The following is a 72,089-nucleotide window of genomic DNA, read 5'->3' as shown; positions in this document are numbered from 1 at the left end:
AACTGTAAATTAAAGTGCAATCCTTAGCAGTTATACCCTTCCAAAGCCATGAAGTCAGCAGTTTCAGAAGGGTGTAACTCTATTTAAGATCGCACTATTAGGGGTGATATGGATTGGGTCCAGGGTCATTTATGCATGAGTACTTTCACTCATGTTCACCCCCAGTCTGAATCAGTTGTTCCTTGAAGATATGCATGTGTTTTCTGACCCTTAGAGATGACCTCGTGCCCAGCCCTCGCAATGTCCGGGTCTTCCCATTCCTCTGTTAACCCGACTCTTCCATCTTCTCTGAGCAAAGCCCGAGTGAAATCCCCATGCATAAGGCAAAGTGCTGGGCATGCAAGCCTGGCTTCACTCTCAGCCAATTACAAAGTAGCATATCCAGAGGGGGCATTCAGATACTGCTTCCTGAGAGCTCTTTCTGAGTAGAAGAAAGTTTTTTTTCCCAAGTCTTGGCTTCCCCCCTCCCCTTTCAGATTGTTCCGAGGTTTTTGTTGGTGTTCTTAAAATGCTTTTTTATGTGGCAACTGGGGGTTTTTTTGGGGGGGGGGTTCCTCTCACACTAAGTTCTACAAGTAAGCCAATTACAAAGCAGCATTTAAAGGGGCAGGACTTGATTTGAGCTTGAAGACTGCTGGTGCATAGATTCCCAACAGAAAAGTGTGGGTCCAGCCAGCAACGAGCCTCAGGTAAAACTCCCATGCATAAATGACCTATATGGATGCCTGCCTTTTTACCATTAGGGCTTAAAAGAACTCACCAACACATAAATCAGGGAAACAGTGTATGGAGGGGAGTTTTTTGCAGCTAAATGGACACAGGGAGGGGATCTGATCATGAACCCACAGTATCACATATAGCTAGGATCTGTGAAACTGGGGGAAAGTAATTGAAATTGCTTTGTAGCAGGCTACATTAAACTGATGAACTGATGGGCTAACGGAAGGGGGGGAAAGACAAGATTGCAGAAATAACTCTTGTATTTTCTCCCTTGTAATGAAGTGTCTAGCGTGAGTGCTTTAACACATCCAACTGGCTGATAGGGAGGCATCTCAGGCTCGGAAGATGCCATATTACTTATTTACAACATTCTGCCATGTAGAAAAAACTACACAGGGCATTTCAGCCCATTTTATCCACAAACCAACCTTGTGAAGTAAGCTATGAGAGAATGAGATCGGTTGCCTGGGGTCACCGACTTGTCCAGTGACAGGGCAGAGAAGAAGAGGTGGTTTTTATACCCTGCTTTTCTCTACTGTAAAGAGTCAAAGCAGCTTACCATCATCTCCCCGCCCCCCACAACAGACACCTTGTGAGTAGGGTTGCCAATAGCTTGAGATTTCCCGCTATTACAACTGATTTCCAGCCGATAGAAATCAGTTCACCTGGGGAAAATGGCCGCTTTGGCAATTGGACTCTATGGCATTGAAGTCCCTCCCCTCCCCCAAACCCTGCCCTCCTCAGGCTCCACCCTAAAAACCTCCTGCTGGTGACAAAGAGGGACCTGGCAACCCTACTTGTGAGGTAGGTGGGACTGAGAGAGTTCGGAGAGAACTTTGACTGGCCCAATGTCACCTAGAAGGCTTCATGTGGAGGAGTGGGGAATCGAACCCAGTTCTCCAGATTAGAGTCCGCTGCTCTTAACCACTACACCATGCTGGCTCTCATGCTTTTGTCCAAACTGGATGTGATCTAGCAGATCCATGACCAGGAAGTCCCACATTCCCTGCCCTTGAGAAATTCGGGAGTGGGAGAAAAAAATGTCCAGAAAATGGCCCTCCCCTGCCACCTGGAGATTGGCAGCCCTATCCGGAGCCCACATCACCAAAGGAAAACTCCCCCTTTGTGAGCCCACATGCCAATTAAGGCCGTCACAGGAGACGGTGTTGGCTGTATCTTCTGCTTCCAAAGTGAGTACTTTATTAGCAAAATCATGTGGTTCCTTAGTGGTGGCACCAGTTCTTTCAAATGGAGGGCCGGAGATAGGAATCTTCATTGTGTAAGGTTGCCAGCTCTGGGTTGGGAAATACCTGGATATTTTTTGGGAGGAGGCAGAGGAGGGAGGGGTTTAGGGAGGGAAGGGATTTCAATGCCGAAACAGCCATTTTTTTCCCTGGGGAACTGATTTATATCACCTGGAGATCAGTTGTAGTAGCAGGAGATCGCCAGCCACCACCTGGAGGTTGGCAACCTTATTTTAAGGGGCTGCAAAACAGCCGCTTTTCATATTAAGACATTTTGTTGTATTGTAATTTGATTGAATTTAATCTGGGAATCTTGAGCCTTTAGTCTTAATTCATTGGTGCTTTACTGCACTCTGATTGTTGATTGCTGCTGTCGGCCAACCCCTTGAATTCAGAATAGCTTGGGATATCTATTTTCCATATTGACATCACCAACAAGTATATGAATATGTTGAAGTTTTTGACATTACGGATGAACAAGGAGAAGCTCGCATTCTGATACACCGGGGGCATGTATACATAATGCGTACCACACACTGAAGGAAATTAAAAGATGAAATATTCATATTGTTGAAGTCGACACGCCTCCAGTTGTTAAATGAAATTATCCATGGGCAATGAATTGTTCCCTGAGAGTCCTAAAAAACTATGAAACCTGTAAAATCAAAAGTCTTTTTCTGGTTAATGAACTGTTATCTCTTTGAAAGCATTGCTGTACTGGTCGGTGGCAATTCCCATCTCTGACAGAGCTCTTTGTCAAAGTGCAAATTGCTTTCTTTAATTAGTGATGGTTACTAAATGGACTTGTCTAGTGAGAATCTCTTTATCTCTCCCGATCAACCAGTCATTAGAGCCAATTATCCATGAAAAAGGAGTTGTCTGTCCAAAGGAAGCAGTTGCAGGGTGTCCAGATGCAATGGCAGATGAGGCTCCGGTCCTTTCAATCATCCCTTAGAAGAGGATATTGCTTGTCATGCAGGGACTATTAAAGGCACAGCGGCCCTACCTTTCTCTGTGCATGCATAGGAGCACCATGTGAACTGGTATGGCAACTCTTTGCTGAATAGGGTCCCCTGGCACCACTGGCTGGAGCTTCATTGGGCTGTGGCTGGGGGGAGGGGGCAAGGATCCGCGCATGCACAGCAATGACGTCACTTCTGGGTTTACCCTGGAAGCGCCGGCATATGCTGGTGCTACATCTCACCTCACTATTAAAGCAACTCAGTTTCTTCTGTTTTTGTCATTTCCCGAGTAAAACACTTGGTAATTTTCTGACTGAAAATGTCCTAATCCAGCCCACTTTAATTCACTCACTCCCTTGACTGAAAAGTTTAAACGTTCCATTTCTCATTTGACAATTTCAAGATGACCTTGATTCATGCTTCTTGATTTCCATGTTGCTATTACATGTGTTAAACGGCTTTGGACTTTCCTTTTGCATCAATAAGTATACAATGGTTTAAAAATTATGTAAGATGGTGTAAGTTTGGAAAACCATCCACAAAATGGACTTAGCTCAGTTCTGCAGGGCTTGCAAGACGGAGATGCTCTGCCAGGCCTATGATTGAGGACAGCAATGCTTTCCATCAAAACTGGCCTCCTGTCCCTGTTCCAGCGTTGATACAACTAAGCCTGATTCTGTCGTGCCTACCCACCTCACTTTCCTGACTAAGGGTTTACATATCATTTTACTGAATATGTGGATCAATTAATATTGTATACACTGTTGGTTTTTTATTAATATTAATTAATTTTAGTAGGAATTATATGTATAATGTATATTAATGTGTTTTAACTGATTATATTTGTTTACTACATTGATGTAAATCGCCTTGAGCCCGACTTGTCGGGGAGAGGCAGGATATAAATTCAATAATAACTAACTAAATAAATAAATTTTAAAAATATCTCACAACAGTGACACATTAACACAAAAAGAAACCCATCATACCCCCTAGATTTTAGAAGTATTATATGTCAGTCATGTTTATTGTGCATGTCCATAGGCCTTTACAATCTAAACAATATTACAACAAAATATATTTTAACAGACCCCTTAAAAGTCATAAGATTAAAATACACTAATTCGGCTCCTTTCCTCATTCAGTGGCTTTCTTTGCCCTGGCTGCTAGGCTGAAAAGTGCCATTTTGGGGGAAACAAAAGGGCTGATATCAGAAAGCAGGAAAATTAGTTTGTCTTAATCAGATAATGAGTATAAAGCAGAAAGAATATTTACCAGGAACTTATTCCGAGGCTTGATGTAAAAAGGGCAGGCCAGGATGTAATGGGGTTAGATCTTCCACTGAGCTACCACATATACAGATATGTCGAGCCCAGGGTGTTTTTGAAAAATGACCAGCAACAAGTTCCATGGGCATCGCAGAAGTATTATATGAGTAAGGCTAATTTTAGCAGGTGGTCTTGCTTATCAGACTGGACTTCCAATTTGGGTATCTCTCAAAACATTCAACAGAGAACAGGATTATGGAACTTGGGAGGGGGGAGAATTATCCACTGTATAATGAAAGGGGAGATTAAGATATTTTTTTTAAAAGGTAGGAATGATTACATTGACATGGTTTGTTGCTTGCCTAAACCTGTGTACTGGAAAGAACACACCTAAAAATAGGCTGCAGCCTATCAATTTAAAAAACAATACAGAAAACAAAATATTTTCACAACTAGAGGAAGGAAAGTTGCATGCTGACATTAAAACCATAGCAACTTAGTCACAGGCTATCTGAAATAGCTGAGTCTTGAGATGTTTTCAAGAAGGGAAAAGGATCAGTTTACTGAACACCAACTGGCAACAAATGCCATAAATAAAGATCAATGATTGAAAAAAAGCACTAAGTTGCTAAACAGAAGGGGAGAAAAAAAAATGCAAGGCTTAATGGAGAAGCAGCAGAATGCAAATATAGTAAATACAGCAAAATGTTAAGAATGTTGAGATAATGAATACATTGAAAGCAAACTCACAATGTATTTAATCTTTAACAATTAAATTGCATACGATATAGAAAAGTGGGGAAGAGCAAAGCAATCACCAAAGCAGTATTGTATCTCTGTGCAACGGGGGAGAAAAAGGATGGGCAGCAGAATCCAAGAGAGCTTTAAAATGAGGGATGCCAGCCTCCAGGTGGGACTTGTGGATTCCCCCAGAATTACAGCTCCTCTCCAGACTACAGAGATCAATTTCCTTGGAGAAAAGGGGTGCTTTGAAGGGTGGGCTCTACACCATTGTCCCCACTGATGTCCTTGTCCCCCTCAGCCTCCATCCCCAAATCTCCAGGATTTTCCTAACCTGGATCTGGCAACCCTACAAATGCATAGGGTAGCCAGGTCCCTCTTTGCCACCGGCAAAAGGTTTTTGGGGCAGAGCCTGAGGAGGGCAGAGTTTGGGGAGGGTCTTCAATGCCATAGGGTCCAATTGCCAAAGCGGCCATTTTATCCCGGTGAACTGATCTCTATCGGCTGGAGATCAGTTGTAATAGCAGGAGATCTCCAGCTTCTACTTGGAAGTTAGAGGAAAAAAGGCTCTGTGCTGTGGGGTAATGTTGAGGAAACAAAACCAGCACACAAATTTCAATGCAATACAACTATATTAAGGTGCAACAAACAAGTGAATACTTAAGCCAAAAACACACAAATGTTTACATATATACAATTATACAGAGATAAAGATTCAATTCTATAGGTTCTTTTGCCAAGGTAAGTCTTCCTGATATAGTTGATATTATTATTGTATAGTATTGCACATAGATGTAGCAATGCTACAGGTAAGTAAACATTGTCCACATTAAGACAGCCGAAGAAGGGATACAGGGACGTGTCGTCTAGATCAGTATCCACGTTTCGCCGGAGGCTTCATCAGCTGATCATTTACATTCAGAGAAAAAATAATTACACAGGAAAAAAATCCTCATATGTGCTCGTTCCAATGGCCAGGACGGCTCCAAGTGAAATCTGAAGTCACTTCGTGACCATTGGAACGAGCACATATGAGGATTTTTTTCCTGTGTACTTATTATTTCTCTGAATGTTTTCGCCTCTGGCGAAACGTGGATACCGATCTAGACGACACGTCCTTGTATTCCTTCTTCGGCTGTCTTAATGTGGACAATGTTTACTTACCTGTAGCATTGCTACATCTATGTGCAATACTATACAATAATAATATCAACTATATCAGGAATACTTACCTTGGCAAAAGAACCTATAGAATTGAATCTTTATCTCGTATAATTGTATATATGTAAATATTTGTGTGTTTTTGGCTTAAGTATTCACTTGTTTGTTGCACCTTAATAGAGTTGTATTGCACTGAAATTTGTGTGCTGGTTTTGTTTCCTCTACTTGGAAGTTGGCAACCCTACAAATAAAGGAAGGCAAGACTGACTAAACAAACAAAAACACACCCCTATAATCAAGATATGACAATCAAAGGGCAGATGGGTTCCATGGAAAGAAAAGGACAACTTCAGTGATGTTTAAGAATAGGAAAATCACAGAGCAGTAATCAGAAGGGCTTCATCTATTGATAAAATCTGACATGAAGAGAATCCTTGTGGAGTATCTATCAATATTTGAACACCTCATAAAGCTTCCCCTCTCTGGGAAAGTACTTCTTTTCCTAGGATTTATGCATTTACTGTTCTTGTTCAAATACAGACTAACTGCGGGGTCTTGAAATATATATATATATATATATATATATATATATATATATATATATATATATATATATATATATATATATATATATATATCTTTAAAATATAGATAATGAGTGACTTGTTAAGCCTAAAGTCTCTAGGGCAGGGGAAACGCGCATTATGCAGAGACGTTAATTGGCATCCTGGAACACTTTCTTCATGTTACCTGTCACCGAGGTGGTAGCAGAGATGCATGTGTAAGTGAAAAAGTCAACAGTGGTATGGATTGCTTCCAAACCTAGAAGAAAAATATGGCATTAGGCTTCCTGAGAGTACAGCAGAGGTTTCACATACATAAAGCTCAAGTTTAGTTCCTTTTCCAATAAAAGACTTCTAAATGTTTGGTTCCTTTTAGCTTAAAAGAACTTAATTGAGATTTTTGATGATGGAGAAAAATATTCTTTTTTGTATTTGATTATTGTGTTGTGTTTTGAAGGGAAAACTATTTCTCATCGTAAGGTTTTCTTTTCAGCTTGTTTGGGGTGATATCCTCTCAGGTTATATTGCTACTTGCAGAGCAGGCCCAGGGAGGTACCACAACATAAAATATTCCCCCTTTCTCAGTGTCTTCAAGTGAGTGATGGATCTATTTTTAAACAGAAGCTGAATAAGTAGACATGCAGTAGCTGCTACCTGTCCTCCCCACACACACCTGCAATCTTACATTGCTACATTCTGTTGACTCCGCCATTTTCTGTCCCCCCCCAGTAGGGTTGCCAACCTCCAGGTGGTGGCTTGAGATCTTCTGCGGAGAGGAAGCAACAACAAGAAAACATCAAATACAACAAATGTACTTGCCATCAACAGACTAATCCACAGGGAAGGGAGTGGAGAAGAGCAGGTGGTAAAAGCATCTTGAGGGAAGCTTGAGAGATGCAGTCTCTCTTGAAGGAAACTGTCTTGCTCCAAGCGCTGCCTTCTAGTAGGTGGCTTGTCTTGAAGCTTCTAGGGACTTGGAAGGAAGGGGCAAAGCAGGTTCCTGTTAGTCTGTGCCAGTCCTGGGAATCAACTTGCCTGGGTAAGAAGGGGCTGCTGGTGATATGGGGGGGGGGGGGTAAAGGTCCCCTGTACAAGCATTAAGTCATTCCTGACCCATGAGGTGACGTCACATCCCGACGTTTCCTAGGCAGACTTTGTTTACGGGGTGGTTTGCCAGTGCCTTCCCCAGTCATCTTCCCTTTAGCCCCCAGCAAGCTGGGTACTCAGTTCACCAACCTCGAAAGGATGGAAGGCTGAGTCAACCTTGAGCCGGCTACCTGAAACCAACTTTCGTTGTGATTGAACTCAGGTCGTGAGCAGAGCTTGGACTGCAGCACTGCAGCTTACCACACTGCGCCATGGAGCTCCTACTATGGGGGAGGGGGGAGAAAAATGCAGCAAAGATCCATGCACCTTGTGCTGGATCTAACCCAGGCATTCTTCCAGGGAGAGCCAGTGTGGGGTAGTGATAAAGAGCAGTGGGTTCTAATCTGGAGAACCAAGTTTGATTTCCCACTCCTCCACATGAGTGGTGGACAATAATCTAGTGAACCTGGGTTGGTTTCCCCACTCCTACACATGAAGCCTGCTGGGTGATTTTGGGCTAGTCACAGTTCTCTCTGAATCTCTCAGCCCCACCTACCTCACAAGTCTGTTGTGGGGAGAGTAAGGGAAGGCAATTGTAAGCTGGTTTGAGACTCCTTAAAGGCAGAGAATATCAGGTTATAAAACCAACTCTTCTTCTTCCACACTGGCACACTTGGAGGTTTCCTGTAACCTGTTAATTTTATTGAGTTGAGTCATTTTGCTTTCATACCATGGGTATATAATGCAGCATAAGGGTGCAGTCTCACAAACACTTGCTAAGCAGTAAGCCACATTCAACACAGTAGGCCTTACTTCTGAGAAAGGCTTAGGAGAAAATCAAAGAGATGGTTATTTGTGAAGAGCATCTGTCCAAGAAGGGCAAAGATACGAGAAAACACTTCCTTTGGTTACACACTTAAAAAATAAAATTGCAGTCTAATAGAACCAGATGTGTCATTAATTTAAAGTGAGCTTCTGCAGAATTTCAGAATATGGTTTATTTACCCTGTATTTGCAATCTGTTTCTTTCGCTCTCTGTGTTTAATCAATCTTATTTTTAATTAGGCCATTCAAATCTCAAAACTGTCGCCTGGGGAACTGCATGTGGCAGATCTTAGAGAAACAAGGCGAGAACATAATGAAGTGTCTGGAGCCTCATAAGCACATAATTCAAGGTCAGAGGGCAACATCTGGGCGGATATGTGGGACTGTCCTCAGCTGTGAAGAACATTTTCTTAAAGCCCACTCATCAGCTGTGGTTAGGAGCATTTTAATTGTAGAAAGAGGTAGCTAAGAAAGGTAGAACATGATGCGGGGGAAGAGTTTACTGCGATTCCCATAAGGGTATTAAAAATGTGCATTTAGGAAATAACCTCAGTGATAACGTGGACTTTAATAAATACCAAACAGGAATACTTTTCTAAACAAAAAACAAAACAAAAACCCACAATGTTTATAATCTTAGGGTGGATGAATCATTCATTCATTGTTTATTCATGTGATTGACTATCAGCTGTTGGAATATGAGATAGTAACCTGCCGAACAAGCTTGAACTGATCCCAGACAGGTAAACTGTCAAACAGTCATTTGACAGAACATGCATTCAACTGGAAGGTGTTTGAGAGTCCCTAGCAGTTGTTGCAGGTCTCTGGAGGAGGTAACCACTTGAAGACCAGAAGCACTCACCCAGGCAGAGCTTCACATATGCCTCTCGACTATCTTTTCCCCCACAGACCAACCATTGCTGCTCAGCAGCCAGCCATGTGGACAAATAATGAGTGGGCCTATTACGGGGGCAGCTCTCAAGGCAGAAGGTGATGGAGTGGAACCACCATGGCCCCTGCACAACAACTGAGCTGGTTGGCAGCTGACTGTGGAAAGGTAAGAGAATACAAAACTCAGCTTTCAGGTAGTCACATGGACAAACAATGAGTGGACCCATTACAGGAACAGCTCTCAAGGCAGAAGATGATGGAGTGGCACCCCCATGGTCACTGCACAACTGAGGAGGGGACATGGCTAAGTGGTAGAACATACGTTTGGCATGCAGAAGGTCCCAGGTTCAATCTTCGGCATCTCCAGTTAAAGGGACTAGGCAAGTAGGTGATGTGAAAGACCTCTGCCTGAGACCCTGGAGAGCTGCTGTCTGAGTTGACAATACTGACTTGGATGGTTCTTGATGGTCTGATTCAGTATAAGCCAGCTTCATGTATGTTCATGTGTGTGTTCAACTGCAGAGCTGGTCAGCAGCTGACTGTGGAAGGTAAGAGAATACAAGGCTCAGTACAACCACTGAGCACAGCAGGATCACCTACCAACTTGCCTGCAGCAAAGTTTGCATCAGACCTAAGTGAAGCCAAACTGAGGGAGAGAGGATGAAGCCAGCTATACAAGAGAAGTTCCAGGAGATACACAGTGAGCAGCTTCTACCAGAGATGCTGTGATTTTGGCAAAAAAAGTGATTGACATTCAAAGTTATCTTGTTCTCAGAGCCCATTTTGTGTCCAATTGAACACTATTTGATTGCCTCAGTGATTGCTCACTGTTAGCATTTCAATTCCTTTTGCCACTGCATAGCGGCAGCATTCAGCATAGTGCCTATATTTGGAGCCGCAATAATGAACAGCATAGAGGCTGGCCAAGTATTGATGCTTGTTCACAATGACTGGCTTGCATGGGTTACATAAGGCCCTGGTGTTTCCCTGGGTAGGCAGTCTCCACTTTAGTTGGGGGAATTAGCTGGAGACTGAGAGAAGAAGAGTTAGTTTTTAGATGCCAACTTTCTCTACCACTTAAGGAAGAATCAAACCGGCTTACAATCACCTTCCCTTCCCCTCCCCACAACAGACACCCTGGGAGGTAGGTGGGGCTGAGAGACTGTGACTAGCCCAAGGTTACCCAACTGGCCTAATGTGGAGGAGTGGGGGGGGGGGAACCAGTCATACTTCTGCTCTCCCTAGCAGGATTGATATGGATTTTGTGTGGGATTTTTTGGCCACAAAGATGACGGATGCAGGACAGAGATGCGAAAGCAGGTTGATAATGCACAGGGCATTTCATTCATTTCAAAATGTTTCTAAACACTTTGTTGGGTGGTTCGAAGGTGCAGTTTATAATTTGCAGATACAGTCTGATCCAAACCAAGAAGGAAGGGTCTGGTGGACGGACAGGCAACCCCTGGGCAGCATGGCGGCCGTCCAGGGGTCTAGCTTCTATGCCATGGTGGTGGTCCCAGCCCGTGGCTGTGGCGCGCGTCACCAGCATCGTCAGAAGACTGTTCATGGCGGCCGGTGGACAGCTGACGTCGAGGGCGGCGTGAGTGGCAGATGGCCGGGGTGCAGCCATCAGCGCTGAAATCTCTCAAGCCAACATTACAAGATCTCCTTTTCCCCTTGAATTGCAATACCTGCACAGACACAAATGTCAATTGAGCAGTGTGTGTCTGGTTTTTCTGCAAACCTGGAGATTCTCCCAACACTGTAAAAAAAAAAAAATTCACCTCCCCCACAACCGGTCAAGAAAGAAGCCATCTTAAAGAAATTTTCTAGTTGGTTCGAGCTAAAGTTCCTGGATTGTTTGCAGGTGTTCGCCACACATTGGCAGTTTCTTCTCAAGGCCATCTACTCAGGCCTATTAATAAGCTCACACTATTCAGTGTGAATCTGGTATGAGAGGGAGAATTTACTTCTCCTCAGGAAAGTTCCATGGATACAGCCCAGTGATTGGTTGAGGAGGTCAGAAGGTTATGGCCAGAGTTTTTTTTATAAGTATAGTGTGGTGTAGTGGTTAAGGTGGTGTAGTGGTTAAGGTGTCGGACGAGGATTTGGGAAACCCAGGTTCAAATCACCACTCAGCCGTGGACGTTTGCTGGGTGACCTTGGGCCAGTCACATACTCTCATCCTCGACCCTGGCAAGTTTTTGGATGGGAGACCTCCAGGGAATCAACAAAACAAAGGGAGCTATATCGAATACGTTTTCCTTACATGAACACATGGGTGACCTGGGGCTAGTCACACTCTCTCAGCCCCACCTACCTCACAGGGTGTCTGCTGAGGGGAGGGGGAGGGAAGGTGATTGTAAGCTGGTTTGATTCTTTCTTAAGTGATAGAGAAAGTCGGCATATAAAAACCAACTCTTTTTCTTCTTTACTAGGCAGACTGTGTTTACAGGGTGGTTTGCCATTGGCTTCCCCAGTCATCTACATTTTAGCACCATCAAGCTGGGTACGTATTTTACCGACCTCGGAAGGATGGAAGGCTGAGTCAACCTTGAGCCGGCTACCTGAAACCGACTTCCGTCGGGATCGAACTCAGGTTGCGAGCAGTACTGCAGCTTACTACTCTGCACCACAGGGCTACAATTGAACTACATGCCCTGTTTTTAGTATCTTTTATTACATTTCTTCAATGAAGCCTTCTTTTGCTTCATGGTGTGTGTTGCTTGGGGAATTCCTGAGACCAAAGCCAAATAAAGCTTGGTTACGTTACTGCACCAAGGCCGGGTCAGCCTTGACAGCCCCCCTTGGTGGATTTTTATCTGCACAGGGGTGGGAGGCCTGATCAGGAAGCTCTTTGATTTTTATTCTATGAGCAGCCACATAGCAGATTTCACACTAATATCCTTTGCCAATATACATTTTGTTTTCTGTCAATTTTCAACAAGTTGACGGGATTCCACAAGCCTGTTCCTCTATTTGCCAGTGCTCCATCATTGCAGACGGGCTATCACTTATTTATGAAATGAGGAAAACCATATCCTAAGGCACGGACCTTTAATATTTTAATGACAGCTCTGGAGGAACAAAAGAGGTTACAAAAATAATACTTGTGAATGAGAGTTTCCGCTATAGGAATATATTAGACACATTACCAAATCTCTGATGTTCAGAGCAATTTATCAACAAAGTTAAGAATATAAGGGTTTGAGTAGAAATGAGCAGCTTATTGAATATGTACTTCATAGTATCTGTTTCCCATGAAATTTTTTAAAAAGAAATGCTACTTGTGAGTCTATATTTGGAACCTATTATTTTTTGAAAAAAGTAACCTTTATTTTCTTCTTAATCTATAACTTTTTTGTCTTGTACGCTTGAGGGTTATATTTCTCAGCCTCTTCTGCTAGCAAAAGTTCTCTTTATTTCACTTTGAGGATTGATCTGTTGATGGAAACAGCTTCAGATTCTGGTATGAAACAGAAGAGAATACCCCTTGTAGAATGAAGCAATGCTGCTACAGTCAATGAAAAGAGCAAAAAAAAAAAAAACATTTTCCTTTGCTGGAACAAAGAAGATACTCAGGAATATGCCACTGGCAAATGGAGTATACTAGAAAATTCAGGGTGAAAACTGGTGTTGCTGCCATATGAAATTTGTGGCATACAGAGCTGAGCCAAAACATAAACATTTTGGGAGATGCTGTAAATCTTGTTTGAAGTTTCATTCTTGTAAAAATGTCCGGGATAGTTGATCCCCACCGATTTGACTGCTAATGTGCTGCTCAGTTGTGATCGGCATGGTCTAACCTTTGACAAACTGTTAGCCAGTATTTTAGCAGTTTGATTGTTTGCTTTAAAAAGCCAATTATCAGTGTGGAATCATGTTTTTTTCATAGATAATAAGGTAGCTCCAGTAACAGCTCATTCCTGAGTCTTTTGGCTGCCGGGGACAGCATAACCAAGGTGATGCCACGGAACCTCCAAAAAAGTTCCCTGGCCGCCAAAAGCCTTTTTAAATGTAAAAAATAAAATAAAAAATGGAGCATTTTGCCCCATTGAAAACAGTGAGGCTGCACCAGGAAAAACCTGGCACAGCAACGCTGTTTCGGAGGGGGGCGTACCCGGCCTGAAAGGGGTCAGAAAGCTGCCTACCAGCAGCTCTGCCCTCAGAACGCCCAAGGAACACAACCCGAGATGATGGCACAGAGATCTGCACCATCAGAATGCTATCTGGAGGCTGAGCCAGTGTCCCAGGGCTGCGCTGCTGCACCAGCATGGGGAGGCTAGTACGAGCAGCCCAATGCTGGCATCCATGTGACTCTTGGTGGCACAAATGGCCCAGGCACCATTGCAAGCAGTCCAGAAGCTAGCATGGCCACTTGTATGCCTCTGGAGCTCTTTCAGCTCTAGAGCTCAGGAATAAGCTGTAAGATAGTATATTGTGATTTGCTAGTGCCATTTTTGATACTGCAATATGAGTTCAGTTACATTCAAAAAATATTTCGAAAAATTGTACCAATTCCATCCAAATGGCTATACGCAAGAACTTGAAAACTACATCAAATATTCTAATATAAGAACATTTGAAAAAGATGATTCATGGTGGAATCAGAATATTACTATATAAGAGATTACTACAGCTATTACAAGACAGAAAACAGATAAAGCACCGTGACCGGATGGACTGACAGCACATTATTACAAATGCTTTGAAGAAGAATTAGTTTTACACCTTCAAAAGTGTAAAATGAAATCCCACAAACTGGAAAGTGCCCTGACACATGGCAAGAAGCCAATATTACACTAATACATAAAGAAGGCAATGATCTTCAGAAACCAGGTTCTTATAGACCAATATCAATTTTTGCTTCAATATTGGCGGAGAGACTAAAGAAGAAAATTGGACAAATAATACATTCAGACCAGACTGGTTTTATTCCAAAAAGACTGTCAGGCCTAGCCTGGGCGATGTACAGAGAATGCCAGGCATAGTCTGACAGAGAATGTTGTGCTTTAATCATGTGCTGCCCAAGGTCAGCCTCACCAACGGTCAACTGCCAACTATGTATTTTGACTCTGAACTTCGTGGGAACTTATTCCGGTGGGAGGGGGGTTGCCATGGTTTCCTGTGTTATTCTGTGTTCTTTCATTTATACCCAGCACGAAGCTTTTAGTTCTCATAAGTGCCGTCTTGATTCCTAGCTACTGTTAACCTGTGGATTCTCCAATAAATAAACTCTTTTGGACTACTTGTCTGTGGATGTTGTTTATGGGACTGTCACGGGGCAAGTGCTTACATTATGCGAGATAATATATGCTTCATTATTAATGCTATAGAGCACATAAAACAGCTGAAAAGAAAACCAGCTTTTATTTTTTTGGATGCTGAAAAAGCTTTTGATAATATCCATTGGGACTTTCTACTACAGACCCTTCAAAAGTCAAACTGCGGTAGCAAATTTTATAAATGGATAGAGAGTATTTACCAAAAACAATCAGCAAGACTAGTTATTAACAATAAATTAACAGAAAAGTTTGAAATCAGAAAAGGTACTAGACAAGGATGTCCACTCTCACCATTATTGTTTAATATGGCATTAGAAATATTGGCAAACAGAATAAGACAAGATGAGAAAATAGGCCGACTGAAAGCCGATGGGGAGGAGTATAAATTGAAATGCTACGCAGATGATGTGGTATTAACATAAGAGAATCCTACAGAATCAATTGAATTCCTTATGGATGAAATAGAAAAATATGGTCAACTATCGGGATATAGCATAAATAAACATAAGATAAAGAACATTTTGAAAAATTTGAATAATGTGGAAAAACAAACTATAAAAACATTTACAGGATGAGAGATAACAGAAGACCCGGTCAGATATCTTGGAATATATGTTACTGGAAAAAATCTTACCTTAATAAAAGACAATTACTTTAAACTGTGGTTGACAATACAACAAGATTTAATAAGATGGACTAAGCTTAATCTATCATGGATGGGAAGGATTGCAGCTGTAAAGATGAACTTATTACCAAAGTTGATATTTCTTTTTCAAATGCTTCCAATTCAAATTGAAGACAAGACATTGAAAGAATGGCAGAGACAGATAAACAAATTTGTCTGGGCGGGAAAGAAACCAAGAATTAACTTTAGAATTATGCAAGACGAGAAGAAAAGAGGTGGACTTGCCTTACCAAACATTAAGCTTTATTATCAAGCGGCCGGATTAGCATGGATAGGAGAGTGGATAAAGAAGCCATATCAAACAACATTGAATATTGAGAAGGGAATGTGGACTAAAGGATTTCATTATTATTTATGGAAAGCCAAGAGCAAAGAAATATTTTGAAAGAAACATGCTATTAAAGATGGATTAATGAAGATATGGCTTAGAAGCAGAAATAGACTGAGCCCGACACCTCCACGAATGATGTCCCCCACAGATACATATTTGTCTAAGGGCGAGAAGAAGAAAGTAGATATGGTTAGATATCAAGACATGTTGAATGAACAAGGAGATATAAAAATGTGGAATGAGATTAAAACGAACAGAAACATCAATTGGTTGATTTATCATCAAATGATTATGAAAGCACAACAGGATTGCCTATTACAAGGTGGGATAAGGAAAAATACAGAATATGAAAAATTAATTTGTAAAGAATCCAACCACATCCTGGGGAAAATCCACAAACTTTTACTTAAAATGAAACAGAACAAGAACAAGTAAAGACGTGCATGGTAAAATGGATGGAAAGTTTTTAAAAAGAGATAACTTTTCAACAATGGGAAAGACTTTGGACAAAATCTATTAAATTCACGGCCAGCAATAATCTACGTGAAAATTGGTATAAACAAATTTTTAGGTGGTATATCACACAGATGGACATTAAAAAATGGATGAGTCATATGACAGTCGGTGTTGGAAATGCAAAGACACAGATGGAGCATACTTTCATTTGTGGTGGACATGTAAGAAAGTTTAGAAATTTTGGATACAAATACACCACGAAATGCAGAAAGTTTTGAAAATTAAATTCCCGACTTCCGGTAGAGTGCTGATCTGAGTGCCATGTTTCTCGGGTTCTCCCGAGAAAATCCAAGAAGCGCTCTGAATTGGGGTGCAGTATAGCACTCCAACCCGGTTCCTAACAAGTGGACTGGGGAGCAGGAATACCCCTGCTGCCGAGTAGTGTGGTTTGACTCCCAAACTCTCTGAGGGAGCTTTTTTAAGTCCCCCGGAGGTTTGGATGCTTGTCCCGCTGGCATCGAGGGATACAACATTGTCACGAATGCTCCTTTGGCATTAGGCTCTGATCACCTTTATCTATTACCATCAAAGAACAACATCTTAAAGGAAAAACCTCATCTCTCGAAATCCAAGTGAGTTACTTGAACTCTTTTGCTTTTACCTTGAATAAGAAGTTATAAGGGCTCGATAAAACCATCTGCGAACGCCACATCTCCCAGCTCATCATATAAGTTGATCTTTTTCAACTAAACGCTGAAGCGGCTGTTTTGGTATGGCTTAAAGACTGGATTGAACTTTCCAATGCATGATTACTTGACTTAGAGAGATTCGATAATAGAAGTGGATGGCATGGTTATCTGTGGTATGATAAAATTAAAATGCATACATCATTTCAGAAACATAGAATTAAATCTTTTTTATTTAGAACATGGCACAAATATAAATATCTTCTCGAACCAAAGACACCGATGTGGATAACATCACAAGAAATGTTGACATTACGGCCACTCAGGCCTACACAGTTTATCACGTATCAGGATCTTTTAAAGTGGGTAGGAAACAAATGCTCACTGAAAGACTATGAGGAAGTAAAGGACCTTTTAACCTGGTTTCAATATCACCAGATTAACTCTATTTTTATTCAGGACTTGAAAACAGGGTTTTCTAGAAACTAATCAACTTTTCAAAAACTTCTATTGGATACAAATGACCATCTAATATTCAAGATGTATAAATTATTATTGGAAATTTATTGTGAGCAAGAACGGATTAAACCTACCATGATTACTTGGGCATAAACGTTGGGTCACGATATACTATTGGATAAATGTGAAAGACTTTGGTCTCGAGACATGAAGCTTATTCTTGCCCAATCATTAAGAGAAAATATTTACAAAATGATATATAGGTGGTATTTAACACCTAAAAAGATGGCAACGATTTACAAATCAATGTCTCCAAAATGTTGGAAATATAATATGGAAATAGGTTCATTCCACCACATGTGGTGGACCTGTGACAAAGCAAAAAGATTTTGGGACATGATTTGCAATGAAATAAGATCGATTATGCAGAACAATATACCTACTTAGTATGATACCAGACTCTATTTTAACTCAGAGATCCTTTTTAATATATGCCACCACTGCTGCAAGATTGATTTTCGCAGCTAAATGGAAATCATCAGACATTCCAGACAAAAGAGATTGGATACAAAAAATGATGGAACTGATGGAAATGGCAAAACGTACGGCATTGGTAAATCAAAAAGACAATGTGCAATTTATTGGCGAACAGGAGGCATGGAGAATTTATTGTGAAAATGAACTTCAACCAGGAGAACCTAAGGGTTACTCATTGATCTAGTCCATTTCTTATTGTGATTAAGGATGTTTTTTTAATGATTAAAATATACTTGGATAAAGAATTATATTTACATATATGTAACAATATTAGGATTAGAATTTAATACAAAAGAGTATACAAATTTATAATGAGATAAATAGAAGGAGATGAAGGGGAAGTCTTCATATTTTATTTTAGTACATTTGTACCTTCAATAATAATTCATTGTTTATTATTTTTGATGATGTTTATCAATTTTTGAATTGTTTGTTTATATATTTGAAAAATAATAAAAAATATTTTAAAAAAAAGAAAAGAAAGAAAATTAAATTCCCGCTGAATCCAGAGACTATGCTATTAGTAACTGAACCCAATAATTTGGACAGAGACTTGGGAGAACTATTTGGTTATATGACAATGGCGGCCAGATTGGTACTAGCAACATTTTGGAAACAGGATGATATTCAGATGTGGAAAAGTGGCAACAGGAAATGGATGAATTTGTGGTGATGGCCAGACTGACTAGTTTGATGAAAGAGAAAGCAACTGAAGAATTTCAAAGAAAATGGGAAGGCTTCTTGTATTATGTGCAACAAAAGGGATAGATTGTTAGAAAAAATTAGATATAGATTGTATAAACTGTAATAATTAAAAAGGAATTTATTATTCATTATAAAGACTTTTGAGATGTAAGATGAAACAGACTTCCCGAAGGAGTATAAAATGTGTATGTATGTGTGATTATATGTTTGTATGTCTAGATATAAATTTTAATAAAATATTATTTTAAAAAAGAATATGGTTGAAGAAAAACAAAGACTAATTGAGAGGGGGGGAAGCACATGGTTTTTTTCTGGAGTTTATATTATGTGAGCCTTCACATTCCACCCAGGCTCATTGCTGGTCCTCCTAATTTATTTGTCTCTTTAAAGACATCTTCATGTCATTTATATGCCATACTTTGCTTTGACAGCATTGATATGGAATTGATGCAAAACAAGCATAAACTTTAACAGTAGTATTTCTTACTAATTTATTTATTATGTTTGAGGAAGACAGATGATAGCAGTGCCATCTTATGCAGGGAGAACCCTAGGTAAAAAACCAGATTTTTTCTAATTGGAACAGTGTGGCCCCACCATTGGGTAGAGAAAACTAGACTATGGTGAATGCATTCATGGGCAGCGGACTAAACCACTTCTAGTCTGTAATACTGCAGTTGGAACAGGCATAAACACTACTTAACAGGAAAACGCAATAGGAACACCTCCTTCCATCCACCTCAAATACTGAGCATGCATTGTACTCCCAACCCTGATTGTGTGTGTGTAAAGTGCCATCAAGTCACAGCCAACTTATGGCAACCCAGAAGGGTTTTCAAGACAAGAGACTAACAGAGGTGGTTTACCACTGCCTTCCTTTGCATAGCAACCCGGGACTTCCTTGGTGGTCTCCCACCAGTTAATCTGGGCTGATCCTGCTTAGCTTCTGGTGACCGTCTAAGGAGAGTAATTTGGGGAACTCTACGTCCAAAAATGCCCCCCCAGAAGCTTTGAAAAAAAATCCCCATTGGCTGTAATGGGCCAAATACGAAATTTACCAGTACGGGTATTTGGCGTATTTCAGGTTTACTGAAAAAACTGGGCTGAAAAAACCCAAACCCGAAATTTACTGAATTTTTTTTTTTTTTTTGCACAACTCTAGTTGTGGGGAGAGGAAGGGATTGTGATTGTAAACCCCTTTGAGACTCCTTATGGTATAGAAAAGTGTATAAAAATCAAATCTTCTTTTTCTTCTTCTACAATGGTGGAATCCTTCCAAAATTCAGGTTCGGCCAACCACATTGTACGCTTGAGCTACCAAACTTATCAAAGAATGTATCTAATTCAAATGTATATGGAACAGGGGGGGGTTTCTATATGTATGGATTGCGCTAGAATGTGGCCAAAAAATTTCATCCTCTATGGTGCTGGAACAGTTCTGTGGGGAATTAATGATCAGCTGTGTTCAAGAACAGATTTTAAAAATGCCATCTGGTGTTAAATAGGCTGGAATCCAAGAGCTGGCGCTAAAATAGGTTTGATAACCTTGACATAAAAAAAATGCTTATTCCCAGTTCCACTTATTCACCACTTGCCAGTGCAAAGAATCTCTTTCCAAGAATTGCATTTTGTCCCACTTGAGCCTGAAAAACAGCACAGACAGGTGCATGACTGCTACCTTTTTGGAGAGGGGAGACGCAACTCTTCGACAAAGCACCGCACAGACCTGTACCTCATAGATTTCGGGGGATAAAGAAAGGGAAACATTTCAATAATCATTCTGCCGGATTGCTGTCTTTCATTTTGCAATGAAGTTGATAATGCCATCAGTCCTTTCACATATTTAAGAGAGCAGCAACAAAGCCATGTGATGAATGGCTGCCAAGTCAGGTGATGGCTCATCTGGAATCTGTTTGCCTTATATTTTTAAAGGTTGTATTGTCTGTTGTGTTTTCTCCCAGAATTCTTTCTTCAGAACTCCCCCCCTCCCATCTGAGCTCTATTCTCTTGGCAAAAATAAATTTGGAAAGCGTGAGAACGTAGTATCTAATCTACAGAGTTAAATTTCAGTATCAGGCCTATTGTGTAAATTGTAAAAGACAGTTTATGTACTTGAGTACAAAATGCATGTAGCACTGGGAGATCAATGCGTATGGGTCTTTTCAGCATTGTCTAAAGGGGCAAATGGCAGCCAGGCAGGCCTCAAATATGCTTTGGGGGTGTGGTGGGGAGGGTGAAATGGTTTTATCATCCCCTCTGATGTGGTTTTTGGACACTGCAACTTACTCCTTTCTCTCTTTGCTTGTCTTTTGGGGAAGGTGCTACGGCTCAGTGGTAGATAGGGTTGCCAACCTCCAGGTGGTGGCTGGAGATCTCCTGCTATTACAACTGATCTCCAGGTGACAGAGATCAGTTCCCCTGGAGCAAATGGCCACTTTGGCAATTGGACTCTATGACATCGAAGTCCCTTCCCTCTCCAAACCCCACCCTTCTCAGGCTTCACCCCCAAAATCTCCAGGTATTTCCCAACCTGGAACTGCCAACCCTAGTGGTAGAGCATGTTGTGACCATCAATATTATGCCAATAAAGGTTATCTGATTCTGATTCTTGGTAGAGCATGTTGTTGCCGTGAAGAAGGTCCCAGGTTCAATCCCTGACATCTTCAGTTAAAGGGATCAGGTAGTAGATGATCATTCATTTCACAAATCATCTATATATCTAATTCTGATCATGGCCTCAGCGTGCAGAGCTGGATTAAGACCTTAAGAGGCCCTAAGCTCTTAAAAGCTTTTAGTGCCCCCATATATATGTAAAAAACAACAATTAATATTAAAGTATTTAATAATTTTAAAAAGAAATAATATATTTTAAAGGATAAGAGTAAAAATTGTGATTATCAGGGGTTTTTTAGTCACTGTATGTAAGTAATTTTTTTCATTTATTGTGGGGGGGGGGCTTTTTGTGGACTCTGGTTCAGCAGCAGCATTTGGGGTCCATGGTAAATCCGGCAATGGAAAATTTCTGTGGTGCCCTCCCCTTCCCTTGATGTGCTTATTTCACTTAATGTGCTTATTTCGCTTAATGGTTAATCCAGCCCTGCCAGCATGTGAATCAAACACATACTCACACAAGTGGACCACATGCAGATGGGAGCTAAAACTGTTTTCAGAAAAATCTTTAAATCTTGTTTTTTCCATTCATAAATTTAAAAGGTGTAAAAATGCTGAGATCTCAGGAGGTCATCTCCCAAGATTTTAGCCATCATTTTGGATTTCCGATGCAGCCTCCAATAACTTTGACACTCGAGAGTCAAGGGGGAAAGAAGGAATGGGCGGACAGGAAGGTCAAGGAGGAAGATGGGAGGAAGAAGTAAAGGCAGGAAAGAGGGAAGGAATAAAAAATAGAACAAAGATGGAATGGGGAGTGGAAGGTGGGAAAAAGGGAGAGAGAAGTAAGTAAGTAGGGAATTTTGAATATGTTGACCTATTTTGAATAACAAACCACCACTCTTATCTGCTTTTTGATCATAATATTAGGGTCACTAGATAGTTGATTTAGTGCCAACTTTTTATTGGTTATTCAAATTGATCCATCTAGATTTAAATGTTATATTCCAATTTCTTTAAATCACTCATTACTCTTTCCTCAGGAAAGAGTACTCTTTCCTCAGCCCAGGAGGTATACAGTTAGGATTGCCAGGTCCCACTTTGCCACCGGCGGGAAATGTTTGGGGCGGAGCCTGCAGAGGGAGGGGTTTGTGGAGGGGAGGGACCTCAATGCCATAGAGTCCAATTGGCAAAGTGGCCATTTTTCTCCAGGGGAACGGATCTCTGTCGGCTGGAGATCAGTTGTAATAGCGGGAGATCTCCAGCTAGTGCCTGGAGGTTGGCAACCCAGTATACAATGTAATACAGTACAAAAAGGGGTACCCCTAGGGTTACCTTGTTGTATGCTGTCTTTGAAAAAAGATCTTAATCGCAAGGTTCAAATGAGTTGGAAATGTCCATCCGTGACGTCACTGGATCATGTATCCCATCCCAGTCTGCTTGTCAAGAGGCTGCCTACCTTGGGAGTGCCAGCAACAAAATTGTACTTAAAAAAATAGGGATGATACACTTATACACTTGTCTGCATGCTTCTTTCCAGTCCCTCCAGTAAACATCTGTCTTCTGAGAAAATATGCACACATATGCCCCCTAACCGCCCTGACCTGGATAGTCCAGTACAGCTCGATCCCATCGGATCTTGGAAGCTAAGCAGGGTTGGCCCTGGTCAGTATTTCGATGGGAGACCACCAAGGAATACGGGGTGGGCTACGCAGAGGCAGGCAATGGCAAACCACCTCTAAATGTCTCTTGCCTTGAAAACCCCATCTGGGTTTGCCATAAGTCAGATATGACTTGACAGCAAACAATAAATAAATGCCCCGGTCAGCGAGAAGCGGAGCATAGAATGGTGTAATAAGCAAGCGAGACCCATTTTCGCTTATATATTTTAGAATGAAGAAAGCCTACCCACACACCAATTAGTGCAAAATGCAAATATTGTGCATAGATACTTTTTTGGGGGGTCAAGCTTTTTTTGGTCAAGCTAACTTTTCTAGCTAGAAGTTGACCCTGTTGGTTCAATGATCAGCTGAGTCACTTTTCCATCTTCATTCCCTCTTGCTGCCCTTTCCTTGCGCAACTGTGAAAATCAGGAGGACACTAGAATGATAAAAATTTCTAAACATTTCCATGGTTTTTTTTTAAAAAAGGTAAAGGTCCCCTGTGCAAGCACCGGGTCATTCCTGACCCATGGGGTGACATCACATCCCAGTGTTTCCAAGGCAGACTATGTTTCTGCCTTCCCCAGTCATCTTCCCTTTACCCCCAGCAAGCTGGGTACTCATTTTACTGACCTCAGAAGGATGGAAGGCTGAGTCAACCTTGAGTCGGCTACCTGAAACCAACTTCCGTTGGGATCGAACTCAGGTCGTGGGCAGAGCTTGGACTGCAGTACTGCAGTTTACCACTCTGCACCACAGCAGCTCCTTGGATTCCATGGATTACCATGGATTGCCAACCATTGTTATTTTTTTTCCAAAATTGAATTAGTTTTATGAAAAATAAAAGTGATTTAGCTTGGATTTCTATTGGTTATTTTCTAAACGTACATCTATAATAGGAATACTGTAAATATTCATGATGTTTGTTTTCAGGAATGAAAACTGCATATTCACAGCTTCACATAAGTAACTCAAATACAACAACAGATTTCCGTAATTATCATGGATTTACCAAATGTTAAAGGAATAAAATAAAGGTCTTATTTTCTAATAAAGCCTAAATAGATAGGGGAGGAATTGCAAAAAGCTAATTTGTTTAGAATTTGCAAGTTGGTCCAAGGAACTAGCAATGCTACCATAAGCAGAGTTATTTGGTTTAGGATTGCACTGCATATGATAAATAGCACAAACCAGTAACAAAAACAGTTTAAAATTACCCACCCCATCCCAAACGAAAACAGTGAACTATTTGAGAGCCAGCATGGTGTAGTGGTTAAGAGCGGTGGTTTGGAGTGAACTGGATTTGTTTCCCCACTTCTACACATGAAGCCACCTGGGTGACCTTGGGCTAGTCACACCCTCTCAGCCTGTCCTACCTCACAGTGTGTCTGTTACGGGGAAGGGAAGGGAAAGTGATTGTAAGCCAATATGATTCTTCCTTAAGTGGTAGACACAGTCAGCATATAAAAACCAACTCTTCTTCTCCTCCTCCTCCTCCTCCTCCTCCTCCTCCTCTTCTTCTTCTTCTTCTTCTTCTAGAATAAAAATTGGGCAGACTTGGGGCAATTTCATATCTAATTTTTCGAGTAAGGATCCCAAATAGGATTGATCACATTTTGGGGAGGCTGAAGTATCATCAAAATAATACAGCAATGTTAGAGCAGCCTTGCTTTCATTTTCATGTCCTTGAGCTGTACCCAAAAAAGAAAAAAAAAGAATTAATGTATTCAAAATAGCTTCTTCTCCCCATCTAGTTATGTGAATTGTTTGCTGTTGGAGTATGTTACTCAGAGAAATTCCTGGAAATAACCCTTGCTGCCTCAGGTGAATAGCATGCTAGCTTTTAAACACAGTATGCACCCAAAGAGAGCTGTGGAATAAATAACCCTTCGAAACTGGAAACAAATCACTTTATGCTTTATGTATTTGTGGTTTCCTTAGAAGAGCGACTAGGATTTTACGGCATTTTAAAGAATTTCATAGGCATTCATGACCTACATTCAATCTTTTGTTAAATACTTAAATGTTGCTTTGGATGTGAGCTTTTACACTGCTGACAAGGCTAATAAAGTCAGTTTATTTGCTGTTTACATTTTAGCCATATTTATTTCCCATTTATTTACATATATTTACGTACCTTTATTTCCTATGGAAGTCAATGGGCTCAGAAGGCCGTTACTCAGGTTAGGACCGCACTGTTGAACAGCCATGTATATTGCCAAAAGACAGTGTGACTTAATGTGTGAAAAATCCAAGTGCAAATATAATAGCAGCATCATCATTATATGTTCATACTGGTGCTTCAAAAGGTATGTGAACTGTATTGATGCTATGCTTAAGACCTCTGGTCTAAAGAGCTTCTTAATAAAATGAATATTGTTGGTAAAAGAGAAATGCAATATAAGTTGCAGTACAAGCCTCTGAATACCAGTGTTAGGAGACAGCATCAAAGGAAGGCCTTAGCCTCTATGCCCTGCTGTTGTCCCTCTAGAGTAACTGGTTGGCTTATGTGAGATAGGAGAGAAAGGGCCTTTTCAGTGGCAGCCCCACGATTATGGGGCAATCTTCCCAGAGTGGTATGCCTGGCCCCTAGGGTTGCCAGATCACTCTTTGCCACTGCCTGGAAGTTTTGGAGGTGGAGCCCAAGGAGGGTGGGGTTTGGGGAGGGGAGGGACTTCAATCCCATAGAGTCCATTTGCCAAAGCGGCCATTTTCCCCAGGTGAACTGATCTCTATCGGCTGGAGATCAGTTGCAATAGCAGGAGATCTCCAGCTAGTAACTGGAGGTGGTTTGCCACTGCCTGCCTCTGCGTGGGCTGAGTGAGTTATGATAGAACTGTGACTGGCCCAAGGTCACCCAGCAGGCTTCATGTGGAGAGGTGGGGAGTCGAACCCAGTTCTCCAGAGTAGAGTCTGTCACTCTTAACCACTACACCAATGCTGGCTCTTTTGTTTGATGTAGTTTTTATTTATTGACAGTCCTAATTGGAGTTTTTAAATTGTTACCGTGTATGTGTTTTTATAATTGTTGTTTTATTTATATGGTTTGTACTGTGTTTTTTATAATCATTTTATTTACATTGTAACCACTTTGTGTCCTGCAAGAGAGAAAGGTGGCTAATATTTTTTTTAAATAAATAAGTAAATAAATAGGATGCTGGACTAGACAGTGCACTGATCAGACCCTGTAGGACTCTTCTAAGGTTGCCAGTTCCAGGTTGGGAAATACCTGGAGATTTGGGGGGTGGAGCCTGGGGAGGGCAGGGTTTGGAGAGGGGAGCGACTTCAATGCCATAGAGTCCAATTACCAAAGCGGCCATTTTCTCCTGGGAAACTGATCTCTGTCATCTGGAGATCAGTTGTAATAGTGAGAGATCTTCAGCCACCACCTGGAGGTTGGCAACCCAAGACTCTTCTTATGTTCTTAATTGGGCACGACATCATGTGGTTTAGATACCATGATTCTGCTTGGCTAACACTGGCGCTGTCTCTGGCACAATGTTCCAGAGGCTCTTCTAGTCCTAGGGGAAGGCACCTTGTGCCAGAGAAAGGGCCCACCGTTAGCAGAACAGATACATGAGATTCAACTCATTATAAAACATACATGAGGGCTTAACATATTTTGTTCATTTTTAGAACTCTTGAAGTACCCTGAATTTGCTGAATCAGTATGTTGCTGGCAGGCAGAGGAGTGCTCTGGTATTTGCAATTCAATTCATACGCTTCAGTCAGTTTGAGGGTCACAACAACTGAATGTACAAGATTATCAGTTCCTGAAATATTTGCCATACAGGCAAATATTTCAAAAAATGGTAACAGCGAAATGTGGCTGTTTCTGAAATGCGGGTGTTCATTCAGCTATCCACAGTTTTGAAGCCCAATCTGGAGGTGCTTCCAGTGGGACCGACTTTCAAGCAAGCCTGTTTAAGATTCCAATATTTGTCAACTAGGAAAAACCACTTTTTGTAGGATATTCTTCACCACTCTGGTATGAACTTATTGGAGATCCCTGGACCAAAAACCATCCGCCTGTTCTTCCCCAGAGCCAGGGCTTTTTTGGCCCTGGCCCCAGCCTGGTGGAACTCTCTGTCAAATGAGTAGGGTTGCCAACCTCCAGGTACTTAGTAAACAAAAACAGCAACCAATTGCAATTACACAAAATAAACAAATTTTATATGACTCGTGGTATTTAAGTATCATATCCACTATGTTCGCTTGTGGAATGAAATACCATCAAGCAACAACAGCAACAAAGGAATACAGGGACAATGCCCAATTCATAACATGTATACATATGCAGTCATTCCATAAGTAGTAGATCCTTCATAAGGTCCGTTTCTTTTTCTTTAAGTCCAAGAGGTGTGTATGATATCACTTCCACTGCTACAGAAGCCCGGTAATCTTTCTGTTTCGGCTATAAAAGCCTTCCTCAGATACCACTATATGTACACAATAACATTATATACAGCACAATCTGGCATAATTAACAGAATCAAAAACAATCAACAAGGTTTACAAAATAATATACTTACACACTAGCTGTTAATAACTGGCTTATGCGTTGGCAATGTAATCATGCTCACGAGACTCATTTAAAGGATCTAGTCACCTGATTAATGAGTGGTCCTACATTTACCAAGTTTTAAGATTTAAAGATACAGAAAACATTTAATGTCAATGACATAAGTACAAAAAATTATCTCTATAAGTAGCATACCAAATCCAAAGACGTATTTAAACCTTTTGGGTGTAATGTATCAAAGAGGTGTATATACTTAGATTCTTGACATCTAAGTATCAAATCTATATCTGTTGTATCATAATTATGTGTATTATTAAAGCACCATAAAACAAAAAAAGACAATTCTTTGTCTGTATGGTTTTTTCAAGAAAGTGTAGAGTCAGGGGTGCTTCTAGTGTATGATTTCTGATCCTAGACCTATGTTCGCTGATGTGATATTTGATAGGTCTTAATGTTTTACCAATATACCAATATTGGCATGCACATGTAATACCATAAATAAGGTAACGTGAATCACAGTTCTATTATTTCTTATTTCTCTGGCTTACTGAGTCCCGCCCCCCCAGGTTAACAGATTGAATAGAGACTCGGGATTCCTGCCTCATTAACTATGCTGATTTCTCCACGCCTACCACCCCTCTGCGTATCACACCTAATCCAGTCACATCTGCTAATCATTTACCTGCTATTGACATTTACATGCAATTGTCATTGGGTGTCTGAATTTACTCTTCTCTACTTAAGGATAGATTGACTCATATTCTAGCTGTACCTGAAGAAATGAGCTGTGACTCACAAAAGCTCATACTGCCAGAACTGTTGTTAGTCTTTAAGGGGCTACTGGACTCTTGCTCATGTCTACTACTACAGATAGACTAACACAGCTACACATAGTGAACTGTCAATGTGGTTGAATAGTCTTGTGGGAAACCAAGATTCTCTAAGAAAGACATTCTAAGACCAGTGGAAGTGGTATGCATACCCACTCATTGCTATGAGGATAAAAGCTTCACAGTGCAGCAGATGAAAGTCAAAATCCTGTCCACCACAATTTAGATTGTCTCTCTTCACCCCTAAATTTTGTCCGGATGACTCAGATGAGCAACAGAATCAAAGGAATAATTTTGCCTCTCAATTCCAGGCTATGCCATTGGCCAATTGGTGCATTGAACTGATGGAGTCTTACTTGCTTACAAAGCGATAATGGCTTTTTAATTTTCATTTAAGTTAAGGAATCAAAATTGTATTATTAAGAATTTCAAGTAATTGGTGATCATCTGTATGAGTAATGTTGTAAACAACCTCAGACTCTTCATTTTATTTCATAAAATAGGGATATTCACAGTATGTCTATGGGCCATCTCAGCTGTGATATCAACAAAGATTTGGTACAGAATGTACAGCCAACAGGGAACAAACTCCAGGTGATCACAACCCCCTGAAGAGTGTCCATGTCTGATACATTTGCCACATTTATCATTTTGTTTGAGACACTCTTAGTATAAAATTGTTCTTAGAGAATGCATATAATACCACTGAAGTATTGGAGAAACATTTAGATCCTCGTGACTTTGAATCATTAAGATAATTCCAACTGTGTGCATCAGCTAAGGAAAGAATGAAAGACCTAACTGATAATTATTTAGTTATGATGCAGATATGTATTTTACCTAGCACATTAAAGAGTGTTTTGAGGGGAAGAGAAACCAGCCTGAATTACTGAAAAGTGTTCATTACAACCCTGATGATTAGTGGCAAAGAGAAGAAGAAGAAGAAGAAGAAGAAGAAGAAGAAGAAGAAGAAGAAGAAGAAGAAGAAGTGTTGGTTTTTATATGCCAACTTTCTCTACCACTTAAGGGAGACTCAAGCCGGCTTACAATCACCTTCCCTTCCCCTCCCCACAACAGACACCCTGTGAGGTAGGTGGGGCTGAGAGAATGTGACTTGCTCAAGGTCACCCAGCTGGCTTCGTGTGTAGGAGTGGGGGAAACAAATCCAGTTCCCCAGATTAGCTTCTGCCGCTCATGTGGAGGAGTGGGGAATCAAACCCGGTTCAGACTCCACCGCTCCAAACCACCGTTCTTAACCACTATACCACGCTGGCTCGCCAATGGAAACAATTAAAAATGGAGAGAAACAAAGAATTTTGACAGTAATTTCTGAGGAGGGGTCACTGCAATTCTGTACTTTTTGCACAGTGTGGTGGTGGAAAGTGCCATCAAGTCACAACTGACTTATAGTGACCCCTGGTGGGGTTTTCAAGGCAACAGACATTCAGAGGTGGTTTGCCATTGCCTGCCCCTGCGTCCTGACTCTGGTATTACTTGGAGATCTCCCATCCAAATATTAGCTAGGGTCAACCCTGCTTAACTTCCAAGATCTGATGAGATCAGGCTAGGCTGGGGTACCCAGGTCAGGGCCTTTTGCATTGTCCTTACCAGAAAGAGCCAATGACTTGCAACCACCTCAAAATACTGCTGGTCTAGCAGTCAAATTACAGTGTGAGGCCCACCTTCCTCCACCTGATGGATCCCTTAGCTATGACTGTATTTCAAAGACAATGGAGGGAAACATGATTTGGCCATGATTTATGAAGATTTCTCTCACTATTGAAGCACTAATTTTATATATAAAAAAACCAGCATGGTGTAGTGGTTAAGAGCAATGGACTCTAATCTGGAGAACTGGGTTTGATTACCCAGTCCTCCACATGAGCAGTGGACTCTAATCTGGTGAACTGGATTTGTTACCCCACTCCTCCACATGAAGCCTGCTAGTTGACCTTGGACTAGTCATAGTTCTCTCAGAACTCTCTCAGGCCCACCCACCTCACAAGATGTCTGTAGTGGGGACAGGAAAGGAAGGTGATTGTAAGCCGGTTTGTGACTCCCAAAAGGCAGAGAAATCAGGGTATAAAAACCAGCTCTCCTCCTCCTCTTCTCGAAATTCTTCAGAGGATTTCCCTAAAAAAAGACATCTCAACTTAGTCCCATTTGGGTGGGAGCTCAACAAATGTCATGGTTTTTTTTACCCATTTATACCAGTCTCTTCCTCTTTCTGAGCCTTGGCAATAATTGTGGTCATCCCCTTGCTTCCCTTTTTTGGACAACCAGCTGACGGTTGCAACTTCACCACCCTCTTGCCAGAGAAATTAAACTTAAATACTTTGATCTGATTGGGGATTGTTTCTGTTCCTACCAGCAACTGAGCTATAGTGAAATAAGACTTACATGGATGAAAAACATACCTGCCTCTACTGTGAATTCAGAAAGATTACCAATATTTCCTTAAATTCAACAGGTTGGATCCCATTAGCTTTTCTACATTGCAAGAAAGAAGAGGGACCCCTATTGGTCACCAAATAGCCATGCCAGGGTTTGTGGGACTCCTGTGGACAAAACTCAGGGTGGAAAGGGTGCTGCAGTCAAGACAGGCAAGATTGAGCAGACGATTTGGCAGGATCCATCCCCAAAAGCCTTCTTAGTCTGAATTCTGGAGGTTCATTTTGTCCCCCCCTTTGTTTCCAGTGCTTATCTATTTTCCCTTTGCACTTTAAGATTTCTTTCCTGTTATTATGAGTAATAACAGCATTCTTTAAAAAAATTGTGAAAGCCAAATGCATCAGGGTTTGTAGTATGACAGTCACACAAATATCTTGGGGACACAAATATCTATTTAACTGAGTACACTGAGGATTATATATACACAGAGATATACCTGAGAACTAGTGAGCTAAAGTATCCAATTTTAAAAAAGGAAGGAGTTAATGTCACTGGTTCATTCCACTTAAATCCATAAAAAGCCAGCTGACACCCATTTCCCTAGGCACCAAAAGCCATTGGCACAGATTATTTTTAGCAGAAGCTACTACTAGGCATATCTCCCATGGGACTGGAATATGAGAGCCCATAAATATTCTACACTGCCCCGGCTGGCATGGGTTTTGCTCCAGTGACCTGAGGGCTCCCTCTGCCTCCAGTTTGACAGCGGTATATGTTGGAGCCTTGATGATATAAATACAGTTCATTGTAAAGTCAGGTCACTGGCTAGATCCTTTGTGATTTCCAGTTTTCCCGCTGCCGTTGCATTTCTCAAAGGTAACAGTGTTACTTTAAGATCATAAAGGCCTCGTTGACTGGGTTTACGCTTTACGTATATTTGCCAAATTGGACCAATTGGCAATAGTAATGTGGTGGACATCACACAAAGTGTGTGGGTGTTTGCCCCCAGACACCCTCCAATGAAGACACAAAACAACAGCTTGGGTTTAATGAGTTTATTTAATTATTTCAACTAGGGTTGCCAGATTCCTTTTCATCACCAGCAGGAGGTTTTTGGGGCAGAGCCTGAGGAGGGAAGGGTTTGGGGAGGGAAGGGGCTTCAATGCCATAGAGTCCAATTGTCATAGCGGCCATTTTCTCCAGGGGAACTGATCTCTATCGGCTGTTGTAATAGCAGGAGATCGCTACCTGGAGGTTGGCAACCCTAATTTCAACTGATCTGCATCATAATGAAATATGCTAACATATTTAAGTGGGCGGGCTATGCTAGGCAAACCCATTGTCCCAGGCCGCCCCAACAGCATGCCACCCCGGGACCTCCGCAGCCGCCCTATCTCACTTCCAACGGCCCGGGGCCAGCCAAGAGGAGCAGCCTGAGCCAGGAGCTGGCCTATGTCACAGCGACAAGCCATGGAGCCAGCAGGGGGGCAGCCGCCACCAACAGCCTCACAGCCGCAGCAGACTCAGGCTCCCGCGGCACAAGGGCTCCCAGGGCTGAGCGAGCTCATCTCACAGACAGGGCTGGGACTGCTGCCTATGGGACAACAGACCAGGAAGCCATGGAGGCTCAGCTGGGAAGGCTGGAGGCCCTCCACAATACCCTGCCCTCTGCCGCCAAACTCCATAACTCTGCTGGCATCAGGGTTGGGCATTAGGGTTGTGAACCTCCAGGTGGTAGCTGGAGATCTCCCACTATTACAAGTGATCTCCAGGCAACAGAGATCAGTTCCCCTGCAGAAAATGGCCCCTTTGGCAATTGGACTCTATGACATTGAAGTCCCTCCCCTCCCCAAACCCCACCTTCCTCAAGCTCCGCCCCAAAAACCTCCCTCTGGTGGTAAAGAGGGATATGGCAACCCTGGTTAGGCATAGATGTGCCCCCAGGGCCAGCTCGTGGAAAAGCCACTCCTTAAATCAAGACAGGGTGTCCGCAATGCCATTACCCAAACCAGGCACATGCCTAGCCTTCAACCAAATATTATGCTCCAAACAGGGCAAAACAAAATCCCCTCAAAAGGGACAAAACAAGATTTCTGGAAGTCTGCCTATTAAGCACCTGCACTACAGCCGTGTTATCACACCCAAGCAAGACTACTGAGTCTTTCAGGATCTCCCCCCAAATGTGCACAGCTACCACTATTGGGAGCAGCTGTAGAAAGGTAAGATGCCTAAGGACCCCTTCCTACTCCCTTGTCATGGGTGCACCAGTGACCCTGGAATTAAATATCAAAGCAATGAGCACCTGCCGCATCAGATTGAATGGGAAAATCCTGCCCGGTCAACCAGAACTTCCTCCAAAATGACATCCCCTTAAACTCCTCCAAGAAATCTAACTAGATGTGGGCATCTGCCTTCATTTGCCCTAAAACCCGAATGTTATGATAAGCTAGCTTGACATTCCTAGCTGAATCGGTCATACGCTGTTAAGAAGCCTTCCCTGGGGTTATCCTGCTACAGGCAAAGTTCACTACCTGCATCCGCCTCAAAGTCACCCTTCTACTACTTCACAACTCTTCCAGCAGAACCCTACACCTATGCAATGTCTCTGCCGGCAAACCGCGCAACCTCAGCTCAGCATCCATTTCTGTTCCCCAAAATTCCAGACATTGCGCCAGGCTTTCTGGTTTTTTTTGCTTCCGCTAGCGGTATACCCAGCTCCATAGCCAAATTATAAAAGACAGCCAAGAGTCTCACACACTTCCCTGAGCCAGAAAAACCAACAAATAGAAAGCCATCCAAATAATGCCTCACATGATCTAACTCAGCCTTCTCTCGGATTGCCCACTCAAGCATTGTGCTAAGATGCTCGAGGGCGGAACAGGAACATCCAACTGTCAAGGTCTTATTGAAATAGTACTTTCTCTCATACTGAAAGCCTAACAACTCAAAATCCCCTGGGTGTACCGAGAGAAGCCTAAACACTGACTTTATATCACACAATGCACCCCTTATCACGAGATCTTACCATATTTATGGCCACATCAAGGGAAGCATACTGTACTGAGCATAGCTCCTCCAGTATCCCCTCACTGACAAACTCACCCCTTGGGTAGGACAGGTGAGTAATACTCTGATACTCCCCTGAGGGCTTTCTTTGGAACAACACCCAATGGAGACACCCTTAGGTTCCTCAATGGGACTGTCAAAAACGGCCCAGCTATCCTACTCTCCTTCCATTCCTTAGCCAATTTCTCTCTCACTGTGTGTACCAGACCAAGAGCTGACTTTTGCACCTGGATTGTGCAGTCTTTCTGGCCTTATAAAAAATGCCTTGGCCCTGAATATTGGAGTCGAAAACCTACCCTAAAACCTGCCGCTGGATATGCAGCATCCCCTTTTCGAGGTAGCGCTCCAGCCAATGCGTAAGTGTCTTGAGTCGTATTGGGTTGGGTGCCTTTAGAAAGGACGCCTACTCTTCTTCCTCCTCTAGGGTTGCCAACTTTGTGCTCACTCTGAATCTTGGTCAGGTGGATGCTGGGTGGTTCCCCCCACAAAAAGTTACAGGCATGTCTAAAACCTGGGAGAAAGGCATAGGGTGTGGTTAGGGTTGCCAGCTCCAGGTCAGGAAACACCTGGAGATTTTGGGGGCGGAGCCTGAGGGCAGTGTTTGGGGAGGGGAGGGACTTCAGTACCATTTACTCCAGGTGAACTGATCTTTATCGGCTGGAGATCAGTTGTAATAGCAGGAGATCTCCAGAAAGTACCTGGAGGTTGGCAACCCTAGTTACAGGCATGTCTAAACTTGCATATATGTGGCCTTATAAAAATGCCTTGGTCATATATATATCTATGGCACAGCTAGAATAAAGCTTGGACAGCTGCACCTCCCTATTGGCTGCTGCTCTTTTTGTCACACAATAGTTGCCTTCTTTGAATTCCAGTGGGCCGGGGAAGACTGCTCCCTGGAGAGCCAGCATGGTGTAGTGGTTAAGAGCGGTGGTTTGGAGTGGTGGGCTCTGATCTGGAGAACTGGTGTTGATTCTCCTCTCCTCCACATGAGCGGTGGAGGCTAATATGGTAAACTGGATTTGTTTCCCCACTCCTACACATGAAGCCAGCTGGGTGACCTTGGGCTTGTCAGAACTCTCTGAACTCTCTCAGCCCCACCTACCCCACAGGGTGTCTGTTGTGGGAAGGTGATTGTAAGCTGGTTTGATTCTTCCTTAAGTGGTAGAGAGAGTAGGCTTATAAAAAAAAAACCTCTTCAACTGAACTCTTAATGCTGGGAATTCAGCATATGCATGATTGTGTGTGTGTTTCAATTACCACTCAAGGCTAGGTTTGCCAACCTCCAGGTGGTGGCTGGAGATTTCCCAGTATTACAACTGGTCTCCAGGCGACAGTGATCAGTTCACCTGGAGAAAATGGCCATTTTGGAAGGTGGACTCTATGGCATGATGCCCCATTGAAGTCCCTCCCCTCCCCAAACCTTCCTGTCCTCAGGCTCCACCCCCAAAATCTCCAGGTATTTCCCAACTCAGTGCTGGTAACCCTAATCAAGAATGGTTTCTACTGGTATAGTAAAGAGTCCATGGCGTGGTGGTAGCACATCAGCTTGGCATGCAGAAGATCCCTGTTTCAATCCCTGGCATCTCCAGTAAAAAGGATCTGGTAGTTGGTGATATGAAAGTTCTCCATCTGAGACCCTGGAGAGTAGCTGCCATTCTATGTAGACAGTACTGACCTTGATGGACCAATGGTGATGGACCAAAAGCAGCATCATAAGTTGAACTAGAGCTTTCTTTGAACTACTATTTACTTGGCTTGGTTCTCACCAACATTGTATAATTACCCCTTCTTCCTCTTCTGTGGCTCAGTGGAAGAGCATTTGCTCCATATGCAAAAGGTCCTAGGTTCAATCCCCAACATCTCCAGCAGAAAGAATCAAGTTGTAGGGGATGTCAGTAGAGGAGCACTGAAAGAAGTAGAAGCCTACTTCTCCTTCCCCATTGAAGCCTCCCGACTTCCATGTCTATCAGGACACCAGCTTGCTGGAGTTTGGAAGGGGGATGTGATGAACATGGAAAAAATCAGCACTCCTTCTGCTGATCAATCTCTGGATATTTCCCTGCATGAGAATAATTATTACAAATGCCATGCTTCTTTAAATTTACACTTCACCCCTTTGATAACAGCGCCTGGCTCTCTTCCAAGCAGCTCTGTGTAGTTAAGATCACTCTTCTGTGGTACTTAGGGTTGCCAATCTCCAGGTGGAGATCTCCTGCTATTACAACTGATCTCCAGCCGATAGAGATTAGTTTGCTTGGAGACAATGGCTGCTTTGGCAATTGGACTCTATGGCATTGAAGTCCCTCCCCTCCTCAAACCCCGCCCTCCTCAGGATTTACCTCCAAAATCTCGAGGAATTGCGCAACTCGGAGCTGGCAACCCTAGTGGTACTTAAGTTTGAAGTCATGGCAAATACTCTTTCCACTTAATGCCCAGCTGAGTTTATTTAAGTACCCATAAGTAGATGTTCATACCAAAGAAGCCAGCCCATCTCATGACCCGCAACAGTGAACACACCTTGGCCATATAAGGGGAATCAATGGAATCAATAAGCCTATTTTTCTTCTGCCTGCATAATGCCCATTTAAGCACCTGGCAGGCTACCCTGACTCCCTACTAGGCTGCCTTCAGACTGTGCAAGCTGGATGCAAAAAACAAAACAAAAAACAAATGGGCAGATGGCAAAGGAAACTGAGCACTGGTGTTGGAAAGAAGTTAGGAAAAACATGTAGGGCTGTTTAACTTGGAAAGAAGGCAGTTAAGGGGACAAAATGTTTGAGGTCTATAAAATTATGCATGGTGTGGAGAGAGTGGACAGGGAGAAGCTTTTCTCCCTCTCTTGTAATACTAGAACGTGGGGTCATCTGCCTGCGCTGGAGGCTGAGAGATTCAAAACAGATAAAAGGAAGTATTTCTTCACACAACACATAGTTAAATTGTGGAACTCCCTGACCCAGGATGTGGTGATGGCTGCCAACTTGGAAGGCTTTCTGAGGGGAATGGCCATGTTCATGGAGGAGAGGGTTGTTCATGGCTACTAGTAAAAATGAATCCTAGTCATGATGCCTACCCATTCTCTCTAGTAGCAGAGGACCACGCCTATTAGATTAGTTGCTGTGGAACACAGGCAGGATGGTGCTGCTGCAGTTGTCTTGTTTGTGGGCTTCCTAGAGGCACCTGGTTGGCCACTGTGTGAACAGACTGCTGGACTTGATGGGTCTTGGTCTGAACCAGCGTGGCTTTTCTTATGTTCTTATGTTCTTTTGTTCTTATATTTCTACAGTCTTCTGATGGTTGGGAATAGGAGGAAGACTTTTGTCTAAGCAGTCACTACTCCCATTCATAAGGTTGCCAACCTCCAGGTACTAGCTGGAGATTCCCTGCTATTACAACTGATCTCCAGCCGACAGATATCAGTTCCCCTGGAGAAAATGGCCACTTTGGCAATTGGACTCTATGGCATTGAAGTCCCTCCCCTCCCCAAACCCTGCCCTCCTCAGGCTCCACCCAAAAAATCTCCTGCCGGTGGCAAAGAGTGACCTAGCCACCCTGCCCATTCACATTGCAGCTGGTTGGGGAATGGGCTGTGGCTCAGTGGTAGAGCATCTGCTTAGAGTGCAGACGATCCTGGTCTCAATCCCTGGCATCTCCATTCAAAATGATCAGGTAATAGGCAATGCGGAAGAGATTCAGCAGTTTGGAATGGTGTGGTTTAAAGAAAAACACGCTGCAGTCAGCTTGGGATTTATTTTCTATCCCATCAGTAATTTGTTGTCACTTTGCTACCTTGCTTTTGTCATCTGAAATTAGATGAATTATGAAAAAATTAATGAGTGCTGCTTCTAACAGAAATATTTGGAGCCTCCCCTATTTGCTCCCCCTCCAGTGTGAAAGCTACTCATCTATTTATTGACTTTATATCCTGCCTTTCTCCCCAGCGGGGAACCAAAAGTAACTTGCATCTTTCTCCTCTTTTCCATTTTATCCTCAAAAGAATTCTGTGAAGTAGATTCAGGAGGGTAGCTGCATTGGTCTGCAGTAAAAGAGCTGGATTCAAGTCCAGTAGCAAATGTTGCAAGAGAGCTGTATGTTACAAAGGAAGTTTTGACTCACAAAAACGTATACCCCCCAAAACCCTTTTTGGTTTCTAAGGTGTTACTGGACTCAGATCTCAAAATCCAACTATCGAAAGTGTACAAAGACACTGTGGTCCATTTTCTGGGAAAAGTATAGATTAATACTGAGCTATCCCTTTGCCCTACTGAAGAAAGAATCAGTGTAAAATCCAACAGAATTACTAATGAGGCAGTCAATTTACTACAAAAAAGAGAGAAATACAGCATATTTAAAAAAGAAAAAAGAAAAGGTCCTATGAATACAATTCTTGCATCTTGCAATTTATTTCTTTATACAGTGGGTTTTCTTGGCCAATAAATGAGAATGGTGTCTTTTTCCACAACCACTACAATTCTATCTGCTCATGCCCATAAGAATCAGCATTTGTCAAAAAAATAAATGTCTCTCCTGCATTTCAATGAATTAGGATGTTTGCAGTCACCGTTGCATTTTAATATTCATAGTTATATGACCATTCTTACAGAAAATGGGAGCCAAGCCCCCAGTGCTGAGACAAATGTAAATATATATGAATTGGACAATCAGACAAAATGTACCTAGCTGCTGCTAATAACAACACTCACTGTTTATTTAGCATTTGTAAATCCTAAAACAATTTAATGATAATATCATTAATTCTTAGAAAATCTCAGTAAGGCTGGTCAGAACCAGAGGGATGTAGGTAGAACATTGGAATTGGACTGAGGAGTTCTGGGTTCAAATAGCCACTCGGTCATGAAGGCTACTGGGTGACCTTGGAAAAATCACTGGCTCACATTTGATCTTGTCTCAGTGATGCTCTCCAAGAGTTGAGTTGGTTGATCAAGGGTGGGACAAACTTCAGACTCGCACATCGTTGCTGCTTCCCCCAGAAGACTTCCATCTCATTCCATTTTTTAGATGTGTGAGCCAACTGAAGCCCACAGAGATTATGAGGGTCTTCTACCTCTGGCAGGCAACCCAGGAAAGAAAGGCAACATTAGGTTGGGTTTTCTGCCTTGGCTGCTTTTTGTGGGTGGAAGAGGTGAAGGACAAGTGATGGAGTAATAGGACTCCATGTGTGTTGGAGGTCCCAAATGCAATGAAGCTTCATTCTTCTCTCCAAGGTTTGCAGTCTAATGGACAAGTGGTACATCTTGCTCCTGAAGTAGCAAAGGGAGACTACAGAAACAAATCTGGCCTGTGAGACAGAATCATGAATCATAGAGTTGGAAGGGACCACCAGGGTCATCTAGTCCAACCCCCTGCACCATGCAGGGAATTCACAACAACCTCCCCACCACATTCCCAGTGACCCATACTCTATGCCCAGAAGATGTACTAGCTGCCCACTCCTCCAGTTTCCAATTAGGGTTGCCAACCTCCAGGTGGGGCCCAGCAATCTCCTGGAATAACAACTGATCTCCAGAATACCAAAATCCATTCCCCTGGAGAAAATGGCTGCTTTGGAAGTGTGGACTCTATGGCATTATACCCCAGGAGGTCCCTCCCCTCCCCAAACTCCACCTTCACCAGACTCCACCACTAAATCTCCTGGAAATCCCCAACATGGAGCTGGCAATCTTACTTTCAATTCAAAGACCAGTGAAGACTTACTGGAGTCCAGCTTTGGAACTGGAGGAGTTTCCCCCTAAAGATTGTGATAGGTAGCAGTGTTTGTCTGTAGCAGTAGAAAAAAGCATGAGTCCAGTAGCACATTAAAGACTAACAAAAATTCTGGCAGGGTATGAGCTTTTGTGAGCCACAGCTCACTTCTTCAGATACCTTATAATTGCCACTGACTAATGCTATACCATCAGGAAATGCAAACTAGGAAAGAAACGGTAACCAGAAAAAAATGCACATGAAAAATGCCCACATGGAAAAAAGCCCACACAGAAAAAAGCCCACGTGGAAAAAGCCCACATGAAAAAACCCACACAGAAAAAAGCCCACACGGAAAAAAGCCCACACAGAAAAAAGCCCACATGGGGAAAAGCCCACACAGAAAAATACTCACATTTGAATACTTAATACTATTTATTTATTTTGCTTTTAAAAAATTACAACCATAACATAGTTTTTACAACCCATAACTTAACTTTTACAACTATTAACATTAACAATTACTTAATATAAAAATAACTAGAGCAGAAAGAACCATATTTTATTATTTCCACCTCCCTGCCATCCCCCTGCCCCCCCGTCCGGAGTCCTCATCTGGAGGCCTGGTCTACCGCTATAAAAGCCTCTTGGTAGACCTGGCCTCTGGCGGAGTCCCATCGGGAGGCCAGGTCTACCCAGGGGCCCATAGAAGCCAATGGGTAGACCTGGCCTCCGAGGGGGGGGGGTTCCCTCCAGAGGCCAGGTCTACCCATTGGCTTCTATGGGCGTCTGGAGGCCAGGTCTACCGCCAAGAAAGCCAATGGGTAGACCTGGTCTCTGGAGGCTCATAGAAGCCAATTAATAGACCTGGTCTCCGCAGGGGGGGGAGTCAGCCTGATCAAGAGACATTTATGTTGTATCCGGCCCTCCTCACAAATGAGAGTGTCCTTGTTGTCTTAGAACACAAGAACAGGAAACTACACACACTTCAGCAATTCTCCAAAAACTACAGGGGCTGAAAAGGTCCAAACATATTGTGAATACGGAAATTTTTCTACTTTGAGTATTTTCCCGTGTGGGTTTTTTCTGTGTGGGCTTTTTTCCATGTGGGCTTTCTTCCGTGTGGGCTTTTTTCCATGTGGGCTTTCTTCTGTGTGGGCTTTCTTCCTTGTGGGCTTTTTTCCGTGTGGGCTTTCTTCTGTGTGGGCTTTCTTCCTTGTGGGCTTTTTTCCGTGTGGGCTTTTTTCCATGTGGGCTTTTTTCTTGTGTGCATTTATGTCCGTGCGGTTTTTTCTGTGGGCAACTTTCATGTGGGCTTTTTTCATGTGTGTTTTTTTTCCATAGAACCAGAAGAAACATGTACAGATCCAAACAGGGAAGGTGAATGTAAGCCGGTTTGACACTTCCTTAAGTGGTAGAGAAAGTCGGCATATAAAAACCAACTCTTCTTCTTGGGTCAATGACTCAGAGACTCAGACCGCTAAAGACCCCAGGCCAAAGCCACAGCACAGCTGCAGCACATGGGGGGAGGGCCCGGCGGAGGGGCAAAAGAGCTCCGCGGGACTCGGGTGTGTGTGTGGGGGTGGAGGAGAGAGCTGGGAGGTAGTTGTGAATTTCCTGCGTTGTACAGGAGGTTGGACTGGATGGCCCTGGTGGTCCTTTCCAACTCTATGATTCTATGCATCCAGACTTTTCTGGCACTGAGTGTAGTTTTATATCAATAACCTAATCTTTCATAAAGCAGTTGATGAAGTGAATAATTTGGCTTCAGCAGATATCCATTCTGCTAAAGGTGGTGTATTTCCTGGATGCCAAAGGCTATTTTGGAAAATGTGCGGGGGAGTGGGAGAGAGGTCTAGAAGGAAGGACGAGGACAATTCATGCAACTCTCAAAATTATCATGGTAGGGTTATTGTTTTAAAACCTCAAACAGTACCTAGCACATCACAAACTGGTGAAATGAAGTCGATCCCAAGTTTTTAGTTTGCATTAATCAAAGGTTCAATGCAGGGGTTGTTTTGTTTTAGATTTCACTTCAGATTCTGGATGTTCAGAATTTTTTTCCTGCGGTGTTTCTGAAATAAGAATTTGCTCATCAAAATGTGAGTTTGGCTCCATCACTGGCCTATCAAAGAATATGGCAGTTTTTAAAGCTGCATTAAATTCGGTGAATTTTAAAAGTGTGCTATTTTTAATTCCAGCAGCATGCTGGACAATGGGGTGCAGAAACCCAGACTTTATTGGTAATAAAAGTATTCCTACCAGTCGAAACACAAGACTTTGCAGGAAAGAATAACCCTGCATAGAACTTTTATGATCCCAGCCACCAGATCTTTCTCCCTATGCTCCATCTCTTTATATTTTGTTAATGTTAACACGGCCCTTTAAAAAACAATTGAAATCAATAGGGTGTTTTAGCACTATATAGACTTTCTTTAAAATGAAGAGTGATGCTTAATACTTCTTTTATGCAGACAAGGGCAGTAAATCTTTCATGATTCTTCAGGCAGCCCAGCCTAATAAACCTCTCAGTGTAGTAAAACTGTAGGTCGGATTACTCTTGGAGCGCAGGGAATGTTACAATCAATTCATAAAATAGTCATAAGCCTATTAGAGACAGTGGAAGGCAATAGCAGCCCTCGATGCAATTATATTTTTGTGGAAGTATTGAAGCAGAACTTGGGTAATATATGTCGGTGTGCATCTCAGCCAAGAAGCCCTTCCCCATTAACATACAATTATGAGTGGGTTCTGCTTGTGGTTATAAATAGGAACCTTTTTACAATCTGTGCGGTAAGGAAATGAAAGAATAGCATTCATAGTGGTCAAGAGACGCATAGAAACCGCAAAGGTGATAAATGCATATTATGTTACGTGCTCAATACTTGGAGCAGAAGAATCGGTGGGTTATTTCAGATCTGTGTGTGATCATCTCTGTAGCTCTTCTCTCCGCTCGTTCTTCTCCTCCCTGACTCCTCCCTTGGCCTGCAGTTCAACCAATGGCAGCAAGCGAGGCTCTTCTGCCCACCCCCCTCTTTCTATGACATCATGGCAACTCAGCCAATCTCTGCCAAAAGCTTGACCACCTCAACTACTCTTAGACTATGACTGTAACTCAACACGCCAACCCCGTTTTGCTTTTCTGAAAGTTTATCAAGCCCCAGGGGGGACTGTACCCAGCTGGTGGAATCGGTGACTTGTCATGAGGACCAAGGAGAAGTCTACGTTTGTAAGTTATAAACTCCACAAAGTTTAAGCCACCCTTCTCTGTCAGTATTCCATCCAAGTGACTTGGTATGGAAGTTAGCGTATTTGTCTGGAAACGGTGAAATAAAATATAGGACATTAATGACACAGGAACTTGTTTTTTCTATATTACTAAACTAAGTGAATTTCAAATGTCCATTACAGGAAACAAGGGGGGAAGTAGGTGTACAAGTAAAGATATTTGTGCTTTCCTCAGCAACCTGCATTTTATAATGCAAAAAAACCCCCAAAAACATAAACTTCTCATTGGATGTGCCTCTACACTTCATATCACTCAGGATTTACTTCAAGCTTATTACTTTCCTTATTTTCCTTATGTAGTTTGGACACACAATTTGTTGTTGGAACCACCATTTCATTTATGATCCAAGTAATTCATTTTTTCATTATTATTATTAAGGTATCATTAAGGTAGTGGTTAAGAGTGGCAGACTCTGATCTGGAGAACCGGGTTCGATTCCCACCCCTTCATATGAAGCCTGCTGGGTGACCTTGGGCCAGTCACAGTTCTCTCAGAACTCTTAGTCCCACCTGCCTCACAGGGTGCCTGTTGTGTGTGGGGAGGGGAGGGGAGGCGATTGTAAGCCATTTTTAAATTTTTGGTCCTTGGTGGGTGCTGCTATAACAAAGAGGAAAACAAAGTATGGTATCATTATAAGTACATAAGAAAATGTAAATATAAATGTTATTAAAGATTGTCATATGAATTTATAGTGCTGCACGGTGTTGCAGAGCTTGAGAAGGTACAGAAAACAGCAACCAAAATTATCAGGGGGCTAGAGCAACTGCCCTATGAGGAGCAGTTAAAACGCTTAGGGCTGTTTAGCTTGGAAAGAAGATGGTGAAGGGGACGAAATGATAGAGGTCTATAAAATTATGCATGGTATGGAGAGAGTGGACAGTGAAAAGCTTTTCTGCCTCTCTCATCACACCAGAATGTGGGGTCATCTGCTTAAGCTGGAGGGTGAGAGATTCAAAACAGATAAAAGGAAGTATTTATTCACACAACACATAGTTAAATTGTGGAATTCCCTGCCCCAGGATGTGTTGATGGCTGCCAGGTTGGAGGGCTTGAAGAGAGGAGCAGACATGTTCATGGAGGAGAGGACTTTCATGGCTACTAGTAAAAATGAATACTAGTCATGATGCATACCTATTGTCTTCAGGATCAGAGGAGGATGCCTATTACATTAGGTGCTGTAGAACACAGGCAGGATAATGCTGCTGCAGTCATCCTGTTTGTGGTCATCTTAGAGGCACCTGGTTGGCCACTATGTGAAGAGACTGCTGGACTTGATGGGCCTTGTTCTGATCCAACATGGCTTTTCTTATGTTCTTACAGTGTTTTTAGCCTAATTTTTGTAATGGCCTTTGGCTGTATGCAATCAACTTGAACCCTAAACCTTGGACCTGTTCTGCAATGCTGCAACTTTTGTACGACTGCCATTTTTTTGACTGGCTCCTCCAACTGAGCCTCCATTTTTCATCTAGCAGCTCCCAAGGATCTGGTGGGAAAAAATTAAGTAGCTGCCAGAAACATAAAATCTGCCTGCTCTCGCTGTAAAATATGCTAGTCTGATGGATACTGATTGGCCCCCAGTCACCCAATAAGCTTTTGGATGAACAAGGATATTAATGCAGGTATCCTTGGTTCAAACCCAGCATGCTAACTGCTACACCACATGGGCACGCACAAAACACACTTTTCAAAAATGTGAGAAAAACAATTACACAGTACAAAGCTCAGCAAATGCTAGGTAGCGAATTTGAACGAAAATATACACAAAGTACGAAGGACGTAAATTGCCACGTAATTTAGAGTTAAGGAAATAATGATGTTCCTCTGGTTATTTGCATTTTTCACATGGATCTCTGCCAGCACAAATGAATTGGAAGATCATAATAATTGATAGTAGCCATGAAAACAAGGACCTCACTGTGTTGTTCACAGTTCCTTCCACATATCCCAGCCAATTTTCATCAATAAGAATAATGAGATCAATTAACATTCAGCGTGAGTTCGCTTTATTTCCAGTAATATATTTTACAGAGTAAGATTTATTGGGATTATAAATGACTATCACATATGATAAACACATTGAGAATCAAAAATGTTAACGTGTCTGTCCGGCACCCAGTAGGGATGGGCAACTCGATATTGCCAACCCTAAAAGTTGTCCAATGTTCTTGTCAGATTAGGGTTGTGCATTTTCTATAAACCCTAACTGAAAATAAACCAGAAAAGGGTCTTTTTGGCTACTTTCGGGTTTAATTTAACCCTAATATTAAAACTTGGAATAAAGAAAGAGGAGCATCTCTGGGGGGCTGCTGCTGCCCCTTCTTCATTTGTTTGTCCCTGTTCCCTGTTCCATACGTTCAATTTTTGGCACAGACATCTAGGACACAGGGAAAATGATGCAATAAGCCAACGTGAAAAGAAGAATTTAACGAAACGTATGTGAATAGCTGAATATGCTAATGCAGAGAAATGTGTGTGCTGTATCAAAGCAAAGGAGACTAGACCAAGCTTAAACAAGCAAGGCACAAGCCAAACAAAGCATCCCCCAGGGTTAATACATTGAGAACCAGAGTGGTATAGTGGTTAAGAGTGGTGGACTCTAGTCTGGAGAACCGGGTTCGATTCCCCACTCCTTCACAGAGTGGCTTCTTGAGAAGTATTGGGGACAGGCTATCAATACTACTACCTATGTACAAAAGAGACTGCCTACTAAGGGAGCACGTAGGCCATCATTTAAACGCTGTTATGGGCGTAAGTCCAGCTTAAAGCACCTAAGAATATTTCGATCAAAAGCGTACATTCACATTGCTATAGACAGACCCATATGAATCTTAGAGAAGAAGAAGGCATAATTGCTGGGTATGTACAGGGATGCAAAGGATACAGAATCTTCTTTTTTAAAAAAAATATATTATTGTTTTCTAATTATATCACATTAACATCAATCCTCCAATCAACAAAATCATACAACAAACCATTTTTCTCTAATCATTATAGTTCTTACCTATTGACTTCCCCTCTCCCTCCTCTATCTCTTTAGTATCTCTATACTGCCCTTTGCATTCAAATTCTAATTCATTATATGTCACTTATATATTTAATTACATATCTCATGGTCTTAAAAATTAAGTTTATCATTATTTCTACTTTAATCACTTGAATTAGCTCAAAGTATAACCTTTGATACTTCCCAAATTAAATTCATTTATACAATATGTTGTCCAAGCCTCCCATTCTCCCACAGATTCCATATTTTCCTTCTGATTTACTAATGCTGTAAGTTTAGCCATTTCTGCTAGTTCCAACATTTTATTTATCCAGTCAGTCTTATCGGGCACCTCTGACAATTTCCATTTTGCTGCATATACTGATCTTGCGGCTATTGTGACATATATTAAAAAGGATCTCTGAGTCAATATTGATTCCGGTATAATACTTAACAACATCATTTCTGGAGTTTTAGGGATATTTTTTTGGAGGATTAGTCTTAGTTCATTGTAGATCATATCCCAAAAATTCTTAGCTTTTTCACTTAGCCACCAAACATGATGAAAGGAACCAACCTCGTCTTGACATTTCCAGCAGTTTTGTGACATTGTTTTATACATTTTAGCCAACTTTTTTGGTGTTAAATACCACCTATAGATCATCTTGTAAATATTCTCTCTTAACGGTTGTGAAAGTATATATTTCATGTCTCTTGACCAAAGTCTTTCCCATCTATTCAAAGGAATATTGTAACCTAATGTCTGTGCCCAAGTTATCATCGTAGGTTTAATTTGATCTTGTTCTGTATATAATATCAACAACATCTTGTACATCTTTGAGTTTAGATGGTCCCTGAACACTTAACCCATGTGCTGTTGTATCGTAAGTTTTATATGAGGCCGAGAAATATCTATATTAAACCCCTACTGCTTCGTGTTCAGAGTTTCTCAGATCAGCAGCTGGTGATGTACTTTTTATCTGATAGAGTCTCTTCTGTCACCCAACAAGTTGCCAGATTTTTGCTGTCTGTACAAAGGATACGCGAACACCTTGTTCATACTTTTAAGTAATGCTATTTTAATGTAATCCATTTTACTTGATTCTGTAATTTTGTCCATTTATCCATTTAATAAAGGTAATGAATGAATTAATGAACCTTGAGCCGGCTACCTGAAATCAACTTCCGTTGGGATCGAACTCAGGTCGTGAGCAGAGCATGGACTGCTGTTACCACTCTGAGCCACGGGGCTCCTACAATCTGATAACAGAGCATAACAAAATAACCATTTGTGAGGTTCCTCCCTCCCCTTTTCAGAAATGGATTAGAGCTATTTCAGTTTAAACAGTACATGGAAGACTAGAATAATCCCTGGAGATCAAGAAAGTAGCAGGAGACCTCCTGGCAAAATGGTTTGTTGCCCAGAAGTGCCTGAAGTCCTGGTGAGAACAAATGGGGGAGGATGGGGACTTCCACGCTGGTGTGCTTATGTCACTTCCGGTGAAACTCAGAAATGAAGTCATGGAAAGCTCTAGTAATTGCAACAACTCTATGGTTTTGCAAAATGCTACAGCATCCCATAAAGTCGATTCTGATGTTGGTGCCATGGGCCAGTCCCAGCCTCCTAAATGCTCCCAGGGAAAAGGAGGGGAAAAGCTTGAGACAATTACTAGGCAACCATCCTCTTCTTGCATGGTGAAAAAATAAGTATGAGCCAGCATGGTATAGTGGTTAAGAGCATTGGTTTGGAGCAGTGGACTCTGATCAGGAGAACCAGGTTTGATTCCCTGCTCCTCCACATGAGCGGTGGAAGCTAATCTGGCGAACTGGATTTGTTTCGCCACTCCTTCACATGAAGCCAGCTGGGAGACCTTCAGCTAGTCACACTCTCTCAGCCTCACCTACCTCACAGGATGTCTGTTGTAGGGAGAGGAAAGGAAGGTGATTGTAAGCCGGTTTGATTCTTCCTTAAGTGGTAGATATAAAAACATATAAAAGCATATCAAAACCAACTCTTCTTCTCCTCCCATAAAGCACCTAATGCACCATAAAAGTCAGGAAAACCACACGGAGATCTGCATACGCAAGGGACTGAAACCCAATTTTTCGTCCCTTTACTGATGAAGGAGAGGAGTTTAAGTCCAGTGGTCTACCACAACAAGATGATTAGAGCATGCTATTATTTATGAACAAAGCCCCTGACTGTGGCTAATCACATACAAAATGAAATTTTTTAAAAAAGTATGATTCCCTACTAACCCAAGCTTTAGCAACAGTGATTATTTTGGTTTTTTCCCCCTCCAGTATATCATTAAAGCACATTGCACAGATGGCTTCCCAAAATCTAATTAATAAAACATGACAGGGTGTGAATTATCATGCAATCATTCATGTTTATGTGCAATGCTCAGGTCATTAAATGCTGGCTTCTAAATCAGGATCTCTTTTTATATTTTTCCTGAAGTCTCCTGCTCAAAAATTCTGACTGACGTCGCTTCGATTCTCATCTCGTCCATCGTCTCAGGGAATGGGCTCCCCTTGCCTTCACTCGACTTGTGTGTATAGGAGTGATAGGGTTGCCAACCTCCCGGTACTAGCTCGAGATCTCCTGCTGTTACAACTGATCTCCAGCCGACAGAGATCAGTTCCCCTGGAGAAAATGGCCGCTTTGGGAAGTTTTGGGGGCAGAGCCTGAGAAGGGGGGACTTCAATAGAGTCCATGGCATTGAAGTCCCCCCTCTTCAGGCTCCGCCCCCAAAACCGGCCATTGGTGGCGAAGAGGGACCTGGTAACCCTAGGGAAGGAAGACCATTATAAGAAGCATGTGTAAGGACAAGACCGTACCCTGGTTCCACAAAGTTAATCCCAATGCATACAGCCCAATGAGTGGCAGGCATGGAGTGGCAGGCATGGAGTGCCCAGGGCAAGGCAGGAGGGAAGGAGAGGGTGTGCCATGCGCACACTGGAGCCAAGCAATTGTGGCCCCAGGGGCCAGGCATGGAGCTGAGGGGCAGAAGCAGAAACACACTGGGTAGGGCGGCCAGCGGCCACTAGGGTTGCCAGGTCCCTCCTAGCCACCGGTGGGAGGTTTTGGGGGTGGACCCTGAAGAGGGTGGGGTTTGGGGAGGGGAGGGACTTCAATGCCATAGAGTCCAATTGTCAAAGCAACCATTTTCTCCAGGTGAACTGGGGGATGGAAGGGTAGGCTTGCCGGATCTGGGTGGGGGAACTCCTGGAGATTTGGAGGTGAAGCCTGGGGAGGACAGGGACCTCAGTGGGGTACAACACCATATGGTCCACCCTCCAAAGCATCCATTTTTCTCCAGGGGAACTGACCTCTATAGTCTGGAGATGAGCTGTAATTCCAGGGGATCCCCAGGTCCCACCTGGAGGCTGGCATCCCTAATTAGGACTAATTAACATGGAAAGCACAATGTGAGCTTAATGCACTTTTTTATAGAAGATTTAAGATATACAATCACTTTGTTCCATATGGTACCAGTATATAGAAAGATATAATAAAATTCCTGCAAGATGATCCAGTCAGGTTTTTGAATACATTAACTTCAACTACGTTACCATACATTATGATGCATTATTTATTGGTACACAGGTTTGTCAAATTTTATAATGAATAATTTACTCTTCTCATATTGTTTGATGTAGTTCGTCTTTCATGAACCGCAGATCAATATATACAGTCCAGGGAAGTTAGTTAGTTATCAGACTTGCTACGATTATTACTTTCCGTATTTTTCATAGCACTGGATTTGTAGTGAACTGAAATCTAAAAACCTAATAAAGTTGAGGGTGTTGGAAATAAGTCTTTTTCAGAACATCTGTTGAGTGCCATCTTTTCCTTACCAAAAACAAAAACAAAAACCCTACCTTTTCTATGATGTCTCTGGTTGAATACTTTACTTTGAATTTTGAGCTTAAAAGCAGGGATGGTGACAAGATTCAAAGATGATGGAGGACTCATAATGCAAATTCCCCCAGTTTGGGGGGGGGAAACATGTTCAGCTTTAAGTGCAAGTGGATCCCTTTGACTTTGACTCGAATTGACTTCAGAAGCCTGAGTAGCCTAGTTAGGCCCAAGCTCATATGGGCTTAGGCGAGGGACCCAGTGCAATCAGGCTTTATTAATAAATTATTAATTCAGTATTCCATCCCAGACGATCTCCTAAGACCTTTGTGGTCTTGAGGTGCGATGCCCTGTTTGACAGGGCGTTAATTCAGAAAGCGCAGTCCTCACCATGGTTTCAATTATTCAAAAGCGACCATTTTAGAGCCCGGTATCTAACTAAGATCTCAAATTATAACCTTTTTAGATGCTTCTGTTGAGAAGGTTTAAAAAAAAAATCAAATACTTTTCATGACAAGCTGAGTGGGGAATTTACACACCAACTCTGCTAAGAAGAAATCCAAGTATTTATCATTGCATTCCTTATTTTCTTTGCTTCTTCCTCATCCTCCCACTCTAAATTTAGATGGTAAGGTCTTTGGGGCAGGGACCTGCCACTTTACTTTGCTAAGTGACATGAATACTAACAGTACACTCTTAAGCAGTTCCAATCTAAGCCTATTGAGCAATGGATTTAGACTAGAGTAACTGTGCATAGGTTTGCCCCTAACTTCTGGACTCCCTCATGCCCTGCTTATCTCTGGATTCTTGTGCATTGTCATTTCTCCTGCAATTAGGAAGTATGCTGGAGCCAGGATGGCGGGTAATGCATTCTGTAAGGTGAGAACACAGCAAGATTTTCAAAGGTTACTATTTTGTTTGCAGGCACAATTCAAAGTACTGGCTGTTACTTTTAAAGCTGTTCATGGAATGGAACACCAATATCTAGTGGACCAGCTTTCCCCTTACAGTCCCATGGGCCAACTGAGGACTCCAGGTGCCTTACTTCTGGCAGTCCCCTGTATTTGTAGTGTTGCCAGCTCTGGGTTAGAAAATACCTGGATATTTTGCAGGTGGAGCCTAAGGAGGGTAGGGTTTGGGAAGGGGAAGGAATTCAATGGAGTATAATGCCATAGAGTCCAACCTTCCAAAGCGGCCATTTTCTCCAGGTGAACTGATCTCTGTCACCTGGAGGTCATTTGTAATCCTTAGAGAGCTCCAGCTACCACCTGGAGGTTGGCAACTCCAGCTACCACCTGGAGGATCGCTCATCTACAGTCTGTGCATGCTCGTTTTCAGTGGCCACACACACACTTTGGAACAGCCCGCTGTATACGGTAAGACAAGCTCCCATACTCTCCATCTTCCGTAAACGGTGCAAAGCAGAGTTATTTTGATGCTCCTTTGGTGGAAGTAATTAATAAATGTCTTTGATTGGCAGCTGGTGGTGATACATGTTGCAGGGGTTGCAGTTTTAATTTGATGGATATTTGTATTTTTATATATGATATTTTTAACTAAGGAAGAAGAAGAAGAAGAAGAGTTGGTTTTTATATGCTGACTTTCTCTACCACTTAAGGAAGAATCAAACTGGCTCACAATCACCTTTCCTTCCCCTCCCCACCACAGACACCATGTGAGGTAGGTGGGGCTGAGAAAGCTGTGACTGGCTCAAGGTTACCAGCTGGCTTCAAGTGGAGGAGTAGGGAAACAAATCCAGTTCACCAGATTCGCCTCCGCCGCTCATGTGGAGGAGTGGGGAATCGAACCCGGTTCTCCAGATCAGAATCCACTGCTCCAAACCACCGTTCTTAACCAGTATACCATGCTGTGTATATTTATATTTTGTAAGCTGCCTTGGACATTGTGGAGAGGCAGGATATAAATATTTTAAATACATTTTAAAAATGGATACATTTTCACTTCATAAGCTGTTTCTAGTGTACATTGCTGTGCATTCAGCACTGCAGCAGTGTGCCTAGGGCAGGGGGCATTGGGGTAGTGAAGGTAGGTTTTAAGGTTGCCAGCTGAAAGCCGTCAACCTGCAGGTAAACCATAGAAGTTCTGGAAATTCCTAGAATGATGTGATGTTATGACCCTGCCATTGCACCCTGCTTGAGCAGTGATGATGTGGTTCCTGGGTATTCTGGCATAGCATTGGCCTCTATGGCCCTGCTTTTTGGTCTTTTGGATGCCTCCCAGCCTCTGTTGGAACACTTTAGGGAGTGGGCTAGCCGTGCCACCAGTGCTCTAGTGACCGTCTGCTGGGGAGGAGGTGGCCCTCAGGATCGTGGTGTTAGTATTTTAGTGCTTCACTATTTACAGTATAACCCTGACCAGAGTTACACCCTCATAAACCCAATGACTAGACTTACCGTACGCTCGGTTCTGGTGAGCAATTGGAAGTAAAACGGCTTCTTTTCTCCGGCAATCCTGCGTGTGCGCAGTTGCGCACGGCACAATTATGTCACTTCTAGGTTTACCCTGGAAGCACCACGTTGTGATGGGGATGCTGTAGCACGCCTCCAACCAAATTCTATGGTTCCCATAGAGTTTTGGGGGTGAGAGTGCTAGAGCGTCCCACACGATTCAGTGCTATCAGGGTACACTCGGAAGTGACATAATCATGCGTTGCATGGCCTTGCATGGGGGAATCACCCCCCCAGCCCCTCCCCAAAAATCTCCCACTGATGGCGAAGGGGGACCTGGCAACCCTACCAGTGACTTAGAAGGGTATAACTTTCCTTATGATAGCACTATTAATGTTCTTTATGAACGGTTTCCCAAAAACATTCTTGTTTAATATGACTATGTAACTTAATAAATTACATTTATTCTGTTTAATTTTTCTTAACAAGCTTCATCTGATCAATTGAATTGGATTTTGGGTTCATTTAATTAATTAATTAATTTCATTGCCATTTTATGTGTTTTAGTGAGACAATCTTTTGTCTAATTTGGAAGCATGTAAGGCCCAAGCATAAACATGATCTATCACTAAATTCACAAATGAACTGAGGATGAACTTAAAAACTTATTCATATTTAACAGCATCTCCATGAACTTTGAATATTAGAGCACAAAATTCAGAGGGTTTTCTAATTCTGGCAATTAGTTAAGCCGGTTTGATTCTTCCTTAAGTGGTAGAGAAAGTTGGCATATAAAAACCAACTCTTCTTCTTCACAGCTCATGTGGAGGAGTGGGGAATCAACCCCGGTTCTCCAGATCAGACTCCACTGCTCCAAACCACTGGTCTTAATCACTACACCACACTGGCTCTCCGGCTGTAATTCTGGGATAACTCCGGGTCCCACTTGGAAGCTGGAAACCCTAGTCTGGTTCAGGTTCCACTTGGGCAACACTGTCATTTTTCAATGTAATTTTCTAGAATACAATTGTGACTATCAGCAAAGTGTACGAGTCTTCTCCTTTATGTTCTTGCAAACTGTTTGCATTTAGGGAGCGGATGATGTCTGAAGCCATTTGGAATTCAACACAATGTCTAAATTAAGCATTCCATGAATAATGAATATTTTTCTCTGAACACTGAATAGTTTCCTAAGTATAATAGAGGTTCTATGAATATTGCTTCCTTTTCTGCAGCTCCATATATTTGAAATCTCTGCTGGCAAAGGCAGCAAATGACCATAGGATTCAACTTGCAGTCTCATTGCTCTCAAATGTAATGATAATTTCTGACCATACAATGATTACCTCATCAATCACTAGTAGTGTTGCCATAGAATTTAGCATAAATGTTGATACAAATTTGAAGGTTCCAGTTCAAGAGAAATATCCCAGGAATTCCAAAGGAAGAAAAATATATTTGATAAGTAGGGCTGCCAGGTCCCTTCTCTCCTCCGGTGGGAGGCTATGGGGTTGCGGTCGGGATTGCACACACCCGTGTCACCTGAGGGTGGGTGGGTAAACATGCACGTGCGTGCACATACGGCACTTCCGGTTTACAACTGGAAGTGCCGCCTCACAAGGGGGCTTTTCCTCTTAGTTTGAAGGCCCCTCGCGAGGCGGCACTTCCGGTTGTAAAACGGAAGTTCCATGCGTGCAGTGTGTACGTGCGCATGCACATTTGCCCGCCGACCCTCAGATGGTCGGAGGGGAGAGGGGTGAATTGCCAGGGGTTTGCCCACCACCACCGGGCACCTGGCAACCCTATTGATAAGCCTAAGGAGATTTTTTTCTCTCTCCCAGTGTGGTGTAGTGGTTAAGAGTAGCAGACTCTAATCTGGAGAACTGGGTTTGATTCCCCGCTCCTCCACATCAGTGGCCTACTCTAATCTGGTGAACCAGGTTGGTTTCCCCACTCCTCCACATGAAGCCTACTGGGTAGGATTGCCAGGTCCCTCTTCACAACTGGCGGGAGGTTTTTGGGGTGGAACCTGAGGAGTTTGTAGAGGGGAAGGACTTCAACGCCATAGAGTCCAATTGCCAAAGTGGCCATTTTCTCCAGGTGAACTGATCTCTATCGACTGGAGATCAGTTGAATTAGCAAGACATCTCCAGCTATACCTGGAGGTTGGCAACCCTAAGCTTAGGAGGTAAACTGGAAGTGACGGAGATGCTCTAGCACTAAACTCCCATTTCTTGATACCCTTGTCATCCGTAAAACAAACTCTCAGTTAGGTCACAAGGTCTACCGGAAACCAACTCACACAGATCGCTACTTACACAAAAACTCCAACCACCACCCCCGACAGAAAAGAGGAATAATCAAAACATTAATGGACCGTGCAAGACGGATCTGCGAACCACAGTTTCTCAAGGAAGAAACTAATCATCTAAATCACGCACTGCTAGCAAACGGCTACTCCAAGAATGAAATCAGAAGGGCCATTAAACCAAACAAAAATCAGAAAACTCAGGAAAAACAGTCTCCCATAGGAAAGGTATTCTTGCCATTTATTAAAGGAGTCACTGATAGGATGGAGAAACTTTTGAAAAAACATAACCTACAAACAGTGTTTAAACCCACCAAGAAAATACAACAAATGCTACGATCAGCAAAAGACAAAAGAGACCCCCTCACCTCTGCAGGAGTATATCGTATACCTTGCAGCTGTGGAGAAGTTTACATCGGGACCACAAAACGCAGCATACAAACAAGGATAAAAGAACATGAAAGATACTGCAGACTTGGCCAACCTGAGAAATCAGCAGTGGCTGAACATGGACTGACACAAACAGGACACAGGGTCTTATTCCAAGACACTGAAAGACTGGACAATTCTACCAACTATTTTGTCAGATTGCACAGAGAAGCCATTGAAATTCATAAACATCAGCACAACTTTAACAGAAAAGAGGAGAGTTTAAGAATGAATAAGGCTTGGCTTCCTGTTCTAAAAACCTCCAGACTAACAAAGGCAACATTCAACAATAGCCATACAGATTAGCTTTGGATTACACACATTAACAGATCACTTCAGGATACAATGGTTCCATATTAACATACCATACCGTCATTAGCACATTATCTTGATACTTACAGAACAATGATTAGCACATTACTTTTGCAGGACAATACTCAGCTCAAACCCAACCCCTTTCTGACTATATATTACTCTTCCTACACCCTTGACACTGAGAGACACTGTCCTTCAGTGTTACTACTCTGAAGATGCCTACCACAGTTGCTGGCGAAACATCAGGAAAGAAAATTCCAAGACCACGGTTACACAGCCCGGATAACCTACAAGAACCAATGCTCTAGCACATTCCTCCAAGCACCTATGATTTGCTGTGCGCACACAAATCACTTCCCCCCACCACTGAAAGGAAGCTCTCGCTGGTGGTAAGTGGGGACCTGGCAACCTGGTCAAGCTACATGATATGGTTTTTTGGCAAGTGGGGCCTGACTCTATTTCCCCGCAACCAAGCAGCAACTAAGAGGAATCTCATTCTAAAAACTGGTGGGAGCCCAGTTCAGCTCAGAACTTCAGCATGGGCAGAAGAGGGACTGCTCCCTCCCTCCCCTGCCATTTTGAAAGCCAAAATGGTAGGAACCCTAGACCCCCCCCCAATGCTGCAGTTCAGAGCCATATTGTGTTTTCATTGATTTTTAAAACTATATTCCCTATGGTTGCCATGTGGTTGCAGGGAAAGAGAGTCAAGCCTCAGCTCCCCGACTCATGTATTGTGTAGTTTGGCCAACATTGACGTTTGTAGTCGAGTGGGGATTAGAACCCAGGTTTCACTGGCCCTTGACTGGTATTCAATCCATCACACTGCAATTGCTCTAAAGAAAGAATTCTTATACTTTTGTCTTAGATTACTCTCAAGTTTAATGGAAGAAACCTAATTCGCAATATTGTTCTCAAGTGGCATATGGATTACAAGCCTGGAATTAGTGTGATTTTTCTTTTGAGGGGGTGGAGGAAATAGCAGAGCAATTTGTCTGTGTCTGTTCCATTGCATTAAAGGATACCCAGGTATAATCCTCTGAGGGAAATTTTCCTTGACAATCTGATGAATATGAGGAAGGCACAGAATTTAAAAGTGATTCATTACATCTTTTCCCCCTTGCAGTAACAGTGAAACTGTTCAAACTTTCCTCTGTGTACTTCTCATCAAGAAGTTTCTATAACAGGTTGAATAACTTATATATCATCTAACCTATTAAATTCATGGACCAAAGCTAAAGAAGACAGCTTTTTGGAAACTTCTGCTTGTAACTGGGGAAGAAATTCTGAAAGCGTTAGTGTTCTTGGACATTTAAGTAGGAATGAGATGAATTTTCATGGGTTTTAATTTTCCACATTGGAAGGTACTCTTGGTCATGGAAAAGCTTCTCATTTAAAAAGCCTACTTCTTCAGATACATTAAGTTAATTCACTTTGTCTGAGGAAGTGTATTTTAGCCCTTGAAAGCCTATCATCTATATACTATTTCCCAGGTGTGCCCCCAATCTGCAGATATCTAAATCCACAGATCAGGGCCACACTTACCCAGAACATATTTTTCCGCAAACTTGGAAGACCCCCTTGGATTTGCAGAAAAATCTAAAATATTACAAAAAAAAAAATGTATTGGGAGGGGTTAAATTCCCCTCGAATTAAATAAAGTGCAGACAGGGCACTTGCCTTTGAGGGTCCTGGAAGTGGTGGCACCCAGGAGCCTGGTGGCTTCTCTGGCAATGTGGGGAAAGCTTCAGTGGGCCCTGTGGGAGCGACTATGAGAGAGCCACCAAAAGCGGCAATGTGTGTGGAGGGAAGCCTTGGCAGGCCAGCCCAGAGCAACTCTGAGCAAGCTGCGAAGAAAGGCGATGTGTGTGAGGGAAAGACAGAGAGAGAAAGAGAGAGTAGAATGAGAGAGCAGAAGAGTGCTAGGATAGGGGGGCATAAAGAGAGAGCGATGAGGTGAGGGCAGGATAGTGCTGCCAGGTCCCTCTTTGCCACCAGTGGGAGGTTTGTGGGGCGGGGTTTGGGGAAGGGCAAGACTTCAATGCCATAGAGCCCAATTGCAAAAGTAGCCATTTTCTCCAGGGGAACTGATCTCTATCGGCTGGATATCAGCTGAAATAGCAGGAGATCTCCAGCTAGTGCCTGGAGGTTGGCAACCCAAGGGCGGGAAGAGAGAAAGAGTGATGAGGTGGGGGCAGAAAGAGAGAGTGATGAGGTGGGGCAGAAAGAGAGAGGGTGATGGGGTAGGGGGCAGAAAGAGTAGGGTTGTCAGGTCCCTCTTCACCATCGACAGGAGGTTTTTGGGGTGGAGCCTGAGGAGGGCAGGGTTTGGGGAGGGGAGGGACTTCAATGCCATAGAGTCCAATTGCCAAAGCGGCCACTTTCTCCAGGTGAACCGATCTCTGTCGGCTGGACAGAGTAGCAGGAGTAGCAGGAGATCTCCAGCCACCACCTGGCCATTGGCAACCCTAAGAAAGAGGGAGAGAGTGGTGAGATGGCGGTGCAGAAAGAGAAAATGTGATGGTGTAGGGGGCAGAAAGAGAAAGAGAGAGTGGTGGGATAGGGGGCAGAAAGGGTGACGGGTATGGGGGAGAGGGTAAGAGAAGGGGTGGCAGGATGGAGAAAGTGAGAGGCAGGGAAGTAGGGGGAGAGAGGAGGAAACAAAGGTGGGGGGGATGCCCACTCCTGCAAGCTTTTTGCAGGTCCCCGCTTGTATATTCTAATAGTGAACTCAGACAAATCTGAAGATACTTAAATCCAAAGACTGGACCAGTGAACATACAAGCGAGATCTTTCTACAAACCTGAAAAGCACTCCAGGTTTACAGAAAAATCTAAAATCTTAAAACAAAATCACATTGAGGGGTTAAGAACCCCACATTGCTAAACAGAGTGCCTGTAGCATTAAACAATGGGTTCCCAGGCAAACCTTTCCTTATTTTTGGAATAAAGAGTGAGAATAGCATCACTATTTCTACGTGTCAGCTACTGTTTGAACGGGCAGTGCGTATAAAATGGCAACCCTATAGTATTTGAAATGAAATATGTGGTAGAGGTGTGTGTACCAAAATGCCCTGTTCTCCCACAAACACTTCACACCAACCATGTTAGGTGAGAAATACTGCTCTTCAAAGAGGAGAATAATTAGCAGAAATGATCAAATCTTGTCCCCCAGTCCCTGTTATCATTCATAAAGTGAAAACATTTAGACATCAGCCTGGATTCCAGTTGGAGTCCATCATTTTTGTAACTGAAGCCATTATCTTGTGAGCACAGATGAAAAACCTTTCACATAATTTTCAGGCAGTATTATGGGTACTTTTTCCCCCCATTCTGAACTGAGGCAGGTTGCCCCTTGCAGTGTGAATGAAAATACTGTACTCTTCCACCCCATGCAATGGCCAAGGCTAGTACCAGTAAATCTAGAAACCGTGTCTGGCCAGAACATGTCACTTCCCTTCTTATTTTCTTTCAAATTCTGCTGTAACTTGGAGCGAAGAAAATCGCAGGGGCTCTTCATGCTTCTTTAATTAGATTTCTAAAAGAACGTTTTGTTTAGTTCCTTCCGTCCACATGAAAGATAGGTATAGACCTATTAACTCCCGAGATTGTGAAGGAGCTGAAATGTGAAAATGAAATTGAGTATTTATGTCACCGTTCAGTGTATGTGTCATCTTAGGGTATCTTTTCTTTGGGTTTTATAATGTTAACAGTACTCCAATAGGCATTAGGGATGTATGTTCAACCCACCTCCTCCCAACCTCTATCAGTATCTTTCACTCTCTGTGTGTGTGTGTGTGTGTGTGTAAAAGTGCCTTCAAGTAGCAGCCAACTTATGGCGACCCCTTTTGGGGTTTTCATAGCAAGAGACTAGCATCACTGAAACATGTCTAAAAAATCCTCAGATATTTTGTTCAAACAATTTTTCTCCAGATTCAGAGGGATATATGACAGTGATCTGTCTGGAATAGACAGACAGACAGACACACACACAGAGAGAGAGAGAGAGAGAGAGAGAGAGAGAGAGAGAGAGAGAGAGAGAGAGAGAGAGAGATCTAATATTCAGTGGAGCAGAGGAGTAAGAAGGCCACTCTAGGAATCCATGGTCAGTCACTTTAACCTGTCATTTAGCTGGAAAACATAGCAAGTTTTTTTTATTATTATTGCTGGAGAATACCTGCTATGACCACGTTAAGCAAAGGGTCAAAATGATTGATTATGGATTCCTAGAGAGGCTTGCAGCAACTATGAAAACCCATGATTATAGACATCGTGCCAAGTGAGCACATGAAACAGGTAGTTCCCTCCCACAAAACCATCCAGGCCAGTAAATTTGTACTCATCCCCCTCCCCAGCAGCCCTGGCTGTGGGCAATTTTGCACAGACCCCTTCTTCTTCCTTGCAGTTGTCTAGTTGCTTCTGTCATTCTTTCCATAAAGGGAGAAATACATGGTCAGGAGGGCATGGATCATGTAACATTAGATATAGCTGGTTGGTCCATATGAAGTGAGAATGTGTCCCAGAATGATCAGTTCCACTGCACGTTTGTCTCCAAGGCCACGAGCTGCCAAACCCTACAACATTACATCTGTGCTGGTGTTCTCTTCCACTCTGAGTCACTATCAGTGCAAACCTCCTACGCAGACTTAAGTCATAGAATCATAGAGTTGGAAGGGACCACCAGGGTCATCTAGTCCAACCCCCTGCACAATGCGGGAAATTCTGAACTACCTCCCCCCCCCTCAGTGACCCATACTTCATGCCCAGAAGATGGCCAAGGTGCCGTCCCTCTCATGATCTGCCTAAGGTTATAGAATCAGCATTGCTGACAGATGGCCATCTAGCCTCTGCTTAAAAACCTCCAGGGAAGGAGAGCTTACCACCTCCCAAGGAAGCCTGTTCCACTGAGGAACCTCTCTGTTAGAAAATTCTTCCTGATGTCTAGAGGGAAACTCTTTTGATTTAATTTCAACCCGTTGGTTCTGGTCCAACCTTCTGGAGCAACAGAAAACAACTTGGCACCATCCTCTATATGACAGCCCTTCAAGTACTTGAAGATGGTTATCATATCCCCTCTCAGTCTTCTCCTCTTCAGGCTAAACATACCCAGCTCCTTCAACCTGTTGCCTTCCTCTGGACACGTTCCAGCTTGTCTACATCATTCTTGAATTGTGGTGCCCAAAACTGAACACAATACTCTAGGTGAGGTCTAACCAAAGCAGAGTAAAGTGATACCATCACTTCGAGTGATCTGGACTCTTCTGTTGATACAGCCCAAGATAGCATTTGCCTTTTTAGCTACCGCATCACACTGTTGACTCATGTTCAGTGTTTGGTCTAATAAGACCCCAAGATCCTTTTTGCACACACTACTGCTGAAACAAGTCTTTCCCATTCTATAATTTGCATTTGATTTTTCCTACCTAAATGCAGAACTTTACATTTATCTTTGTTGAAGTGCATTTTATTAGTTTTAGCCCAATTCTCCAGCCTGTCAAGATCATCCTGTATCCTGGCTCTGTTTTCTACTGTATTTGCTACCCGTCCCAATTTAGTATCATCTGCAAATTTAATAAGCATCCCCTCTATTCCTTCATCCAAATCATTTGTAAAGATATTGAACAACACAGGGCCAAGGACTGATCCCTGAGGCACTCCACTAGTCACTCCTCTCCAAGTGGATGAGGAACCATTAACAAGCACTCTTTGGGTGCGATCTGTCAACCAGTTACAGATCCACCTAACAGAAAAAGGATGTAAACCACATTTTCCCAATTTGTCAACTAGAATACTTTGCAGAACCTTATCAAAAGCCTTACTGAAATCAAGATAAAGTATGTCTACAGCATTCCCCTGATCCAGCAAGGTAGTAACTTTCTCAAAAAAGGAGATAAGATTTGTCTGACATGACTTGTTCTTGAGAAACCTGTTCCGGCTCTTAGTAATCAGATCTATCCTTTCTAAATGCTCAAGGACTGACTGTTTGATGATTTGTTTAAAAACTTTTCCCGGTATAGAAGTCAAGCTGATGGGTTGGTAGTTACCCGGAGCCTCCTTTTTCCCCTTCTTGAAGATGGAGACAACATTTGCCCACTTCCAATCTTCAGGCACCTCACCCGTTCTCCAAGACTTCTCAAAAATAATGGACAGAGGCTTAAAAATTACATCTGCAAGTTCTTTGAAGTCAATGGGCTTAGAAGAGGGTTATTCTGTTTAGGATTGTACTGTATGTGTTATATGATTTTTCTGCTAGCTTGAAGTTTCTCCCAAATTTAGAGAAAAGTCTTTGTTCTTTCAATGTGGCCCCAGTCCACAGATTTAGATATCTGTAGGTGGGGGGGGGGGGAATACATGTGGCAATTAGATATACAGATAATTCTGCTGACACTGTATCAAATGATATCATTTTTGGAAGAATCTGTTACTTGTTTTTGCAAACTTCTATAAATATTTAGGGATGTGCATTTGGTAAAGCCAAACCGGAAAAATCTGAAAAATACCTTACTGGTATTATTATTATTTTGCTTTTTTCGATCAGAAAAAAAGGCCTTTTAAACTGTAGCTGATAATCCTGATCCTGAAAAGCTTTTTCCACGATCATGTCGGGATCGCTGGCTACAGCAGTAGAAACAACTTTTAAAAGAACAAAAAACTGCTTCAGCACATTGTGCTGAACTCCGCAGAGCTTTAAAATTTAAACCCCCCCCCCTCTTTCTGCTCCATTATAGTCTATGGGAAATCTTTCCAGGACTTGGGGGGGGGGGGCGTTTTTTAAGGTAGAGGCACCAAATATGGGGATTCAGGAATATTCAGGAATCCCAAACATTTTGGGTCCAATATACGCAATCCGAATTTTCTTTTCTTTTTCTTTTTTTTGCACACCCTATAAATGATGTTGTTCCCTATAAGGCTACATACTATGGATTGTATTTTACCACCACTCGGCTAAGTATGGAGCTTTTCTCCAACCTTCTGCTGGAGGAATGCTCCTTGGGAAAGAGGAGGGTTCCATACTTCTAAGCAGAGTGGTAGGGTTCAACTCCGTATCTATTCTTTGCATTTTCAAGATATGGTCATGACTAGGCTTTTAAAAGCAAAAGTGGAAAAGTTCTTGGGCAATAATTCTTCCATCATCTATTATTCATGGTAGCTAAATGAAACCTCCACATCTAGAGACAGTATATCTCCAAGCACCAAATCCTGGAACAAGTATCCTACTTACTTAAATGCAAGACATTTTTTCCAGATATACTTTCTAAAAAAACAGAGGGAGTCATATCGTCAAATTTGCGTACAAGTAAGTTACAGTTATCTCCAATAATAAAACCATTTTAGTGTTTAACTTTATTAAAAAGAGGGTCATCCTACATTCATGGTCATCTTCCTTTCGGATGTGTACAGTAAAGGAGTATAGACTTCACCTGCATGAGCTTTCAGGAACATGATATTGGCCACCAATGGTAGTTTTCTCTAGCAGGTAATTCTTATGTTCTAACCAAATTCAAAATCTGCCTTAATATATACCTGTTTCTTGTTGTGGTTTTTATATTTGTTCATTTTCCGTTCCACCATACAACAGATTATTATTGTTGTTTGTTTAAAAAACAAATATTCAAATTATTTTGTAAAGTATGGGTTTCTTGTGTATTTATTGTGGGTTTATCTATCGACATCTCAAAGCAATTTAGAAATTGCATTAATTGTTCCATGGCAAGTATTTGATCATAGCTTAGCACCGATTTATTGCTGCATGCAAAATATTGCTCGTTTTCAAAATGGTCTGTATGGTGATGTTTTAGACTTCCTTTTTTTGTAGCAGAAACATTACTGAACTCCCCACAGGCTATAATTAAATTACATATTCATATTTTAATTATAAATTATGGAGGGGTCAGATACAGAAATGCAATGGTTGCAAGTTATGGCAATATTATTTCCAGACAACTCTGTAATCCCATTAGTAGATATTAATTACACATTTATTTAAGCAATTAAGCATGAAAGTGGCATTGTTGTCAGGGATGTATGACCTACAAGTAATTTGGTTAATGAGTAAGAAGTTTTTTAACTAGGGCAGGTATGTGGTTAGTTCCTTTGCTAATTATCCTTGACATCCTTTAGTCTGAGTATTTGCAACCTTGATGGTTTTTAAGGAGAAAACCAAGACAGATGACTCATTTGCTTCAAAAAATTTACATAATTTGATCAGGGGAAAGTTACCCAAACTGGACCTGGAGAGAAAGGAAGAGAAAGAAGGGAATTCACTAGTTACTGGGGTACCAGAGGGATTAAAAAAAAATTGTCTATCTATGGATACCAGGCTTTTATTCCAGCAACATCCAAGAGAGAGACACAAGACACGCTAAATGTTCCAGACTAAATACAGTTCGTTCACTAATAACCATGACTGAGTGACAAATAAACCACACTAAACTACACAAAAAACACCCTAAACCACCCTCTCCCTTTCTAACATACACACACACACACACACACACACACACAAAATGCAGATGGGATAAGAATGGGGAAGGACTGAAAGGAGGGAAGGAAGGAAGTTCAGGTGGTTTCCCAACCTGGAGCTGGCAACCCTACCCCCCCCCATTCCCCACTGGTGGCCAGGGGAGGGGCTGGAAACCCTAGACAAAGAGAGGACTGGGATCTCAGTGGGATACAATCCCACAGAGTCCACCCTCCAAAGCATCCATTTTCTTCAGGAGAAGAAGATAGTATGGGAAGAAGATTGCAAAGGGAGATAAATCCATGTATCAGAAATCTGAGGAGCAGAATATTAAGGAGAAAGGGAGAGGGATCCTGCAAAGCAGTTGCAGGACTATCCAGGTGGTGAGAGAACCTAACACCTGAGACACTTTTTACAGGACTGGGCTGGTCACTATACAGGCAGGACCCACTGGGACCCCACTTTCCCAAGATTGTGATTAGTCCAAGGAATGAAGTTTGAATTTGACTGGGCAATTTGAAGGGAACTGCTGTCTAGTTCTGGTGAGCAGATTAGGAGGGGACATCTGGCATTCCAGGGTGAGGTAATAACAAAGAACTGGGTAGGAAATGATGGTAAAACTGTCCTCTTAATGGATCGTCCCAAGTGTATCAGATATTGGTCAGCTTTGATTAATGGATGGCTCAGAGGTGATTGATCATTAAACAAGAATGATTCCTATTGCTTTGATGGACCACCCCTTTGAAGAATAGGATGTATTTTTATTTGGCTTGCCTTGGAGTGGGGGGACAGATATGACTGACTTCCTGCCTCCATTCTAGAATGTGCCTTGCCACAGACCAGGGTGTACTTTCAGACACTCATCCTTGGGGTCCCTACCTCTGTTAGGCTTATAAGGGGGTGCCCAACTAAACAACTGAGAGGGAATTGGGGATCAAATCAAGGGGTCTTATCAGGAGGGAAGGACAGCGGTCCTTACAAGACGATTGGCCATTTCATTTACAGGGAAAGTTCCCACCGCTCCAAACCACCACTCTTAACCACTACACTATGGTCTCCTGTGTATAACTCAAGGCATCTTGCACTTCTCTGTCTAGCCCCTCCCCTGACCACCGGTGGGGAATGGAAGGGTAGGGTTGCCAGCTCCAAGTTGGGAAACTCCTGGAGATTTGGGGATGGAGCCTGGGGAGGACTGGGATCTTAGTGGGATACAATCCCACAGAGTCCACCCTCCCAAGCATCCATTTTCTTCAGGAGAGCTGATCTCTGTAGTCTGGAGATAAGGTGTAATTCTGGGGAATCCTCAGGTCCCACCTGGAGGTAGGGTTTCCAGGTCCCTCTTCACCACTGGTGGGAGGTTTTTTGGGGGTGAGCCTGAGGAGGGTGGGGTTTGGGGAGGGGAGAAACTTCAATGTCATAGAATCCAATTGCCAAAGCAGCTATTTTCCCCAGGGGAACTGATCTCTATCGGCTGGAGATCATTTGCAATAGCAGATCTCCAGCTATTACCTGGAGGTTGGCAACCCTATTTGGAGGCTAACATCCCTATCTTTGCCATAATACCACCCACACAGTTTTACTGGCTGAAATTAATGCTTCCCTCGCATTCCCTGGGCTGTCAACTGGGCTAATAGCAGTGCAAAAAAGAGGGCTGTTTTCAATCAGCAAACTTGTTCAGGAATGGGAGATTTATACACCACCCTCTCCCTTTGATACCCTGACCCTGGTCAGATTGGGGGCTCAACTAGCTGATATTTCCCTATAAAATGCTGGGAAGATCCACTTGGATCCTGAGAGTCGCAGCTTTTATTTTAAAAGTTTCTTGGCAACAAAAAAGATGGAAGTGGGTTGAGCAATGCCTGCTTAAAACTGACAAGGCAGAGAGTGGGTGGAATGAAATAGATTTTCCGTTATTGGGTGGAACAGGGCTTTAATGCTCTGTGCAATTTCTTGTCTTCTGCATAATCAAAAATTACCAACTAAATTATGCAAAATCAAAGAAATTTTGCAATGGTGGGTTTAGACTGGAATAACTCTGAATAAGATAGCACTACTAGACAGATGGGAGGACAGCTTTTATCTTGGCAAAGCATGTGGATTATCTAGACTAGTTGTTCCCAAAGTGGGCAATACCACCCCTTGGGGGGGCGGTGGGATTACCTAGGGGGGCACTAAGAGGCAAGGGGGCAGCAGGGGGCACTAGAAGTGGGCCCCTTCAACTGTGTTGTGGGATAGGGTAGGGGCGCTGGGGTTGAGTTTGTGGAACCAAGGGGGTGGGGTGGCCCGAAAGGTTTGGGAACCACTGATCTAGATGCACCATTTTATCTAATGATTAGCACATAGTACTGGCCATTTCAGAGCACAGGCCTAGCAAGTTCTGATGAGTGCAAATAGCACCAGAACTACAACACTGCAAGCATAAGGCTTTCCCAGCCATAGGCCTTCTGAATGCAGGGCCTTCTGAGTGCAAAACAGGTTTGCCAACCTCCAGGTGGTGGCTGGAGATCTCCTGGTAATACAAATGATCTCCAGGCAACAGAGATCCGTTCACCTGGGGGCATTTTTCACGGTAGATTTTGCTTCTTTTTTGCCATGGAGCAAAAAAACAACAACCCCGTTTTTAATTTGTTTTTCATGGGTGCGGATTTTCCCCTGCCTTCCCGAAGCAGGTAAGGTTTTTCATGGCAAGAACCACGCAGTATTATGCCCCTGTTTTCTCTCTTCCCTTGCATTCAGCTCGTGCCTAACCGCCCCAAACTCTGCCCACCCCCCACCCTCTTTGCCCATGCTGCTGCTTTGCTCCATCTGGCCAGTAGATGTTGCTCCCTCTCTTGTATTTTTGCTGGCTGTTGCCGCTTTCTGGCCCAGCTGACTCCAAGCCAACTAACACCATTTGCATACGACAGCCCATCTATGTCAAAGGTTTTTTTTGGGAATATGAGTACCGCCCCTGTGGAAACGTGTCGTTCCCCAAAAAGGATGGTGGTGTACGGCGACAAGTATGTTTTCACTTGTTTGTTTGCAATCTATCTTTTACTGAGTGAAGTGAGACCACTCCCCGAGAAGAAGACCCCCCCTGCAGCACTCAACTTAGCATTAGCAACCATCGCTCAACCCTTCTCTCGCCCTTGCTCTTCAATTCTGGGTTAGCTTCCCAAATTCACGGGGGGTCGGGGTGGACGTGAAGGAATAGGTCAACTTCTAAGCTCATGTGTATTTCACGGTGTCCTTTGTAGTCCGTGGTGTTGCTACAGACCGAGTTACAAAGAGCCAAGGGGCCAATTTGTGTTTTTTAGATGACGACTATCCCTGGGTCAGAAAGTTAACTCCAGCATTCAATATGAGGCATTTACATCATAATGCTCTGGCGGCAAGTTCTGCCTTCCACAATCGCTGAGGAGGCCCTCTTGGGTCTTGAGCCAATGGCTGGCGCCTTATAACCTGCCTCCGCTTGTGAATTGCCACTGTATACAGAATCTCATCCCCTACTAATGTATTCATGCATGGTTTTGCTACGAACACTTCTTTAAATTTCCTTTTAAGCTGGATCAAATCCTTGTATGTTTGGGAGCTGTGGGCTCTCCTCAACTTGCAAACCATCTGTTTCCATTATTGAACTACTTCCCTACTTTATTTTTGGTAAAGTAAGTGTGAAGCACTTTCACTAATGAGCTATAAGTGAAATGTGAATCTTGAAGCTTTCCCCTTGTAACTCTGTCAAAAAGTGGGGTGGGGGAGTATAGATTTCTTTAAAAAACACGTACAAAAGCTGGGAAGTAGTTGTTTGTGGCAAGAGAGTGTTACAGCGCATCAGAAATGGAGCAATTCCTTGTTTTTTAAATCAACTCAAAGCACTCGCTCTTCAATTCTGGATGAGCGTCCCAAAACCGGGGGGTGGGGGGGTGATGGGAAGGAATGGGTCAACTCCTACACTGATCGCTATTTCAGGTTGTCCTTTGTAATCTTTGATGTTGCCACAGACCAAGTTACAAGGGGCCAATTTGTGATTTTTAAATGACAACCATCCCGAGTTCCAGCAGTCGTCCCCCCCCCCCCCACCGGCATTTACATCATAGTGCTCTGGCGGAAACTTCTGACTTCCACCATTGGAGGTTGCCAACTCTATGGATTACATATTTTCCCATTTTTCTATGGATGAATATAACAATGGCTTGGTGCAAGGGTCTAGGCATTTTGCCTGAGTTGTTTTGCAGTGTAAACATGGGTGCCTGGAACTGGGCACGGCATCCATTTTCAGAAAGAAGAACTGCAGCTGTGACCACGTCAGGCCCAGGGGCTTTCCCTGGCTTTGGTCTCCAGATAAAGGTTTCAACCTCCTCCATTGAGGCTCTAGGCTTAGCTGGATTCATCCCTTGTTCCCATAAAGGTTCGTCATTAATTTGTGGACCATAAAAAAGAGAACGGGGGGTTTAATATCCATTTTCTGGTTTGTCTGTGCGACTTAAAATAGCAGTGTGCGAGCGATGAAACTGCTAGGATCCTTGTTTCATGAATGCCTCCTCAGGTGACAGCCATAACCCCGAGGCAGGGAGGCACGTTCAATCCTTTCCCCCCCTTGCAACATCAGCTTCAAAGTTGCCGCCAGGATGTGGCGGTGACAGCAAAACTCCAGCTATGCAAATAGCGACCCCCCTCCGGGCAAGGCAAGTGTTTCCCATCACACTGTTAACACGTGCTACCCTCAGAATTTTAAGTTTCAAATGTGACAGCAAAATACCTTTTCCTTCATGTTGAGGTTGGGAGGACAAAGTTGTCTCGCTAATGGGGTCTGTGTGGGGCTTTGTGTGTGTGTGTGTGCGGGGGGGCATTCCCAGCAGCTGACCCAAGAGTGAATTATACTCAAAGGAGGGCCACCTTTAATTTTGATTTAGCATTGAGGTTTTCCTCCATTATTTCCCCAGGAACAACAGTTGCCATTGGCAGGTTTTATTTTATAAATATTTGTGCATTCCCCCGAATTGGTACACACACACACACACACACCTGGCCTCATTAGGCTTGAGACCAACAAAACCGCGGAGATGGAGAGGGGAATTAACTTTATTGAGCTGTGAAGGGAAACATACAGAAATAGGAAAAGTAGTAGTCCAAAGACCATGGTTATGTCAGAACTGACAAGGTGGGTGGTGGTTGGGATCTGAGAATTACAGGCTAAGCAGGATCAGAAAACAAAGATGTGTACAGACAGATGTGCTGCAGCAATACCAGGGCAGCGTCAATCTTTGAGCTCATCCATGGAATAGAAGTAACCGGTTGAGTAATAGCTTTCTCTCTGATAACATGGCCAAACTGTGCTCTGTAGTCAGTGCACACCATACCTCTCAAGGCATGAATGGGCATTATCTCCTTCCAACATTCTTGCAATTAATTACTCTCAGCATGTCTCTTAGTTCATTAAAGTCTGCCCTACTAAAATCTAACCTACACATTAGATAAAATGTTTCATAGGTGTGGTTTTTTTTTTTTTTAAAGAGATCCCCAACATTTCCGATTTTTCAGCTTGAAAAATTGAAAAGGGTTTCAGAAAAAAAACAAGGACAACCTTCACCCCCCCCCCAATAGTTTCTGGGTTTTTCCCAAGACCTCACATCTCTAGGTGGGCCAAGGAGACCCCCCCCCTGTTTCCACCACACCATTGCACAAGGTGGGCTTGACCACAGACAGCAATTGCCTGCATATGGTCACCTAAGAGGGGTGTCTGCTGCAATTCGTCCAGACAGCAGGATCAGGAGAGGATTTGGCCACTGTTAGGCCCTTAAGACAAACCACAAAGTCACAGAAGCAGGGGGAGGGCAGTTGCTGTGCTGGGTCAGACTGAACCATGCTGCTGCTCTGGAACAAGAGTCTACAACAGCACGCCCTGCATTAGTGGAAGGAGGCAGCCTTGGGAACAGATGGGAGAAGACAGGCAGCCAAGCAGAATCTACAAGCCCAGCAGAAGCCTCGTCGGTTTTTGCTGCCAAGAATACTGTAATGTGAACAATGTGAACAAAAAGACATTAAATCTTCCAAGCAAAACTCTCACCGATCAGCATCCACCTGCCTCCCTCTACTTCAGGCCTGGGGTAGCCATACAGCCAAAAGAGGAGAGGCAGGGCAAGGGACTGCACCACTTCAGAATGCGGGTGGGGGGGGGGGGACATGACCATTTAAAAAAAAAAACCCACACATGAAGCTGCCTTATACTGAGTCAGACCCTTGGTCCATCAAAGTCAGTATTGTCTACTCAGACTGGCAGCAGCCCTCCAGGGTCTCAGGCAGGGGTCTTTCACATCACCTACTTGCCTGGTCCCTTTAAATGGGGATGCTGGGGATTGAACCTGGGACCTTCTGCTTGCCAAGCAGATGCTCTACCACTGAGCCACGGCTTCCAACTTCTTAGTATAAAAGGATTGTTCTCTGGATTGGCGCCTCCTTTGCCTCTCATGAGGAGGGCTCTGGCTCTGGCGGTCCAAGGCTGTTTTGCCTTCCAAGCACCCCTGGATCCCTCTGGTGCTTCAAATCACCCCTCACCCAACCGTCCTCACACAGAAGCCCCCCTGACCCCTTCCCCTTGCACCCAAGTAGCACAATCCTATGTAGAGTCACCCTCATCCTTAGCCCACTGAGCCTTAGACAGGAGTAGCAGTCCGATCCTACACAGGTCTCCTCGGAATCCCGCTACAATCTGGTCAGTGGTGCTTACTCCCCAGGAAAGCGACCTCAGGATGGCACTGCTCGGGATTACACCGGAAGATCTCCCTTTTGTGTGCCTCCTCAACACCCCGGGGGGGGTGACCCTCCAGACCCCCCCAGCATAAAAGACGCCCCCCAAATCCCCCCTTTTGCACTGAGTTCAGGATGGCGTTGCACAGGGTTGCCTTGGAAGATCTCCCTTTACACGGCTCCTCAACTCCCAGGACCCCCTGGCCGAATAGTCGCCCCCCAAACCACCAAACCCCCCCCTCACTTTTGCATTGAGTTCAGGATGGCACTGCGCAAAATTGCACTTGAAGATCTCCTTTCGCACGCCTCCTCAACTACCCCAGGGTGGCGGTGACCCTCCTGGATCCCCCCCGGCCAAAAAGACACTCCCCAAAATCCCCCCTTTGTAGGCATCCCCCTTTTGCATTGCCCTCCATCAGCCCGACCACTGCAGCAGCATCGCATGCCCGGCGCACCCACCCCCAAAAAAACCTCCCCTCCCCCCCAGCGGGGAAATCTGCCGTGGCTCCGTGCCAGCCCCTATCCAGCCAGTGTGCATGGCGGGGGGGGGGGGGAGAGGAAAGACGGCCCCTGGCTTGAGCACCAGCCCTGTTCCGGCCCCAGTGCATCATGAGAGAGAGGAGGGCTCCTGGCTTGCACACCGACCCCAATCCAGCCAGTGTGCATGGCGGGGGGGGGGAGAGGAAAGAAGGCCCCTGGCTTGAGCGCCGGCCCTGATCCGGCCCCAGTGCATCGTGAGAGAGAGGAGGGCTCCTGGCTTGCGCGCCGGCCCCGATCCAGCCAGTGTGCATGGCGGGGGGGAAGAGGAAAGAAGGCCCCTGGCTTGCGCACCGGCCCTGATCCGGCCCCAGTGCATCGTGAGAGAGAGGAGGGCTCCTGGCTTGCACGCCGGCCCCTATCCAGCCAGTGTGCATGGCGGGGGGGAGAGGAAAGAAGGCCCCTGGCTTGCGCGCCGGTCCTGATCCAGCCCCAGTGCATTGTGAGAGAGAGGAGGGCTCCTGGCTTGCACGCCGGCCCCGATCCAGCCAGTGTGCATGGCGGGGGGGGGGGGAGAGGAAAGAAGGCCTCTGGCTTGCGCCAGGCAACCTGACCCACAAATAGAGTTTCCAATCTCCAGGCACAAACTGGAAATCTCCTGCTGTTACAAGTGATCTCCAGCCAACAGAGATCAGTTCCCCTGGAGAAAATGACTGCTCTGGCAATTGGAATCTATGGCACTGAAGTCCTGCCCCATCCCAAACCCTTCCCTCCTCAGGCTCCATCCCCCCAAAAAAACCCGCCGGTGGTAAAGAGGGTCCTCACAACCCCAGGCTTTGTGTGGAGTAGTGGGGAAACAAAGCAGGGAGAGAGGGAAGGCATGAAAGGAAGGAAAGAAGGAGGCTTCCCCTCCTTCCCCTCCACACACAGACATGCACATACGTGATGGTGGGGAAGCCTTCTGGGTCCCCCCCCCTCCAGCACACACACACTCTCACCGGACTGGCCGCACTAGCAGCATGGAGAATCCACGAGAGAGCCCGCCCCCCTCCACACTTTTACATACACCTCCAGCTCTGCCACGATGCCCGGCTCCAAGAAGCCATTATGGCTCTCTTGGTGCTTCTCCATGCTGCCGGCCCGGGAAGGAAGGAGGAGGGAAGGAGGGAAGAGGGCAGGGAGGAAGGGGGAAGGCGGTCATGTGACCTGATTGCTTGATGCTATTGGCTAGACTTCCCCAGCAATCAAGCGGGTCTTTTGAAACAAAGGAAAGAAATGATGATAATCGCCCAATGCTGACCAAGCCCGATGCAGTGGAACGCAGTCAGAAGACTAAGGAAGTGCCACCTGTTGGCCGCCGCAAAAATTGCCTCAAAGGGGGCGGTGTCCTCAACAAAGCACGAAACTCCCCCAGGAATCGCCGTTCTTGGGGGAGGAGAAAGTAGAT

The sequence above is a fragment of the Euleptes europaea genome, chromosome 9, assembly GCF_029931775.1.
Source record: "Euleptes europaea isolate rEulEur1 chromosome 9, rEulEur1.hap1, whole genome shotgun sequence".
Classification (NCBI taxonomy): domain Eukaryota; kingdom Metazoa; phylum Chordata; class Lepidosauria; order Squamata; family Sphaerodactylidae; genus Euleptes; species Euleptes europaea.
The sequence above is the reverse complement of the archived record's forward strand: the minus strand, read 5'-3'. Positions refer to the sequence as shown.